A 72,089-nucleotide genomic window follows, 5' to 3' on the forward strand; every position below is an offset into this window, starting at 1 on the left:
AATCAAAAGATAAGAATGCTTTGAATTAATTTAATCAAAACTTTGGAATAGGAATGTTCGTAGTACTTTCCTATAATCTTTTTCTAATGAATATTTACCACGCGTCTGTGTTTTTAGATACTCCAAACAATAGGATCTTGGGGAGCAGTTTTTGCAAAAGCCAATGAATAGATTACGGTATTTTCAAGAAGCAATAGGTGATAGTGGTGAGTGCTATATCCACCAGGAAGAAATGGTCATGAAACTAATTTTCAATTGTTTATGCAAGTCTTTGCACTTAAGAAACCATCAATTGGCTCATCTTGGTTTTCATTACAGCTGTATGCGTTCTTCTTGTTCTACTACTTATTTCAACACCAGAACAATTTTCCTGCAAAATTCAACCACTTCCCAACTATCCAATCTTTTTTTCTGGAATAAATCTTACAATTTTAATCTCAACGCTGACTCTTTATTTAAATAAATAAGCTCATAAACTTTGAAAGAATAAAAGGGTGTTCGATGCTTTTTGTTATCATTCAATTACAATGCAACCCTCCAGATTGAGATAATGGCAGAAGAATAAGTAGTGGGAAAGAAGGAATGGGTTTGCTTTTTAAGTTCAATAATTCACCAAACAAAAAGATTCCAACTAATTTATGGGTTTAAAATGCAAAAGTATCAAAGAGTTTGTCTATTATTGGCTACTCCTTTTAGATTTCAAGGTTTGATTATTTGTGGTGATCAAAAGAACATTAACAATGTCATTAATGGGTGTTTTGATTAAGGATATATGATTTTGATTCATTACAATAAACAAACGATTAGAAAATAGAAATATAACCAATGCATTATTTTATCTTCTTTTTTAGATGATTCTTGGGTTGGGTATAGGTTGTTTTCATTTGAAAAAAAAAAAAAAAAATAGAAATGTTGGCAAGATCAGAAGATAAGTATTAAATATCCTTCCCCTCTTCCCAAACGACTAAAGTTTATCTCAACAACATACAGTATATAGGTTGAATTAATCTTGGTATTAATTTTAAGGATAATTAGATAAATGATGTGGAATTTAAATCCTAACATTTATGGTTAAATAATTAATTAGAAAATCTGAGAATTATATTAAAAGAGAATAGTGATGTGATGTATGTTATGCTTATATCATCGTAGAGAAAAAGGATTGTTTATTGATTATAAATACAAAGTCAGCCTAATTTATAATTTATTTAATTAAACTCATACCGCATTGGTTGGCCACGCATCTGATGCCAAAATGTTCCTTCTGTATAAATCCAGATTCTCATCATATTATTAGCTAATTATTGAATTGTCGCTTTAAAATACAAGAGAACCGTTTCAGATAATTAAGACGTACGTTTGTCCCACTCCCATCTCATATTTCTTAAATTTCAAGAATCCAACTTCATTTTGATTTTTATTTAATTGGAGGATCCCCATATCACTAATTCACTACAAATTTAATTCAACCTATCTGCATGAGTCACCCACCCGGCTCTTTGCGTTGGTGTGTGATAATTAATATATCACCTTCTTTTTCAAATTAATTAATTATGATAATAAACACATTAATACTTCTTTCTCTAAGTCCTACACAATATTGATTTAAATGTGGAGAAAACGTTCTTTTTTCCACTCAAATAATGGTTTAATTATAATTTCTCACCCGCGGACTTTAAAAATACCAATTTATCACCAAATTTTTATTTTGTTTTCGATTCTGACATTGTTACGACCCGACATCATCACTATTATCTTCCCCGATAATCACTCAATAAAACCCCTCAAACCCAATTTTCGTCGACCCTACTAACCGTCAATAATTGAGCTATTAGAGTTTATACAGTTGTCCCTCCCAAATCAAATTCTGATCAATCTCAATCACCAAAAGACTTTTCGACCTTTCCTTTTCAAAAGTCTCAACAGCTTATGTCAAGTTTACTCTTTATTCATTGTTAAAATATAAATTTGGATAATAAAATAATATTTGTGAACGAGAAAATGTCATCAAACGATTAGTTGGAGGAGAAAAAGTCTTTAACTCTTTAAATTTGTAGAGGTAGAGCGTAGAGGTATGAAAAAGTAGAATAATGCTAGCCTTACTCTCCCTTCTTACTCCTTTCTCTTACTCACTCATACTAATCTCTCTTCTCTCTCTTCTTACACCCACCTACCACATAAGTAAGTAAGAGAAATGAGTAAGGTTAACATTACTCAGGAAAGAGTAACACTACACTTATTAATACTTCTCACTAATTTTCTCTCACTAACGTCATATATCAGTTTACAATTCATCAATTCACATAAGTCTTGTCTGTACAATAATGGATCATGTCTAACTAAACCAATCATAAACTTTTATATAGGGTTAATAAGAGGGATTTAGTGAGACTAGTATTATTGCATAGTTGGAACTTGGAACTCGCAATAGATTGTTGAAGGTGAGTAAAGCTTCTAAGTAAATTTGAAAAATAAAAATACAAAGAAGAGAGAGAAGTCTCTTTTTTCAATACGCTTTCTCACTTTTTCATGTAAACATTGTCATTTGTCGAGTTAAAGCGGCGCGGCTACTGTTTTCTGATTCTCTTTGTCCTTTTGTCTAATCTCTTTTTTATCTTTATTAATCTTATGCTTATGAAAATTCCAAACCAGATAAATATAAATTAACAACTTATAATTATTTTACTTTGGTTAATTGAGTCACTAAGAATAGTGATTTTTCACTTGCGCAGTTTTAACTCTTATAATTGTCAATTTCACTTGAGAAACAAGATTTAAGGACTAAAACTTGATGTTGAAATTAACACGTGTCGACACCCAAAACTTTTAAAAAAGAAAAAAATAATAAAATAGCAGCAATGGCACTAGCTACCAGACACATTGAAGGCTGACGCTGTGTCACCAAACACAAGCAACAAGTCACAAGTTTCATTAATAGATGACAGACGAATTGGGATCCAGCTAGCTTCAAAACGACTCTTATTTTTAACTCACACATAGCATGGCAAAAGAAAATTAAAAAATAGAAAGAAAATTACTTCATAGAAGCATTAAAAGTATTAGATACTTATAATTAATTATCAGAGTTCATTCCTGCAACTGTAATCCAACAATGTCAGAATAAAAGTTATCGTCTTCGCATTTAAACACAATAATACTTCTTCACTGGATGTTAAGTGTTCATCTTTAATACATAAAACACCAATGAAAGAGACGAAACAATTATAGAAACTAAATTTCATATCATAGTAACTTGGGACACAAAATGATGAGAGGGGTGAGGAATTGAACAAAACTCTCAAGGGCATTGAAAACACAAATGAGAAACCTCTGGACGGCTCTAGCAGCACAAGAAAACCCAAAGGATTCTACTACAAAATTCATGAGATCATTTTCCTCAGACCATCTCTCTTCTCAACAAAAATAAACAACTATAAACTCTCACTCACAAAACAGAACAAAACCCACTCTCAAGAACTCATCTTACAGTCCCTGAGATCTCTTCTTAATTAATAAACTAGTACTAATAGTTATAATAATTATAATAATAATAATAATTCCTATCTGCAAAACTTAAAGGCAGGCAATATTGAGGGGGACTGCTTGTTCCTCCAAAGAAGCGAAGTCTAAATTGCCAAACTCCAACTCGAAATCGCAATCAGGAAGTGCGCTAGGTTCGTTTCCTTCAACCACATTAACAGTAAGATCATCAATGCTGCAAAAATCACCCAATAGTTGGTCACAATCATCATTGAAGAAATTTCCCAACTCTTCCTCAAATGGCTGGTCCATGAAAAAAAAGGGTATTTCAAGGTCTTCAAAATTAGTATCAAACCCTTCTTTAAACAAATCAACCTTGCAATTGGTAGTGAGATTTGAACCAGAAGTATCCAGTTCAAGAACTGAAGCGGGTGAATTATGAGACAAAACACTCTCAGACTCTTCAGAAGAAACAACATCAGGATTGTTGTTGTTGGTGTGCGAATTCGAAGCCACAAGTGAAGAAGATGATGACATGTCACTTTTTGAGGAAGAGATGTTACTCTTCTCCTCATCAGCGACGGCCGCAGCTGCAGCGGCTCTAGCTTCGAATTCAAGCCTTTTGACCTCATAGGCTCTGGCTGCTTCCTCTTTAGTATCGTAAGTACCCAACCAAATCCGGCCTTTCTTAAATGGGTCTCGAATCTCAGCGGCCCATTTGCCCCATTTTCGTTGTCGAACACCTTTGGGTTTTCCTGAAGGTGAAGATGGTGTTGTTGATATGGGGGATTTCCTCTTTTTAGAGGGGTTTTTGACTTCGTTGTTACTGTCAAAAGAACTCTCAGCCTCCGGCGTCGGCAGAGCCGGGCCAAGCGGTATATGAATCTCACGAACGAACCGCTTCCTTTTGTTGACTATGGAGTCATTTCTCTCAGATTCATCTTCGCTTGAAGATGAATCGGTAGCGTACGGATCATCACAAATTACACGGACCTTCCTGGTGATTTGAGAGTCCCCGCGAATTGTTTTCTTGTTTTGATTAAACTGCTTTCGAAACTCTGGCATCTTTGCGAGGAGTAAATAAAACCCACCAAACCCCCCCTCAAAAATGCCCAGAAGCTAAAAAAAAAAAAAAAAAAATAAATAAATAAAAAGGAAAAAAATGAAAGAAGATCTCGGTTTATCAGAGTTGTATCAAGTGAAATCCCCTCTCAAAAACAAGAAAAGATAGAAAAATCGTTGCTTTATGTGAAAATCTCCAAAACACTCCACTCCAGAACAAGTCCTGCGAAAGCCACACAAAAACCATCTCAGATTCAGTAACAGTAATATGGGTTTAAGAGAAAAATTAAAAGGAAAAACCCACATACCGCCTTGGCATCAAACGCATCGAAACAGATGGGAACACCAGATTCAACCTCTGCCTGAAAGAGCAGAGAAGCATACAACAGAGAGCAACAACGGCAACAACCAGAGAAATCGAAGAAATAGAAAACCAGAGCTTCAACGGAGCCCCAATCAAAGCCAAAGCAAACCCAGCCGACATAAATCCACTCCTCAACCAGCCTCAACTCTCTCTTTCTCTCTCTCTCTCACTCTCACTGTAAGTCACTCCACACTCAACACTCTCACACAAAACCCACCTCTCACTTACTCTCGGCTGCTCAAACAAACAACAAAAAGCAAACAATCGATAAGGTACTGGTAGATATAAATGATAGGAAGCAACAAAGAAGATCACAAATCTATGGCTATGTTTTAATTCTCTCCACTTTAAAACCTGACAAAGATCGATTAATAGTTATTATCGGTTTTGCAAACACAGTGACATAGACCCAGAGATTGTAACAGAGTAAAAGACCTACCCTATGGATGATGCTACTACATATATACAAATCTCAACACCTCAAATAAAATATTATTAATTATAAAATAAATAAATAAATATAAGAAATATCTAAAATAAATACCTCTGTTTTATCTCACTAGCTTTTCACTCTTATTCTATTCTTCACGTCTCTATCTCTCTCTACTTTCTCTCTGATTTTTTTTCAGTTCTGCCTCACTCTCAGTCAGGCCATTCACCTTTTCTAAGGCGGTCAAATTCAGCATTAAATATAAAATTCTTTTTTTATTTTTATTTCTGGAAGTTTTTACTTTATATTAGCTGGCAATGGGATGGATCACCATAATCGACTATGTACATTCATCATGCATAACCATACAGTGTCATGCATATCATGCTACCCATTAAACACATTAAACACTCACATCTCCATCTCACACGCGCGTGTTTGCACTGTCCAATCCAACGGCTCTGCGGCCCAAAAGGACCAATAGGTAGACTTTTGAATACACGCGCTTCTTAAGAAGCGTGAGGTTATATGATTCACGTTCCAGCTTTATTTGGTGATGGCCGCGCAGCGCCAACGTATTGTCGGGACTTTCTGTCAACGTGTACGTTTATTTTCAGGGAAAACAAAAATCTAGCCCTTATTTATGAAAATTTACAATAGTGACACTACAAAAATGGCTTGCTTCCCAAGGAATTACGTTAATTTTACTGCAATATTTTTGCGTGGTGGAAATTCATTTGCCTTTTTCTTCATTCGTTTGCTAGGGAATTCGTGTGTTGATTTTTGAATATTTTAGAATCCGAACATGGATCTTCTGGCTGTGGTTGTGAATTTGAGTATCAAATTTTTGGCCTTCTTCTGACTTTTAATATCCAACTTTTTGACTCATAATTCATAAAAGTCAATATATTCGATATTTCTTCTAAAACGTTATTGTTTAGATTTTATTATATGATAATATAATTTATTATTTTTAATATCTTTACCTTAGTACTATGATGCATATTCAAAAACTATATTCCTATTTTATCATACAAGTAACTTGCAATAGAACCATAATATGTATAACCAAATATATTAATTTCTGCCTGAATAATTAAAATTCCTTTTAAGTATTAATACGATTTAGCATTTTTAATATGTACCTTTACTTTTATTATGACAAGGTAAGAGAAAATTATTAAATATGGATAAATATAAGCCTTTCTAAGTTTTGTATCTTATGAATAGGAGAATAATATGTTATTAGATTTGTATCACATTATTGTAGTCGAATTTTAGGGTATAAAAACTGTAATATTGATAGATTGTAACTTTAAACGGTAAATGTTATAATTTGATAATAAATTTAGTATAGTCAAATTGAATAATTGAAGATAAAAAAGTAATGTATATTGCTAATCTAGAAAGTCAAAACACAGTAAAAATAGAGATAAAGTCTGTCGTTTCATTGGGACAGCTGCAGCTAATGCACACCAATCAGCAGTTGTGTTACTAAAATTGTAATTAATATTCATCAAGTAACCATTCTTTTTAACGAAATTACCTTTCAGGACACCGTTGACGCTTTGTATTCCAAAACTTACACGTGGTTTCAGCTTCAACCAAAATTAATGGCTGAAATCTGAATTATGCCAATCATGGTCTCCTTTCAACAAGTTATGTCCTACATCCGTCAAATCAAAATTATTGATTTTAATTTACTTAATTTATTTATTATTTTTATATTTTGCGGTATCAACTTTCTCAGACATGATAATAATAGTGTATCATATATAAATTAAATAAAAACAAATTACATAATTAGCATGACAATATCATGAACAATCGCTATAATAATAATGTTAATATAACTCTTTTTAATTAAAAGAATGGTGTCATTGACATTCCCAGTTAGCACTTGAAACCGGTTTCTTTGTGAAGTTGTTAATATTCAGTAATATGATGTTGAGACAATTTTATTAAAAAAATATATATATATATAAACAGGGTAAAGGGTGCCCCAGAAGTCAGAACATAGGCACTTCAATTCACACACAAAATATTTAATGATGGAACCCATTATTTGTCCTAATTAATGTACTGTGATCTTTTTACCAACTCAGCCCCATACCTCCATGCCCTATCCTAGTGATTCTAGAAAAATAAAAAATTTAAAGCTACACATGACACATAAGGTTTATATAGAATGTTGAATTAAATACATCACCAAGTTAATTGTGATTATTTTTGTATGGAAATAATTGAATAAAGCAGCGAAATAGAAATAAAAATTTTCAATTAATTCCTTTTAACCCTTGAATCAAGGCATCGGTTATATGTGTTTATATAAATTAAAAAAACAATTAAAACAATACAAGGTTTCAGATTCTCACCCACGTTACAGGCTCCACCAAATTGAATTTCTTCACAAATCAACTCAAGAATAGAGTCTCATTATCTATATCCACACAAGAGCATCCCAAAACTAAACAAGATAATTCGATTGCTAGATCAAAGGATGGAATTGCAACTGATAATATTTTAGAGAGAAAGGGTCAATGGTTAGGGTTCAAAGTTCTTAATAATTTTTTAATAATGAAAAACCCACCCAACCATAAGACATAAGTGTGTTTACATATATGTACACTTAAAAATCCTATTCCAAGTAGGGATAGGTTTATATCCTTATTCCAAAAAGGAATAAAGTCCAATTCTATTTCACATAGGAATATAATTAAATCAGGTATTTTATTATAATTATTTTAATTTTGTAATTTTACTAATTTTATTTCATAAAGCAATAGATATAGGCAACAACGTCATAATTAAATAAATCTTTTGCATTTATTTAATTCCACAGTAAAATTACCAAAATACCTTCTCCATATAAAATTCTCAAATCACCATCTTGACTTATTTGCGCTTTGGCAATCAACTATTTTATGTGTGCGACCCGTAGACTCTCTAACATGTTAGTAGTGAATAATATCGTGATTGACCACCAATCAATCCTTTCATTATTCACAAACCAAAATTGGTCTCTAGTAAGACATTATGGTCATCTAACAAGTAGATATCAGCAAAGAACTAATACTTGTCAACGGTATGATTACTGTGTAATCGAATCTTTTCATCATCTGTCATCTCATCAAGACCGAGGCACATAAATAGTGTTAACCTCATATACCTTTGATATCTTAGTATTTGGTTAATGGACCAACGATTGAAATAAAATTGGATTGAGCAAAAACTCAATCCCACCATGGCCACAGATTTGTAGTCGTTACAATTATAATTGAACTGTATTGTGAGATAACTTATCACATACTCGTGAATGATGAATTATTTGTCGATCCACCATAGCCTCAATACACTTCTCAATGCAACCAATCACTACCTTTTTGATTGGCCTAAAAAGGACTACGTTGGACTAGTGTCAAATTACATCAATCGGTATACAAGGCGTTCTAATGATCTCAAGTCTAAGGGTCAAATCCACCACCATCTATTAGGGGATTTATTTCATAAACATTAGGGTTACCATCTATATGGAATCCTCTTGTGAGTCAGTCCGGTGAAGGTACTTATAGAAAACACCCATGTGTTACACCAAGTTGTCACCAAACAACCTTGACATGTGATAACTATCACTATCTTTCGATAAGGTTGTTCAACACTATAATAATCTTACCATATTATTTGTATCATTGGTCAGAATAATACTAGAGCTATGAGAGTTCCTAGAATAACCACCATATGTGATCATAAGGTCCTTACAATCGAGATTTAAAACACTCAATACTCTCATTATGATTCTACCATCTTAAGGACATACATCACAACATATAATTAAATACAATTTACATAATGTAGAAAATGTCTTTTTATTAATTATAAGCATGATGCAATTAGTCAAAATACAAATATATAGATTGACTCTAGGGCACCTACTCTAATAATTTTGTCATTAATCTATGAATTAATATCAATACTTAACTTGTATATTCAAACGTATACAGATAACATATGCATTTAGTTTTCAAACAAAAAAATAAAATAAAAAAATAAATGACATCTTAAGGTGTCCAAATAATTTTTATTTTTAATCTTCCATATAGGATTTTTTGTGTAAAATTAATATATCAAATAAAATGAATAAGGCTATATGTATAAACTATTTATACAAACTATTTCATACAAACCGATGTAACAACCATGTATATTTGGCAATTAGCACATCATTTCCTCTAATTTGTTAGTTTATTCTTAATTTAAAATTATCTAATTACATTGAAATATATCAGTTTGTATATGTAGTATTATTCTATACGAAATCATTCATTCACTTGCATGTTAACATAATATAGGACTATACATTACTTGGAATAAGATTTTTGAGAAAATTTTTGGGTTGAATAGTATTTTTCTAATATATATATTTAAACCATTTGTGATTGAACTTGCAATGAAAAACTTTTTATCTTTTTAAGTTTTACCATCCAAAAAGGGAAATCTTTATAGAGTTATTCAATAACTTATAAAGATTTGATTATCCAAATTTGAAATTTGAAATTAATAACAAAAAAGGCTAAGAATCTAGAAGTCAAAAACAAGTTTAGTGATTAATAACAAATCTTAATCTAAACAATTATATTAATATTTTTTTCCATTGAATATTATCAAGTTGTCACAGTGAGTCACACTTTAAAATTGACATAATATTCTTTTATAGATATCATTTTTAAATCCAATATCATATTTTTATATTGAAAAGTCGTCAAGTTGAACTTGATTAATTTAATCCTTGATACCCTTGGTGTAGAGGGATTAAAAAATAATAATTTATCAAAATTGAGAATTGAATAAAGATTCAACCAAATATTTTTTAATTAAAAAAATAATTTTCTAATTAAAAAAAATAAATAATTCATCAGAATTGAGAAGGATAAAAAGATTCAACCAAATATTTTTTAAATTATTTAAAGCGCAGTGGTGTTGGGGAGCACATCCTGCACGTGACCATGTTTACATCGTAAGAAACAATAGTCAAATCTTACGGCCCATACCACACCAGCCGCCCATTACAAAGCTCAGAGATCTTGTCCCTTCTTTCTTAGCAAGCGCTGCCCTAGGGAGTATCAATTTTGTCCATTTGATACTCTTTTATCATAACTCACGTGATCATTCTAAACAAATTATTGAATATATCGTACAAACCCCTACATTTAGATAATCTCATACCACACCTTGCGGGTTTATAGTTAACCAATAATAACACTATTATTGGTATCTCCTCAATGATTTTTAATTATTAAGTAATATTTGCATTGCATATGCTTTAATAATACATATAAGATTACACAACATAAAATTTGATGAAATAAACTTGTGGATATAATAAATATTTTTATTTTTTAGTATTTTGAGTATGTCTCCTTGAAGACATACTTATTTCTTTTTGTAGCCTTAGACAAGAAAATATAAAAAAATAAAGCAAATAGTGTTTTTTTTTTTTTTGGGGGGGGGGGCGGGAGGAGGTTTTCAGACATTAAAAATAAAAACACATATTAAGAATATATTTTTATTATTTTTATTAATTTTGATTACATAAATATATGAATGTCTGGTTCATAATGCTAACAAATAACAATCATACGCTAAGGATACGTATCGGTCAAATCATGACAACTAATCATAAATATGTTTTTGTTTTGTTACCATACTATATAATTATTACCCTAATCTAGTTGACCACAGTTTGGTTATGCAACAAGCATAATATGGTAACAAGTTATAACATCATTTTTTTTTTTTTTTTTTTTGGTTTAATATTGATATATTTTTTTATTTGTGTTCTATTTAAGTCAAATTACTTTTTTTTTTTAATTATTAATTTGTATTTGAGTTATGTTTGATTTGGAGAAATGTTTTTGTGGTCATGGGCTATTGGGCTAGTTATCAATTTTGTTTAGAGGACAAAAATCAATATAGTTCTGTTTGTTTATAACAAAAAAAACAAAAAAAAAAATTGAAAATAGTTCCCTTTGAATATAAAGAGTATTGATGAAGTTTGTTTAATGAGTGAGAAAATATATTATGAAAAAGTTCATAAAATTTTATATGTAGGTGATAATTGGGTTTTTTAATTTAGATTAAACTAAAAAAAGATAATTTCATAACTTAATTTGTTTTTATTAACGCATCCTATAGAACGGGGGTTAATTTCAAATTTCTCAAACCAATGGGTGTATAGATAATAACTAAACATCCCGGGGGCTTTCTGGAATTCGTAGCGAGTGTAGTTGAATAAAAGAGTAAGAAGTGATAATTGAAGAAAAAAATATTTTGTGAATTTGGAGAATGGCTCATGCTGATGCACATCATCATACGCACATGTTATTATATATTAATGGAAGCATGCATCCATGCATGTAGAAAGCAATCCCATGTTAAAGGGAAATGAGAGGAAGACAAGTGGGTTACGGAAGTGAAGATGAGTGGACCAAGGAGGGTGGGCTATGGCCTACAGTTTCCCGCCATAGGTGCTTACGTGGAGCACACCGCCTCATCTTTCCCGCCATAAACACCTAATTTCTCGGTCTTACTTCGAAGCATATTTTGACACGCGTCACTTATGATGAAATCTGTCCACCAGCTGTTGGATTATTGATGATATTGAGGGCCACGCAGATGATGTGTGTCAGTAGTTGCACTGAAAACGCCAGCATCGTGGTAACTTTTTTTTTTTTTTTTTCATTTTTGTTTTCTTTATTCAATCCAATTTCTATCTAATATTTTTGACATGTCCAAAGTGTAATTGAGATTGATGACGTGGCTGTGAGTCTTCTGTCATTTCGTTGTTTGGTAATAATAATATGAACGGAAATTGACAAAATTCCTTAAAATTTAAAAATTTTATAGTGTCCATAACCAAAAATTAGTAGACTAACAAAGTATATCTCCATATTTACCCTTTAACGAAGAAAAGGAAATAATAATAGAAATATAAAGAATAATCCCGTTTCATTGGATAGTGGTGAGACTAATATAACTAATAAATCCATAAGAGTGGTACTCATTACATACCATAAATTAATTGGTTTATGCATAGTTTAATTGTACAGTCCAGCAGGCCCACTAGCCCAGCATCATTCTTAGGGTTGTACAATTTGTTCCTTCTTAACGTCCAATTACGAACTATTATATAAATATTTATGAGAAAAGTTAATGAAAAGTGTTCGCCGATCTATTTTTATTTATACTCTAAAAAGGTTGAAACAAAGGTAATTGGGCCATTAACAATTCAAACCCGAGCAGTCAACCTATAAAATGCGTCCAAAGTCTATATCGGTGGCAGACTTTAAATTTCTTATGTGTTTATAGTAGTGGAATTAAGTTTGATCCAAACTCTAGATTTTTAACTTCATATATAGATAGACCTCAATGGAATTTATGAAATGATAAATTATCATTGAAGTAAAAATTGAGATGTTTAGTTGGATAATATATAAAAAGTATCTTTATGAAACATGTAGTTTTTCATTGCAAAGAACATGTTTCAGATTCTTAGACAATATTATAATTGCATGGAGTATCCATATTTGACAATATTTCATTTGTATCTTTTTCAACTATACAAAGTATTTTGATTGTAATTGTTTATAACAATCATTCAAAGCCAACCTCCTACATTAGGAATCCAGATATCAAGAAACTTCAAAGAAAGAATTCTACTAAAGAAACTCCAACAACCAACCTCCTAAGTGAGACGAACCCAGATATCAACGGTTTTTGGGTAGAGGAAGTCAGGAAAGTTGACAGCCCCTGGCCAAATTTGAGCCAAGTAGGTTGACTCCCATGTTTGATGAAAACATCACTGGCTAGACCTCTTTGGTACACACCATAACTCATTAACCGAGATTCCAGGATCAATAAGGACAACGTACTTCATGCCAATCTTGTGTATTTTGTCCAAAAGCTTTGTACGAGCGTAAAATCCTTTTTCCCATCCATGTGATCATCATCATTCCATATCACATCAAGGGGCATTATAAATCCTGCATTTTCAACCACAGATAGGTTCTGCCTATCTGCATTGGTGAAATCCTGTAAAATCAACCACATTACTTATATAATTAGAACAAAAACTCAAACATAAAAGCACTAAAAATATTAAATAATTCTAAGAAGAAACAGATATTAATTCATATATACCAAAAGACCAGTAAGGCATAGGAGCGGGTCTGCCAACAAAGGCAGTATACTGATCAATAACAGCAAGAGGTGTTGGCCCTGCAATGAAGTAAAAGTTGAAAACACCCCCAATTATCTTGTATGTCAAAGAAGTTCCTTTGAGAACGTATCCATGCCATTACTGTTAAGCAAAAGAACTGCATCAGCATTACCCTGAGTCCTGGCCACCCACATTCTTAAGATCCAAGTACATAGGATGGGCGCCGTAAAGATCAGTATTACAATTAATGGTTGTTACATCAGTTGTATAAAAAGTGTATGCATCTTCCGGATATAGTGTGATCCCTTGATATTGTGTTTTTTCTTGTAGACCATACTGAGGCATCTTTAGGTAATTTGGTGGAAATTTTAAGGTACTGGTCTTTAAATATCATTTCACCTAATGAATCTGATTGATCAGGACATGTGTTGAAAAGGACCTCCCCATTTGATTTTCTTTTCAGTGAAAAACTACATGGGTCTGCCGTGTGGAAAAAAATCAACTCCTTGCTCGAGTATTCTGAACCAACGTTCTTTCCTGNTTGTTTTCTTTATTCAATCCAATTTCTATCTAATATTTTTGACATGTCCAAAGTGTAATTGAGATTGATGACGTGGCTGTGAGTCTTCTGTCATTTCGTTGTTTGGTAATAATAATATGAACGGAAATTGACAAAATTCCTTAAAATTTAAAAATTTTATAGTGTCCATAACCAAAAATTAGTAGACTAACAAAGTATATCTCCATATTTACCCTTTAATGAAGAGAAGGAAATAATAATAGAAATATAAAGAATAATCCCGTCTCATTGGATAATGGTGAGACTAATATAACTAATAAATCCATGGGAGTGGTACTCATTACATACCATAAATGAATTGGTTTATGCATAATTGAGTAATGTTATACTTGCATCACTCTTTTACATAATTTTTATTATATCATGATGTGGTATATGTCACAATCACATAAATTTTTAATACATAAATTTTTAATATTAATTAAAAATTTATGTGATTGTGACATATACCACGTCATGATGTTTACAAAATGGTATAAAAAAATAATATAAGTATAACATTACTCGTACTTAATTTAATCAGCAGGCCCACTGACCCAGCGTCCTTCTTAGGGTTGCACAATTTGTTCCTTCCATTACTAGTTCTGTTTTGTCAACGTTGTGTACAATTTCAAGGGATTTACAGTTTCCAATTTACGAATATTATGGGATGCTAGCTTTAAATTCTGTTTAAGTCAAGATTCTTTTGAAAAAAGGAAAAAGAAAAATTGTTATATTGTTAAGAAATATACATCTTTTATTACGATTTTATCACACAGAATTAAATGTATACGAGTAATACTATGCTAACAAACACTTTTTACTAACTTTTTTTTTACAAATACGACGTATTAGTTTGTAATTGGATAGCTCACAATGGATCTCGTGACTAAATACAAACTGTCATGTCGCGTTTATGAGAAAAGTTAGTGAGAAGTGTTTACCAACTCATCTTTATTTATACTCTGAAGAGGTTAAAACAAAGGTAATTAGGCCATTAACGATTCAAACCCGAGCAGTCAACCTATAAAATGCGTCCAAAGTGGGGCAATTTCGTTTTAGTAATTGCTTAGTTATTGCATACTCATGAATGAACATTTGGTTCATATATCACTACAGACAGTTCTGAATCTGACTTCAAGCATACGGTGGATTCTATGATTCATTTAGCGACGCCTACTAACAACCAGCTCATAGTTTGAGAACTTTCAAAGATATGAGTGGCAGACTTTAAATTTCTTATGTGTTTATAGTAGTGGAATTAAGTTTGATCCAAACTCTGGATTTTTAACTTCATTTATAGATAGACCTCAATGGAATTTATGAAATGATAAATTATCATTGAAGTAAAAATTGAGATGTTTAGTTGGATAATATATAAAAAGTATCTTTATGAAACATGTAGTTTTTCATTGCAAAGAACATGTTTCAGATTCTTAGACAATATTATAATTGCATGGAGTATCCATATTTGACAATATTTCATTTGTATCTTTTTCAACTATACAAAGTATTTTGATTGTAATTGTTTATAACAATCATTCAAAGCCAACCTCCTACATTAGGAATCCAGATATCAAGAAACTTCAAAGAAAGAATTCTACTAAAGAAATTCCAACACCAACCTTGTACATTATCAACCCAGATATCAAGAAACTTCAAAGAAAGAATTCTACTGAAAAAACTCCAACAACCAACCTCCTAAGTGAGACGAACCCAGATATCAACGGTTTTTGGGTAGAGGAAGTCAGGAAAGTTGACAGCCCCTGGCCAAATTTGAGCCAAGTAGGTTGACTCCCATGTTTGATGAAAACATCACTGGCTAGACCTCTTTGGTACACACCATAACTCATTAACCGAGATTCCAGGATCAATAAGGACAACGTACTTCATGCCAATCTTGTGTATTTTGTCCAAAAGCTTTGTACGAGCGTAAAATCCTTTTTCCCATCCATGTGATCATCATCATTCCATATCACATCAAGGGGCATTATAAATCCTGCATTTTCAACCACAGATAGGTTCTGCCTATCTGCATTGGTGAAATCCTGTAAAATCAACCACATTACTTATATAATTAGAACAAAAACTCAAACATAAAAGCACTAAAAATATTAAATAATTCTAAGAAGAAACAGATATTAATTCATATATACCAAAAGACCAGTAAGGCATAGGAGCGGGTCTGCCAACAAAGGCAGTATACTGATCAATAACAGCAAGAGGTGTTGGCCCTGCAATGAAGTAAAAGTTGAAAACACCCCCAATTATCTTGTATGTCAAAGAAGTTCCTTTGAGAACGTATCCATGCCATTACTGTTAAGCAAAAGAACTGCATCAGCATTACCCTGAGTCCTGGCCACCCACATTCTTAAGATCCAAGTACATAGGATGGGCGCCGTAAAGATCAGTATTACAATTAATGGTTGTTACATCAGTTGTATAAAAAGTGTATGCATCTTCCGGATATAGTGTGATCCCTTGATATTGTGTTTTTTCTTGTAGACCATACTGAGGCATCTTTAGGTAATTTGGTGGAAATTTTAAGGTACTGGTCTTTAAATATCATTTCACCTAATGAATCTGATTGATCAGGACATGTGTTGAAAAGGACCTCCCCATTTGATTTTCTTTTCAGTGAAAAACTACATGGGTCTGCCGTGTGGAAAAAAATCAACTCCTTGCTCGAGTATTCTGAACCAACGTTCTTTCCTGATCCTCCATCAATGGTTAACTTCATTGTTGGTGGTTATTCTCTTGGTAATAGATTGCATGGAACTTGCCAGTGCCTCTTACTTACTGCGGTAATGTTTTGGGAAAAATCTATACTTAGTGCCGAGAATTGCTTCCACCCACAATTATTTCTACTCCTTAATATGATTCTCCTAACAGATTTCATCAATTTACATACTTTGTAAATATATTTTAAATATTTTTACAATCATTTCATTTTATAATAACAAACTAAATAACACATTACATGATATAAGAAAACTGAGAAATATGATAATATTACTAAAAATTCTTTTTATGTTGTTAGGTTTTGGTGAGTCTTAATTATATTAAAAACCAGTTTCCTTATTTATATTCTTTCTTATCCAGAAAGTTCAATTTAACAAATTCTCTTTCACCACCCAGTAATGTAGACACCACGACGCCACCGGTACCACCATTAACGGCGCCTCCGGTACCACCATTAACGGCGCCTCCGCCAACGCAAACACAAGAAGACACAATCTTGTAGATTTGACATTTTGCAAATGAGCTTGGCTTTTTGGATTGGGCGGAATAGGGCATTTTGGTTTCTGAACTTGGCTTTTGGGTTTGACGGCAATTAAGAAGTACAGAAAGATTAAATGAAGAAAAATTGTGGCTTATCTTCCCTAAATTTCTTTGCCAGAGCTAGAACTTGAAGCTTTTACTTTGTGGGTTCCCCGCTGGAAGTGAATGCACCGATAAAAAAGTTTGTTCTTCAATCTAGTTTTTATATTATTTTTAGTCTGGTGTTTAGTAAAATATTAAGCTACTCCAAATATTCTCTAAACGTCAATGAAATACGGTACAGTCATTTTGAAACTCAAAGAAACAATGTTTACCTAACTTCAGGGATGATAAATGTATTTTATGCCATATTATCCACATTTCTAACCTTTGCCCTCTACTATGCTGTATAAAGACTAAAGAGCTCTGCAACTTCTGTCTTCGAATTTTTCCACTAGTGTTTGTGAAAATGGAGAGTCAAATATATCTACCTTGATCAATGGGTGAACAAAAAATTCACCCTCTTCAGAAGCCAAACGCTTTATCAGGTCATGACTATGATATGAGTACAACTTAACCAGAGGCCAAAATGAAAAGGAAGGATACTTCATTACAACATACATTGCATCCCTGCAAGCTCACTTGATCAACTTAATAAAACACAAACAAATGGTTATTCTATGCTTGGTAGACAAGGGACTATTGTGTATTATCATGAGACACAAAACATTTAAATAAAACTTCTGCTACAAAACTGTTAACTATAAAGTCATTCTTAATGCATCTATTTATAACAGATAACCCACTTCAATACACGCAATTCAAATTGAGAAATAATATGTTGGGATGAAAAATTAAATCATCAACTGAATGCATTAGGACGATTAAGTAATTGAAAAACATATGCAACTGGTAAAAGATTACTTTCAAAGAGGCAGAGATTATCATCACATAAACAAAACAATCAGTATTTTAACAATATTCATTTGTAGCGAAGGAGACATAAAAATTAAAGGCACTCTATGAAAACAGGATTCCTAAAGCAAAAATACCTTCCTTGTACTTTGACCGTAATTCCTACAGCTAGTTCCAGGGAACGCTGAGTTGAAAGGAACCAAAGACATGACACAAAATTTAAACAGCAGGGCACCTCAAGATGCACCTTGATTAATATAACCTTCCTTACGACCTTCAAACCTGGGCGCATGAGCTTTTTCTCTCTCTTTTCAATCCGACGCATCTTTTTTGGTGACTCCTGTCAGCTAAGTTTTCTGATCTCTTCGCTGTCTCTCAGCTTTCATCTTCTGTGTAGTTTCAATTCTCTCATTCCACTTCTCAGAATTCTTCTGCTGCTTTTTCTTCTTCTTCTGTAGGCTCTGTTTCAAAAGCTTTGGGTTATCATGAATTAATCCCTGCAGCTATACTAGTTGCTGCGTTCATGAAAGCTTCTTTGCGATCATCTCCCCTTTCTCAGGATCTTTCTTCGCTTCTTCAATTTTTTGAGCTTTTTCAAGCTCCATAAACTTAGAAAGCTTCCTTCTTTTTCCCATGCTTTTCATCATTCCAATTTTGACATGACTAAATGCAAGTCCCTTCGAAGCCTCCGCTATATCCTCCTACCCTTTTGATGCATCAATAGTTGCAGATTCTGTCCTTCAGATCCAGATTCTCTTTTGCGTTTCTTTTGCTGAATACCCTCTCTCACCTTCTTCTTAATTGATCTGAACTTCCAGCATTTCGACCTGCCTGAAGCTCTTCAATCTGCGGCGAAGTCTTTGCCTGAGTTCTTCATATGTAACTGATGTTCATCACCTTCTAGACCCACATCCAGGTTTAACTTCTATTTCTTCATCATACTATCCTCATTTGATTTTTCCTTTTCTAAGTTTTGCTTAAGCAAATCAAGTGTTGTTTTATTAGAATTTGGATCAAACCGTTCCCTTCGAGCTTTCTTGATGTTTTCTCTGATTCTTTCTTAGCAACAGCTTTTTTCTTGCTAAGACCCTGAAACCATTGCTTCTTATCATCAGAAGGTACATAGAACTTTGCGGGGATGAGCTCAATCACTTGTCAAAGAACAATGTATGTTGCTGAATGATTGCGTTAGATCACCATGGAACTGGCTTTATTAAAAAGTGTTTGCTTTTCTCCCCATCGCAGAGAGAGTCCAACCAAATAATAAGAATGATCAGTTAATAAGGTGCGGTAACATCTAGTTTCTTAAGCTTCAAAAAATATGAGATTCTATCAAGAATGGGTATTGCAAAAACAAAAATGAACTGGAGATGCAGTATTAAAATCTGAGTTCAGGTTTTCACCATTGTGAAAATTATATGTACATCAGGGGCCATGAGATTGAAGTGTCATGGCTAATTAGCTCTGATTGGCAAATAATCAACATAAAATAACAAAAATTAAATGCATTCAGGAAATAATATTACCATCAAAATGCTACTTCAGCAAGATTAAGATGCAAGAAAATAAAAAGGGGGCAACCTTCTTAGCAACAACAAAGTCCATTCTTAAACCCTTATTATTGCAATAAAATTTAACTTTAGATTTCATCAATCAGCAACTTACAAGTTCCAAATTGATTAAAGATTTAATTCAGATTTTTAGTCATTTAAAATCTATATTTATATCATCATGTAAGGCCGCGCTATTCATCCAACACAAACCTATTCTTCTAAAAAAATTATCTATGGAATGTTAGCACTTGTCGATATATAAATAATTCAAATTTACCAACAAATCATGGTAAATAAACTTATCATACAGATTGTAGCTGAATACTTCAATTAATGACAGAAAATAAAAAAAAGAATCAACAGATATATCTTTCATTCTATTTCATCATCTTCAAGGTAAGTAAAATGAAAAAGAAAATACGAGAGAAAGTTTGCATAGAGCAGAAAAGAAAACAACAAAAGACCTTTTAAAGGCGACTTCCTGTGCCGCAACCAGGTGATTCAGGTCGCCGGTGACGGTCGTCGTTCGTCGCCGGATCAATGATTAAAAAAAAGTTCGATGATTGCAACCGTGTGCTGATGAATGATAATTAAAAAGGAAAACCAAATTAGGTCTAAATATAAATAATAAATAAAAAAATCTATATATGGGAGAAAAAAAAAGAACGAAAGAAAGAAAAACTAACAACATTAAAACACAAAAACTGAAGGTTCAAAAACAAGATTGACCATGGTAAAAACAAACTATATTTAAACGAATATTTAAAAAAAAATAAAAACCTTAAAATTGTAGGTACGTGGACGGTGGTCTGAAGGCGGCGAAAAGACGACCACGGAGGGAACGGGTGTGTAGAGATTAAGAGACATGACCTTCCCTAAAAGATTACGATGGGTTGATGGGGTTCTTAGGGTTATGGCAGTTGAAAGTGAGGCCTTCAGGGTAATATAGAAGTTATTCTGTGTGTGCAACTTCATCATAAGCATTGCATCCAACCAATAGATATGAACCGACTGTATCGCTTTATATTTATTTTCTGTCGGCTTTTGAAGGGAAAATAATCAAATTATAGAAGGATGTGCAGCATTCGTGCACCGAATAACGTGATATAATCCTGATTATCGATTAATATTAATTCATAATTAATCGATGGTCAGGATTTATCACGTTATTCGGTAAATGAATCCGGTGCGTATCCTTCGGTAACTGTAATATTACTCTTTAGGAAAGACCGCACCAACTACAATATGACTTGAGGGTCTTTAGACAAGAGAAAAGAATAAGAAAATCTGAGTTATGAGTTATATAAAGTGGAATTTAAAAATTAACAAAAACACTCTTTTAGATTTGTTAATTTAGCTAATCACTCCTGTAATAACATTAAAAATTAACAAAAACATCTTCACTCACCTATTAAATGCCGGCAGTCAACCACCTGTCGGAGGGTGGTTGGAGTCGCGTATCAACTCACAATCGGTTGGATCTGGTTGGTCGTGCGTCGATATAGCATTTCAATGGATTTGGCTAGAAAAGGCCAGATCTGCCACCATGTTTGGTGTCAAACGTCAACTGTAGATCTGATCTTTTTCGGTCAGATCCACAGTGGATCTGGTGGCGGAAAAGGCTAGATCGAGCCACTACCGACCAGATCCAACGTTAGTGTGTCTTAACCAAATTCTGGCCACTTTCCGATGTGGTGGGCCAGAATCTGATAAATGTGAGGTGGTGGAGGGTGTTTTTGTTAATTTAAACTTTTTTTCAGGTGTTTAGTTAATTAACAAACCTAGGGGGTTTAATTGAATAAAATAGAATATGATTTTTAGAAGAGGGAAACAAATGAGTATTTTGGATAGGATAAGGATAGGATAGTGCAAAAATAATTAAGCAAACAACCTCTTTATTGTCTCCGGTATTATATATTCAAGATATTAATTTTAAGGTTGTTTATTAAAAATTTTAAATAAATTTAATACATCTAAAAATCTATTTATTATAAAATTTATTTTATTTGTATTTTACAATAATGTATTTAAATTTCTAAGCCATTTTTTAATATTTTTAAATTTATTTTAGTAATGTCATCAAATACATCTTCAACATGTATTAGCATTTTATCTAAGATTTTATTTATAATAGAAAGTGTTTTTATTATTAAGTAGAGGGGTTTTCAAAGGACAACCCTAAAACATAAAATTGACAAATGACACCCACGACTCGGATTAGCCACTTACTACCCCTGTCGTGAGTTTTTGCTGTTATTTGGATGGAAGACCATAATTGACCATGGAAAAGACGTAATGCCCTTCATAATTGATTAAGAAAATTTAAATGAAATTTGCTCTATGTATGGGACAAAGGGAGAGAGAAAAAAAAAATTCGAAAATTATTCTAGAGGGTAATTTATTGTTTAGGACAATTATGCCTTTAGATTTTGATTGTCAAATATGCAATTGCCTTTAAATATATGTGGGAGACTTTGAATTTCTTCATTGTGTTTATGGTAGTGGAATTTAGTTTTATTAAAACTTTGATTTTCAACTTCATATATGAGACATCAATGGAATTTATGAACGAGCAAACGACATGTTCCACCTAAGGTTAGCAAAAATCACAAGTTAATAACTTGGTTATATTTATTTTGATTCTCAACCTTAAACTAACTTCGTTTCCTTTATTTTAACAGTTAAAGGGCAAAAGCGTCAGAATAATCTCATTTCTCTCAACTCACCCTGTTGCCGATGTTGTCATCTCCCATTTTCCGTGCATCTCTGCCAGATTTCTCACCCAAGCCACAATCACACACAAATCACAAACAAACTCCGATTCAACCACACAACCTACTCAATCAAACTTCGAAAACAATCACAAACAAATCGGCCGATTACCGGCGATTGGTGGGGTTGACGAGGATCGGGTAAAAGGGCTTTTGGCGAGGAGGCTTAGGGAAGAAGATGGAGGTATCAGGGAAAGTCATTGTCGTCGGAAAAGTGGCACTGCACCAGTCCACCTCTCAATGCCACTCACCTCTTGCCAGTGATGTCTAGACCTGGCAAAATGGGCGGGTGGGTCGGGTACGGGTCAGGTCTCACGGGTGCGGGTCTTACGGGTACGGGCCCAAAACGGGTCGATTTAAACGGGCCTAATGTTTTGGACTAGCACCCTACCTTTTACGGGTATGGGTGGACCTGTGGGTGCCTGTACTGTTCACTCCAATTTTAGATTTTTGCAGTTACACCCCCAAATCTTCCTAAAATCTTCATTTTTGAGCAAAAGTTGTCACCAACCAAACAGAAAAAAGAAACCCACGTTTTCTCCCAAGTTTTCTCACCAGCTAAACAGAAACCCAAAACCTAACAAAGAAAAAGATTAAAAAACTTTATTGATTGTGCTTTCATTCCTCATCAACCAAATAAACCCACATAAAAAAATCTGAAAAAAGAAAAAAATTACGGAAGAAAAGCAACAGTTTGAGAATGAATTGACTCTGCAAATAGGCAAAGATTGAACAGATCTGAGTATCCTCTTTTACTGTTTAGTTTTTGAAACTTCTACCGCAAATTCTCCATTCTTCAGTCTTCATCCTAACCAAAACCTAACTCTGACTTTAATCACCTCCACTTCCACTCCCCACGTCCTACATGCAACCTGCTACCCCGCAGGCCGCAACGCATCCTCCATTGCATCACCAGATAGAGTTAATCATCTGCCAATGAACAAATGACACCTTACCAAAAAAAAGAACCTTCTATTTTAAACTACATTGTTACAGCAGAGATGACAACAGTGACGAATGACGCACAGAAGACCCTTGTGTTTCATACTGGACGAGCTCCAAAGGGGAAGAGAACCAATTGGGTTATGCATGAGTATCGTCCAACTTTGAAGGATCTTGATGGCACTTTACCTAGACAAGTTTGATTGAATTTTTCCTTTGGGTTTTTGTTTTTGTTTGATTGAATTTTTAATTTGGATTTTTGAATTTGTGTGATTTATGTTTTTGTTTTGTTGTTGGGTTTATTTGCAGAGTCCTTTTGTGCTGATGAGAAACGAAGACAGGACAAGCGACGATGATGAGTTTGAGAAAGTTAGGGATTTTGCGAGTTGGGGCAAAAACATGGCCAAACCCCAATTTAGAATTTAGGGTATCCTTGCAAAATGAAAAGGAGAAAAACAAACGGGTGCTCGCGGGCACCCGTAGGTGTACCCGCTTGACCCGTTGGCAAAACGGGTTGGGCCGGGTACAGGTAGAAGGAAAACGGGTCTAATATTAAAGACCCACACCCTATATTTTTTATCCGGATTTAGGGTCGACCCGCTGGTCCAGACCCGTTTTGCCAGGTCTAGTGATGTCCCATGTCTCCCAGGTCTCCATCTCCTCTCAAACTCGCCTCAGTACTTCCGATGGTGATTCTGCAACTCCTCCTCTTCAGCAGAAGTTCTGCAGCATCAATTCCATCATAGCCTCTTTTCTTGATGCTACACTATACTGCAACATGGTTGGTGGCCTTCAATAACTCACTCTCACTCGGGTGGACATCGCTTTTGCTGTAAATCAGGTTGCTCAACGGGTGCAATCTCCTACACTGGGATATGCGTTTGATTAAATGCATCCTTTGGTATGTCAAAAGTTCTTTTATCCGTGACCTTACTTTCCACTGTAATTCTAGGCTTCACTTGGTTGTGTATTCTGACATGAATTGGGCTTTTAATGTTTCTACCCACCAATCAGTCACTGGTGGTTATGTGTTTCTTGGTAACAATCTCCTTTCTTGGACTGCTAAGAAACAGTTTGTCGTCTCTCATTCTAGTGCTTAATCTGAGTATCGTGCTCTCGCATATATGGCTGTTGATATCAGTTGGTTATGTTATCTTTCTTCACGAGCTTGGCGTTCTATTGCTATTTTCTCCACTTTTACTCCAAAATAATCAATACTTTGCCTTGCATATGGCTACCAATTCTGTTTTTCATGCGAAGACACGCCATATTGACATTGATCTTCATTTCATTCGGAAGATGGATGCTTGCGGTGCTCTTCATCTTCGACATGTTCCTACCGCTGCTCAGCTTGTTGATCTTTTTACTAAGAGTCTCTCTTGGGAGCGTTTTCAGACACTCTGTTTTCAATTGTAGCTCTGTGACCTGCCACTTTAATTGCAAGGGAGTAATGAATAATTATATATTTGTACAATATTTGTTTTAGTGTCCTACTTGTTTATAAACTCTTCTAGGGTTCCTTGTTGTAATTTATATAGAAGGTTAATGAATTGACTGGCTGAATAAGCTGCATATTTTTGCTCTAAAACCCTTGCTACACTTTCTCTCGACTGGGTCATTCTTCATTGAGCTCAACGTGCACTCTAATAGGGCGTTTGGTTGGGGGTTATGTGAGATTATTAGGGTTCTGTCATCTTATATTACTTAATTACCACGTTTGGATATCAAAATAATATAAGATTATGGTATCCTCAAATACCAATAGTAGTAACTATTGGTAATATAGGAGGTAATCTGATTACCTCAATTTTCTTAGGTATTCTAAGATTACCAGGGTAATCTTTTTTTGTTACAATTCTATCCCTTATTAATAAAATTGTAGGACAATAATGCCCTTGTTATCTAAACAATTTACAAAAAAGTTATGGACATTTTTAACCTTATACACAAAAATTTAAACCCGTTTATACCCTCCAACTTCAACAAAATTAAATTCCCAACTTGATTACTGCATGAAATCCCTAAACCTAACTCCTTTATTCTTAAGTTACCGAATTAATTCTTCATCTACCAACTTAATTACCCACTTTTTCCATAGTTGAACACAAACCCAGTTGCATTTAACTTGAGCTTCCTTTCATCTTCAGATCAAGTGGAGTGCATCTTCTGCGAATTTCGTCATTAGTCTTCACTTCCAAGGAAATCGTCGTTGTTCCTTAAATCTCTGCCGTCTTCTCCCACCGAATCGAGGTATTCATCCAGTTTTCAGCTTCAGATCCGTAACTATGTTAGTGAGCCCTAAAATCAAAATTGAGCCCTAATTCGTTTGTTTTGGTTGGGCTTTGTTATTTAGAGTTGATTGACTGTTATACACTAATGCATTTATGTTTGGGTTGCATTCTTGAATCGTCGCTATTCCTTGAATCTTTGCTTTTGTGATGTCTTTGCTGAAGGTCAAGTGGTTTCATTCTTGATTGGGGAGTTTTTCCAAGTGTCCACTGCGTTTAGGTTGCCTGGTGTGACGTTTGCAGGGGTGTAGGCTGGATCTTAGTGTTCAGTTGGTTGTTTTGTGCTGGGGGAGGTTTTGTTTCTTGTTGGTTTCTGTTTGGCTTGGCCGTTTATGGTCTCTGTCCAACCGTTTTTTCTTTGATGATTTGTATAGGCATCTTGGCTGGCTGTGCTGGTCTGGATGTATTCTTGTATACATTTACATGTGAAATAATATATAATTTATAGATTATATTCACGCATTTTATTAACGGGTTATCCTAAATTTCTTTATATTCATTATTTATATAAAATTGGGCAATTAGTATTGAATCTTTATTACTTTTTTGGTAGCATTACGACAAACCTGTTCAGCTCTCCATAAATCATACAACTATTTACATTTTGTCTGAACTTGGAAAATATTCCAGCAGAAATTTAAGTTCCCTATCTCTTTCTTTGCACCAACCCATTGTAATTAGTAAGGTTTTGGTTTGTTGCAGCTGTTTTTCAACACTCTTGTTTGAAGAAAGAGAACATCAGGCTTTCATTTGTTCCTACTGTGAATATTCAGATTCCTGCCTATCATTTTGAATAGGTATAATTTTTGTTTTTGAACCCACTATTGTACCTGCCTTTTGCTTCTCAAATTAAATGCATGTCTTTACTAGTTTGAACATGGTAAAAGCGCAGATTTGTTTCTCTTATTTTTTACAAAGTTGGCTTGATAACAAGTAATCATTACATCATATGTTGTTCTAGTATTCTTTCAGTTTTAAGCCTGATATTTTGGTGTTGAATTGAAATCTAGTTTCAGGATGTTGGAGTTGTTTTATATTTGTGATTGTTATGTCATCTTCCCTCAAATATGACAGTAATCCAATGTTCCTCTGTGAACAATAATAGCTCGTTTAACTAAAAGGCAGAAGCATTTGGTGTCACTTATGATGATGTATTTTCATTTGATGGACACCCTAAACGCTATGCTAGTTTTTACGACGATTGCCTTGCTGCTGAAGAATAGGAATAGACATAGATGGGGCATATCATATGCAGGTAACTTTAGCAATAATCATACCATTAGGATATGCAGGTAACTTTAGCAATAACCATACCATTAGGACCCTCAATTTACGGAAAATGATTTTTGAAAATGATAACCAATGTGTAGTGAACTGTAGAATGAATATAACAACTTTTGAAAAATTATGTGTGTTACTTCAACGTGAAGGGGGGTTAAAATCAAGTAGAAATACATCTGTAGAGGAAATGATGTGTAGTTTTCTTCACATTTGTGTGCACCATATCAAGAACAGAGTCTTTAGCCGCCAAATAGCTAGGTCCGGTGAAACAGTTAGTAGAAATTTTCATGCAGTGTTGAACGCTGTTTTAAGAATGCATACAATTTTATTGAAAGAACCTGAGCCTATCACGGAGGACTCAACAGATGAACGCTGGAAATGGTTCAAGGCGTACATAATGAAGAACCTAAACAGTATATTATGGCTGTTTTTATGTAGGTTCCTTTTTAGTACAACACTAATTTATTAAATTTGTGTTATCCTATTAGTAGAATTGTTTGGACGCATTAGATGGAATATATATAAGGGTTCAAGTTGACGCCCATGATAAACCTATGTATCGCACTCGGAAAAATGAAATTGCGATGAATGTTCTTGTTGTTTGCACACCAAAAATGCAATTCATTTATATTCTTCCCAGGTGGGAAGGTTTAGCTGTTGATGGTAGAGTTCTTAGAGATGCAATTAGTAGAAGAAATGAATTAAAGGTCCCTCAAGGTATAGTTTTTATACAATTTTCCAGGTTCATTACGGTTACGGTGAACGATTAGATGAGTATTCGTAATTGACATTTTTATTATCATGCTAGGTTTTTACTATTTATGCGATGCAGGTTACACCAATGGGGAAGGGTTTTTGGCACCTTATAGAGGCCAAAGATACCATTTGAATGAGTGGAGAGATGGTTACCAACCAACGACACCTCAAGAATTTTTCAACATGAAACACTCTTGAGCAAGAAATTGCATTGAGAGATGTTTTGGCATCTTGAAAGCCCGTTGGAAGATTCTTAGTGAGAAATCTTTCTACCCTATCAAAACGCAGTGCAGAATAATATCCGCTTGTTGCCTGTTACATAACTACATTAGGTTTGAGATAGCTATTGACCCTATGGAAAGTGAGGTTGGTGAGATGAACAATACCCCACCGGAAGTCGATCCCGAACCTGAATTTATAAGCCATGTGGAACCCAATGATGCATGGACTGCATGGAGGGATAATCTAGCGCACCAGATGTTTGAAAGTTGGCAACGATCTAGGTAGTTGTAATTAGTTTAGGGTGTTTTTTCTTTGGGTGGCAATAGGTATGTTGTTTTGTACTTTATAATATATATTGCATGCCATAATGACATTTGACATTTGAATGTAAATTATTTGTCTTGGATTATATGTTTTTCGTTTTTGAATCTTCTATTGTATAAATACATTCTTGACTTTTATTATTTATTGAGGGGTTGTATCATTTAATATCTAATTATTTGGGACCCTAAATATTTCAACGTTGACAGTTGTGCAATTTGGTGACCATAAAGCATGTTTTGTGGATGCCAGAAATATTGGCTTTGAAACAAGTAGAAACCTGTAGGATATATGAATGTTGGTATCAGATGAATGTTATTGAACAGATGTGGTTTACTAGGATATAAGGTCAAACAATGGATGAAGAGAGCAAATATATCATTTGTTATCTTTTATCCTTGGAGACAAGGAAAAAAGGATAAAATGATGCTGAGTTTGCAAGTTCTTCTTTTTCCTTATTCATTTCAAGTCAGAAGCGTTTCTGGGTTAGTTTTGTTTAGTTTATGATTTATGTTGTACAATGGATTAATTTTGTATAGTTTGAGAAAACAGGAAGACTTACACTGCAATGATCACATACTATGACTCTTATAATTATGAGTAATGCTACAACCACCGAAGGTTGTGCACCGAATGACGTGACAAAATCCTGACCGTTTATTTATTATCAGTTAATATTAATCAACGGTCAGGATTTTGTCACGTCATTGGGTGTACAGATTTGGTGCGCAACCTTCGGTGGCTCTATCATTTTCATATAATTATTACATCTTCCATTCTGTCTTGCTAATAATAATTAATAATATCTTACATAGAGACTAAAATTAAGATACTATAGAGGGATTAGGAACATAATTGAAAGATAGGTTTGGAAATTTTTTACTCGAAAAAGTAATGGTTTTTTATGGAAAATTATTTGATCAAAGAAAGAAAATAAAGGTAGAGAAAGGAAAGTATTGTTGGCCAAAATCTTCTAGATCATCATAAGCTACTGTTAGGTTAATAATGTACTTGACCATTGTAAATTTTACTTGGGATGGAATGCCTATAGGAAGAGATGTCACTTAGAATTTCTGAATCCAGACAACTCATTTGAAAGAGTTACAGGCACAGAAAAGTGAGGACTTGCTAGTAGTTTTTGCTATTTAGTTTGCTACGCCAGAGGGCTGCTTTCTGTGGCAGTTAATGCTTTAGGAAATCTAAGTGTTTTGCTTCTTGTGGTGGGGTATCTATGATCTCCTTTTTTTCTTCACTTTGAATAAATGGGGATCTCTGGTTTCTTTTCAATATCTCAGATAGGAGGGATGAAATAATAATTGTTACTGAATTATTTAATAATGGCTTCTATAAAGAATAAATCAAAATATTGTTTTTGCTATTATATACACATATTTATCTCAATAGGGCTTGGGATGTTAATGCGATGAATTCACTAACATAAAGGAGAAACAAGGGGGGTGAAAGGAGGATGATGGACGATATTGTCAGGCTTTATGCATGTTGTGTGTGTGATACTAGGTTTATGAGAGAGTGACAAGTGGCAACTGATGAATGGGAGAATGCTGAATTCGGTTATGGTGAGAGAAGTGATCATAATAAAAGAGAATTACAGGGAACTTCAGAGATTCATTCAGAAAAGTAAAAAGGGAAACGGTTGGGGGAGGTGTTGGCCCTTGAAGTCCAGCTGGTTCTTCATTTTGTTTTTATTGTAGGTCTTGTTTTCTAGTTCTGGTTATTTTCTTCTTATGTTGGTCTATGGCTGTTGGTGGAACTGACTTGGTGTAGTGTTGTAGTTCTGTTTATATATGAATTTATATAATTCAGTATTTGCTTGTTCTTGGATTATTCTGGTGTGTTTTGGAGTTCTGTGCTGTTTGACTCTGTGTGTGTGGTTATGGAAGTGGTTCTGGGTAGTTGCTATTGTGAGTGATATTTGCAGGTGAAGGTTGGGTTTCTAACATTATGCTTGTATGTTTTGTTATATATGGGGGAGAAAACTGTATGAAAGTAAAGAAGTTGCATGTTTTGTGATAAGTTCTTTTAAGTCTTACAGTTAACAACTGCTTGTTTTACTCTATTGGTGGTGGACCTGACTTGCTTTAATCAGCCCTTGAAAATAGGTGTATAATTAGTTCGACCTTTTTTTTTTTTTTTTTTTTAATTCTTTCTGGGTACTTGGTCCACAGTTACAATTTTCCTACTTTTCGTTAATTTGTAAAAAAGTCAATGGTGAGTTATTGCGTGATGTTTGATATGGTAAAGAATCTATGATCATGAGGATCAGTGATAGTGATAGAGGTAGTGCTGGAAGTTGGAATCAATTTGATGTCTTATTCATTGTTATGTGGAAGGTAGCTGTGTAACACCTTTTAATTTGAAGTTGCATTCAATTTTGACAATATATTATTGACTTTTATTTGTCTTGGATTATATGTTTTTCGTTTATGAATCTTCTATTGTATAAATATATTCCTGACTTTTATTATTTAGTAAGGGGTAGTATCATTCAAGATTTAATTATTTGCCTAATAAATGTTTCATTTCTTTTTCTTAACAATTTGTTCAACAATGGATAAGTCAGCAAAAGCTAGTGGAAGTCAGGATATGCCTTTGACAATGTATGACCCGAGCATTAGTAATAAAGGGAAGAAAAAAGCCGGTGGAAGTAGAAGGAAAAGACAATGGACAAAAGAGGAGGATGCCATTTTAGCTAATTGTCTACTTACTTTGAAGGAATGTCGTCATTGGGGTGCTGACAATGGTACTTTCAAAACTGGGTTTCTTGTCCAACTAGAAAAGATGATGGCAGAAATAATTCCATCTTCTGGGTTGAAGGCAACACCACATATTGAATCGTGATACAAGCTATGGAAAATGCAGTATGTTGCCATTTCAGATATGTTAAATCAGGGCAGTGGCTTTGGGTGGAATGATGAAGATAAATGCATAACTGCAAGCAATGATGTGTTTGAGGAGTGGGTGAAGGTAAGGTTTTTTCTATCTTCAATGCATCAGTAAATTTTATTAGTATATTAATTATAAATTTCATCTATCTTTTTTTCTTTTACAAAGATATCCAGCTGCACAAGGATTAAGGAACAAACCTTTCCCCCACTATGACACAATAACCATTGTTTTCGGTAGGGACCGGGCAAGTGGAGCTGGAGCGGAGACCCCAGTTGATGCGGTTGAAGATCTTAACTCAGAAATTCCCGAAAACAACAATGAATCAATGGATGTTGATGCTGATGCTGATGCTGATGCTGATAAAGGAAGTAACGTTCCAAACAAGAATGATGTGGCTGCCTCTGGAGCTAGTGGAACTCGTAGGACTTCCAGTAGCAAACTTCCAGTAGCAACAAAAGAAAAAGAAATTATGATGGCATCTCTGAAATGGTGGACCAAATGAAGAAGTGAAGGGATACGTATGTGGTTGCTTCTTGAGGGATGGAAAAGTTTGTTGCAGCTTTTGACAAATCAGAGGATAAAAGTTAGCATTTGTTTACATAAATTGAAGAATTGGGACTTTTAACCCCAATAGAGACGATAGATGTTTTGGAGGTAATGTGCAAGGATCAGCACAAGATAGATGTTTTCATGGGGTTGCCGAAGTCACTTAAGAGGATATATGTCTTGCGCATACTGGACGAAAGTGATGTCTACCGCCTACCTTTTAGCCCCTGAAACAATCAAGTTGACGGGGTGGTAGATATTTTTGACACGTACTTAAGTGTATGATGTGTTGTCTAAGGACATATAAATCCTTAGATGTTTTTGATGTGTTTGTTACTGAAATGTTGCTGGGTTTAGGTTCCCACATGGGCAGTAGATGTATATTTTGTCGATCGCACGCCATTAAAAGGAAAGCAATGTCAAGGAGGGCTTTTGTAATCGAACACAAAGGGAAGAAGTCCAAAGTCAGTTGCCGAAGCATTTGAAGTGTCTATTGAAGACAGCGGAAGTGTGAAGACATCTTTTGTCACGGTGAGTAATTCTTAAAGGCATGATTTTTGTTGTTGCAACTTCTTATTGGATTATCTTTATTGGCAGGCAAAAGGAAAGAATGAAGGCATGATTGATCACAGTTTGATTGACTAACTATTGAGCTCCAGCTAAACTAAAATCGAAACTTCAAGCACTCCGCTTTTCTGTTCTGTTCTTGTAAAAATTTGTACTAAGTATAATGTTTATGAGTTATTGCTTCTATTTTGCTTTCAGTTGGGTGTGTTAAATATGTTGGTTGTGTTGGATGCTACAATCTTGTTCTAAATATGGAAAGTTTGTTGTTACATTGCTTCAGCTAAATGCATGACAAAGTGTAATGGTGGCAATGAAATGGAACATATAATCAAGTGATAAACTGATTACTTAAAGAAAATTAAACCAGAGGATGAACAAATGGAAATGGCAGTAATGAAAATCCTAATGCCCAAAAGCAGCCTGACATGCACCAAGAAAAACCACCCAGGCTACTGCAAAAAAAAAGACAGCCAAGCCTTATACAAGAACAGCAAAAAAAACCAATAAGCAAAATAGTTGCTGCCCACAAACACTACAAAAACAACAGTTGCTGGCTCAAAAAAAATTGCAGTTGGCAGCTCAAAAAAAACTACAACACCTCACTAGTAGAACACCAAGGACAACATTTAACAAACCCCCGCATCAAAAAGAAGATAAGCATCAAAACACCTTTGCTTCAGTGACCAACTCCAAGGGAGAACCAAAAAAAGGGTGGGTAAAAATCCCCAAAAGGACGTTGCATTAAGCAATGTAACACCCTTCACTAGTTGAGGGTTGCAAGTAGCAAAGTAAACTGCAACAATTCCTCCAAGTGAGTTCCCCACAATAATAACGAACCTGATCCTGCCATAAATCCATAGAAAAGACAAGCTGACTCGCCCATGGTTCAACGTCATCTCCAAATCCCCACACTTTATCCTTCCTTTATGTTGTACCTCCTTCGTTAGACTGTGCAGTAGGATCTTCAAATGGCAATGACATGCCTTGCCCAAGAAAGTCAATTGCCCATACTCTATAATCCCTGCCCAAATCTTTTAGTTGCTTCTCATTATGAAAAGAACCAACCCCAAAGCCATAAAGAAACAGCACAGGTGGGGAATTTACATTTTCACACCCTGCCTTCTCATAATGCACAGTAAATTTTGGTTTCCACTCCCAGAAGCAACTACTTAGGTGCAACACATTCACCATTGGATTCATCTGGCAAGCCTATAATTAAAACCTTGGGTATCGGTGCCCCATCTTTGAAAATATTTCAAGCACCCTCTTCCCCACCAATTACATATCCATCATAGTTCCCACTCGATACCTTTGAAAAGACATTTTTAAACCCTTCAATAACTTTTAATGAATGAGAACCTTTCCCATGATCAAGATTCTTTAAATGTAAATCTTGCCATAAGCTACATCCCCTTTTAACCTTAACAATCTAGCGTTCCCAAACCACCACTCTTCAAAATATTTAAAGAAGCACAACCATCAGGGCTGTCTGTGGGCATTAACGGCCATCAATCTGGCCGTTTCCGGCTAAATCTCTAGCCGGAAATGGCCATACGACGCACGAAGGCCATTTCGTGCCTTCCGTGCGCCATTACGTTACTGGCTTCTGGCGGCCAGCGGTGGTTGTCGACGGCCGACAGTGGCTAGGTTGGTGGGGGTGTATTGTTGATTTTCCAAACTTTTACTATGGGGTTGTTTTTGCTAAGTTGTTAAATGTAGGTGGTTATAAATAATCTAAATAATAATATTTAATTAAAGGACAATTCAGTAATTTAAACAACATACCCACCAATTTATTTCTTCCAACCAAACATATTAATAAAACATACCCACCAATTTATTCCAACTAACCAAACACATTTTCCTAAAGATTCTCAATAATCTTCAAGGTAATCTATCTTTTCAGTAATCCAACATTCCCAATAATCTAACATTCCCTGAACCAAACGCCCCATAAAAGTCAACTCTAATATCCTAGTCTGCCAAAATGGCCCTCGTATGCGATTGCACACATGCTGCATCGGACCAGCGTGATCAAGAACCAGATCCAGGTCGTGAGCAACACAATCATCATTCCATAATTGCAATATTTCCTCCTTCGCCACCTCCATAATAATGTGGCCCCCTTCAAGCATCTGTATGATTTGCATCAGTGGGTCTGGGTTATGCAAACCAAGAAGGGATCGTATTGTGTTATCTTCTTTATGAGGTTGGGTTCCTGCAGTTATCACGTTGTCTAGAGCTAACTTTATACGTAGAATATCAATGAAACCCGCCATCACCAGTCTTGAACAATCTCGAAGAAAATAGGTTAAAATGGAAGCATATAAAGAAACAAACAAAAACACAGAGAAATACTTGAGGAGGAATGACAATTTTTCGAGTAAGTTTTAAAAAGTCACTGGCTTAACATTTGAACCTGAACCCGTCCCGAGTGTGGATTCTATTTGACTTCACTTAGTAGGATTAGGTTTCACCAATGAGTATGGATTCGGATATTCTTTGAATTATGAGAGGTATTATTTAAGCTTTACTAAAACTCTTTATAAACCAATGTTTAATTTTTTTTATTTTTTTTATTAAATTAAACGATAAGTACATTCATAATTTTTTTTTTCTCAAAATTACCCTCTAATATTCACTTTGCAAGTGTTCCTTTCTCAAGACACCCGTTGTAAACCCTTTGGTTATTTTATTATGTAATATATTCAAAAAAAATTCTAATACAACTAATTGAACTGAAAAACTTTCCGTTTATGACTTTGTTATTCGTATTCAAACAAAGAGCTTACAGTGAAGTCTATTGGGTTTTTTTGGTTTGTCATTGAAGTGAAAAAATAAAAAAAAAGAGATTAAAACATTTTCACCCGTGAGGTTTACGTTGAGGAAGTACAGCTAGGGGATTCTGAAAGAGACAAAACTACCTGGTATTGCTAAAATATTAAAATACCCTCAGTTATCAGTTTTAAGCCCTTATGGTACTGGTAATTATCTCAACCCTTGTCATCAGCCCCTTAAATTTTCTTCCATTCTTTTAACCAAATCAATGGTAAGAGAGTGAAATGTACTAAATTTTTTATAATAATTAAGTTTAAACATTTACACCCTGAATACTTGTAGAACTAACTTATATTTCAAAAACTCTCAAATTTACCATTTAGACCCCAACAAATATGGAACTCAATTATGAATTACCCTAATTATTGTCTAATCCACCCTAAAATTTACTAACAACTCATTTTTACATAAGAAAGGTAAAATAAATAATAAAATTTTGAAAAATCTTAAATANCCTCAACTCTTGATTGATTTCAGGGTTTTCCTATGCTTGTTAGTGTGTTAAAGATGACAATTGATGCTGTGGACAATTAATGGATAATGTTCTGCATGCTGGCTGTGATTCTTTGCATATATTCTTGAAAAGCTTAGTTTTCTTATGTTTGACCCTCAACTCTTGATTGATTTCAGGGTTTTCCTATGCTTGTTAGTGTGTTAAAGATGACAATTGATGCTGTGGACAATTAATGGATAATGCTCTGCATGCTGGCTGTGATTCTTTGCATATATTCTTGAAATTAATAATATTATTTCCATGATCAGAATCATACTTTTGACTTTTGATTGAGAATAGTAAGAATTGGTTCTATAGAACATTAATTAGTTTAGTCGTACATAGAGATTATTTCCTTGTTGGAGTAATCGTGTGAAGAGAATTGGGTGTTTCAGGTAAGTTCATTCACTTTTGTTGTTATGCATGAACACCTGGATAATGGAGAGGTAGAGCTTTCAGATAAAGCTCTAATGCCAAATACAGATAATTCTGCTTCTGTAGACTTATTTCTCGATGAATTGTTGAAGACCACTAGAACATGTACTCACACTCACACTTGCAACCCACCTGGTCCTGATGTGGCGGTTCATACGCATACATGCTACCATACACACACTCGAGTTATTCCATCTGAAGAAGATCACGATCACGATCACGATCACTCGAATGATGGGGAGCATTCTAGTTTAAAACCAAGAAGGCCAAAGGGTAACAGAGAAGCTGTTCGAAAGTATAGGGAGAAAAAGAAGGCCCACACAGCTTATTTAGAAGAGGAAGTCAAGAAATTGCGCTTGTTGAACCAACAACTAGTCAGGAAATTGCAGGGGCAAGCAATTCTTGAAGCTGAGGTTGCGAGGTTGAGAGGCCTTTTGGCACACCTTAAAGCAAAAATTGATGATGAGTTGGGTATTTTCCCATTCCAAAAGCAGTGTGATACCTCTACTGTCTGGAAGGAAGATGATTGTGGTGTGCTGTCTACTGGTGGAACAATTGGCCTTCGGTGTCAGAGTGATCTACCATGCTTTGATCCACAAGCAGGGCCATCGTCACACGCTGATATTGGTGGAAATGGGAAAATGGTAGCATCACGGGAAGGAAATTGCCATCCTGCCATTATAGATTGTCAAGCAAACAGACATGATCATATAATGAATGCTGATCAAGGACAGACTTTGGACGCGGTTGAAGCAATGGTATCATCTGCATCTCAAGCTGAATAACCAAAGTGAAAGATTTTGTAAGATTATCTTCCATCCACTAATGTCAATAATTTACCTGAGTCAGGAATACAGGAGTAGCTTAACTGTTGTAGATACTAAAATGCTGATATAGATATCCAAATGTTGTCACTGTAAATCTATACATATTGTGCATTGTGCAGAACAGCTTTAGCTCAATAGAAACTTTGTGCTTGAGGACAGAACTTTTTCATTTTGATATCTCTGAGCAGCTTGTAAGACACCTATTTTTTAGAAAACACTTTCTCTTGTCCGTGTCTATGAATTTGTACATTGAAGTTGTGTATAAAAAATCTGCTGCTCCTTGTTGGAAACCTTTTGTGATTATTTCTTGATTGAATTCAAGCTGAATGGAAAACTACATCTACTCTATGCCCCTGTATTCAGCAGAACTAAATGCAACTGTTAGTATTAGGGTCAAGAACTGAGAGATTGAAATGAATCAAAACTTAGTTTGATAAGTTTGTGAAGAGCAGTCCTTTATTGAAGAGTATTTGGTTTTTTGCATAATCTCAAATGTGTTTAGTCTAAAAGTTAGCACAAGACCAATATGATTTTGTCACTGCCATCCTGCCAAATTATTATCAATTGCAATTTCCAGGTGCTGCAAAACAAAAGGATTGGCTCTAGGCTCCAAACAAAACCTTTTCTTCTCCAAGTTCAATTTTGCAGGCTTTCATTTTGACTGCACCTTGAATTGGGCTAAAATGGACCAGCAATTGGTTGATGTGGGTGTTCCACAAACCATGGACAATGAATCATACAGAATAGAACTAGGCCTAGCCCAATACTTTGTCCCTTAAAATCCTCAAAATTGAGTAAGCCCTTATCTATAGCAACCGATGATTAGCTTAACAAATTCCAAATCAAAGCTAGCAACTGGTTAACCATCTTCAGTTCATACTTTATACATTAAAAAATTTCAAGAATTTTTCATATTATACATGAAGATACCCGGTTTCAACAAAAAGGACAATAAGGCATCAATTGGGTATTGTTTTAATGAGAAATTCTTGTAGTTGATCGTAGTAGGCTGATCAAGTACTTTATCAATTCTATATAGACAAGTATTTTATTCAACTCATGGGTGACAATAACATGAAAGAGACTTGAAATTTTTCTATTTGATCTGAAAAAGAATGTATATTATCTTGATTGATTATAAAAATGAAGAATATGGAACCTTTAAGCTATCATTCTAATCATGGTCCTCCACATATTCGTCACACTCACACACCAAAATTTATGAATTAAGTGTGGTTGGTTTACTATTTGGTTGGGAGGCTAGCTGTGGCTGTGGCTGCAACTGAAACTTGGCCCTATCCCTAATTCATTTTCTGCTCATAAATTTAACTTTACAGATTCCATCTTTGATTGAACAAGTAACAACATGATGTTTGGACTGTTTGGACGACATGTCATTCAACATTTTCTCACTAAGACGATCCGTCTTTCTCAGCACAGATAAGACTTTGAACATCATATATATATATATATATATATATATAGAATCTTCTCCTGGAATGAACTCTCCTAAACTTGATCAATCATCAGTGAATCATCTAAAAATACATCACATCAATAATGAAAAGATGATAGGATAAGGGAGACAGATGCCTCATTTTGAGCTCAATTATAATGCTGGGGAATTCTAGGCTATATATATATACAGTATTATGCATACGTATATATAATTAACCAGCAGGTTTAAGGAAGTAAACTGAGACAAATGCAACAAGGCAGAGTCACATCCACGAAAGCCCACGTCCCAGGCCTGGTGTCTCTCTCTTCGTGTAAGTCTGACTTAAATTTATAATTTATTAATGAGATGTAGAGAGGGAATAGCTAGGGACCGGGACCCCATATGAATGATTCATGCCAGTGCCTGCACCATTAAAATTTGGTGAGACATTTCATGCAAACTCAAGGAGGAAGCACATGGGTTTCTCTGGCTTCTTCTCTTAAAACTTAAACAACTTGTCCTGTCCCTGTTTTTCTCTTCTTTCTTCTCTCTTCCTTTTTTTTATTTTCTAGTTTTCACTGCATGCATCTCAGAATTTTATTTGTCTCTTTTATTTCATGATTCTCAGTAAAAATGTTCTCTTTTCTTTCTCTTTTTTTGTTTTTGTAATCATTCATCACTGTTTAAAGATTCCTCTTTACGATGTGCTTTGTTCCTTTTCTTTTTTATAACTTCAAAATTTCTTTTCCTTTTTATCATTCCTTTGCTTTTATCCTATTGATTTTCCTCCACCATCATCTCTATTTTTTTTTGGTTTTATGGCAACCAAATGTTCCGACAAATTTATATGTACTTTAATTAATCTTCAAAGTCTATTAAATATCTTATAAACTCTATAGATTAGGTAAGTTACAAATATAATAAATAACTACTATGTGGGACTCGAACATAAAACTTATGAATAATTCACCCAGAAGTCTTATCATATAGTCACACACCAAGTGGTTACGTCTCTATTTTAAACATGAAGGAACCTCGACAACAACATTGATATTTATCTTGATTATGATTGTTGGGATATTGTGGCTTGTTTTCTTATTTGTTTCTATTTAATAATGAATACAGTTCTAGATAATAGAATTATAGGAGTCTATTAAGAATTGAAATATGAATTATATTAAAAATAGAATGTCTCATATACTATATATAAATATAGAAGTGCGAACTAATTCAAGGTTACAAGAGAATGTAAGAACATAAGGTATTTAACGTAAAGATTATTAAACATTATGATAGAGCGTCTTAGAAATTGAGATTGTTTTTGCTCAAGGTACTAGGTTGATTATGTATCAGGTTTATAGTGTTGTATACTTACTATATCGTGTTCATAAAACTATAGTAGATTTATCTCATTCGTAGATGTAGACGAGTTATGTCAAACGACGTAAATATAGTGTCTTTTGTGTGACGTTTTTTATTTATATATTATTAATCTCAAATGTATGTTTTTTGTTACACAATCTCCTAACACGATGAGTTAATATATTTAATAAAACCGTGATTTTATCTTTATATTATTGTTATGCCTGGGAAAATAAGGCTGACGTGACACCCAGTTAAGTGCGAAAGGTCAAACCTTAGGAAGAGCTTACTGGCATTCTGGCGGAGCCGCGTCGTGTGATCATGGTAACACCCATAGCTTGATTCCGTCAGAATAATGGGAGCACGTCAGGCCGGCCAGGAGTCGTGATGATCCCGTGTGTCCAATCCCTGTAGCAAATCATGTGAATTACTCTAAAAGAAGGATTTGCATGGATCATCTCACCAACTTACAGATTCAGTAATCATTACCTCAAGGCATCCCACTATAAAATGGGAGCTCCTCTCTCATTAAGGGGATTCGCACATTTTACTCTTGACAAAACTCTCTCTCTCTCTAGAATAGATAGTCTTTGATACCTTGTATCATCAGTGTAAAGTCAGTCGTCTAAAACAACCTGGCCCTTATTATTAATAAAAACATCAATGGACGTAGGATTTGCTTCCTTAGCATCCGAACCACTTTAAAACTCCTTTCTCACTGCATTTAGTGTCATTTTCCTTTCCATTCACCTGTGTCTTTTAGGCCAACTCAACATTTCACACGTGTATTTCGTTGATGTCAAAATCATCCATCAACAATTATTAATCTGGGAAGTATGTTTTTGGTTATATATGAACTCCTACCAACCATAAATTAATATATTTAGTAAAACCTTAACCCAACGAGAATAAGAGAAAGTCTTTGTATATTACGTCATTACAAGTGAAAAACTCACCTAAATCATTGTCAAAGCTATAGCGATGAATCTTGTTGATGAGTGATAACCGTGTCTTGGTATAAGAAAGTATATATATAAGGATGATATTACGTCAAATGGATTAAAAAAATAAAAGCAGCAATAATTTAGATAGCATTATACTCTGATGGAAATATGAAAATAAAATCTTGGTGGAAAGGGACAGATGATCGATGTTGCTTTCTTTTAAATATGGAGAAAAAATGGATCATATCAGAATGGTGGTGGTGGATTTGAGTGGTGAGTTGAAAGATGATGTGCTCCCTTCGCCTTTGCCCATCTTTGATTTAAAGCTGTGATCTTGTCGCCACCTTTTGATTTTTCAAACTTTTACTTCCCCCTCATGGAAATCATGCTCACTCTAATTCTCCATCATATCATTCATTTTTTCTGCTGTATATTTTTACTTCAACCTAAGGACTTCCTTCCTGTTAATATAGTTAATGGATAAAGAAATAGAGATTTGATGAGCTAAGATGAGATAAGATGTGCATAAGATTTATAAAAAATTTCAACAGGAGGATATTCTGATTTTAGAAGTGCTAGCAACTGCAACTACGCCACAAGTACTACCGTTTTATGATATGTGTCGAGTGAACAAGGATTATCACTAACACTCTCTCTGATTTTTAAAACTAGAATCAATATTTATTTTTCACATCACGGTTTCTTATTTGAATTTTAGAATAAATCAAAACTTTTGCAGAAGAGAATGATCAATAAGATGTAGCATAGGGTGTAACCATATCAACACTAATGTATCGGATCTCATCAGAACTTCGAAATGAAGTATGTTTGGGCAAGAACAGTATTAGTATTAGGATGGGTAACCTTCTGAAAAGTTTTCGTGTTATAGTCCTCTTTTTTAATAATCAAGGTGTGTATAAACTGGCTTGAACACCCTGATTAAAAAAAAAGAGATAAAAGATGCAGCATATATATTTATTATACATATGGATGAAGCATAGAACTTCACTGTTGTTATTGACATGTTGAAGAAACCCATTTTTAGTACCAAAGCATAGTACTAGCTAGCTAGACAAAGAGGGAGACAAAATATACCACATATGAATTGTTGTATGAAATTCAACAAATATAATATTATATAATTAAATGTTTCAACACGACCTGAGGATAATTCAATCATGCACCCAACTTGTTAGCTTTGCAGCCTGTTCGTGGGACCTTGACATATAAATTTATATTAATTTGATGTATAAATACATCCCCTCCCTAATATAAAGTTTAATATGAAGTGGACCTTGTCTTCGCTAAGGACAAATTGTCAAAATATTTTATGATCACCATCTCCATTCTTCAACTTTATACGGCTATATAAATTATTAATTCCCTACCTCTCATTCATTAATCACTTCCTAAGCTTCATCATAATAATCAATTCTAATGCACATAGATATACTTCCTCCTTTTTTTTTTTAATTAATGATCGATAGTGTTCGGATCAGCTTATGTATATTTCAACTAATCTTTTAGGACTTTAAAACAACTATTTTTTATAACTTAGGGTGTTCAAACCAACTCACGTGTACTTCAATTAATCCCTCGGAACCTTAGAATTATCAGTTAGGTAAGAGTTCCAGTGGCCACTTTTATTAGGGGTAGGGGTGGGCGGGTCCGAGTACCTGCCCAAAATCAAAGGAATCGGAACTGACCAGTTCCTTTTATTTGGAACTGGAACTGAAACTGTCGGTTCCGGTTCCTAGAAACTTGGAACCGGAACCTGTGTTACAAGTTCCATTCAAGTTCCAGGTACCCTAGAAAATATCAATTACCCCTTATTTTTTTAAAAGTGACAAATAAACCCTTATAAAATTATAATTACACCCCTAACAATTAAGTGCAAAACATTAAATAATATATTTGTTTATATTTACTTAATGTTTGATGCTTGAGTATAAGTATTTAATTGTTTGTTTTCACCAATAATAAACATTTAAAAGTTATTATTTAACGTAAATATTAATTTCTTAATCAAGTAATAAGTGAAACTTAAATATTAATAAGAATATTTTGAAAAACTGATCTTTTAACAAAAATTAATAAGACTTTTGATACTAAGATAAAAAAATCAAAATTTTCTTATATATTTGTATGATATGCAAAATATCAATAAAAAACCCCTATTCTTTAATATTATATCAATTTAGTCCTGGTTTCCGGTTCTTTTGATTTGGAACCGGGACCGGGACTGGAACCGTACAGTATCGATTCTAATTTTTTAGAACAAAAACCTACTCTGTTACGGCCAGTTCTGAGGAATCAGAACCGACATCCAGGTACCCATCAGTTCCGGTTCTATCCTAAAATTTTACTCACCCCTAATTAGAGGTATGTTAGATCCTCCTATTGCTCTTTTACCATCAAGGAGGCTCGAACTTGAGAGAGCATGATAGATTACCTTTTGCTCTTTCACCGTCAAGCCACCAAATAGTTGTTTATATATACTTCCCTTTTATTACATGCATATTTAACATAGTCTAATATATTCTAATTTATTTATTAAATGTTAGATTGTTGAGTATAATATAATTAAGCGTAGCCTAACCTTATATGTTCGGAGTTAATAATCGAACCCTTTTGGATTCTAGGGATAAAGTGCCACATTTGGAACTCAATTATTTGTTTTGAAATTAATGTTTTGAAATGTTCATTTGATGGAACATTTAGGTAGGCCCCGTTCTTACCAATCATTGATTAGGAAAAGAATAAACAATATGGAGTTATTGGGTCACCACTTGTATATATACATGTACTCTTCCTTTGTTTAGCCAAAAGACAATCATAAATAATGAAACCATTATCAAAGTTAATGATACTTTTCAATAAACAGAAAACAACCTCCATTAATATGGACCTCCCTTCATTAAATGGGGTCTAATTTGAGTAAACAATTCATATACCATAATGTTTTAGTATCTTCCTATTATCTTATGATGATCCATCATTATATGGGTTTTCAGATTTAGAATTATGAGACATATTTAAGATTTAATTCCACTTTTCAATACTCTCACCAAGCTTCAAACTGCAATGCATACATCCTTGTATGTATATATGCACAAATATATTTAATAATAGAGTCATAAACCATACAAAACCTTCTCACGGGATATCAAACTTAGGTACCTAAGCACCATTTACGCATAAAAAAACAAAAGGGAGGAAAGTATTGAAGATATGAGAGGTTGATATGATAGGAGTGTGAAAAATTCCAACGACATCAATTATGTTTAATTGTGTTGGGACCAACGGAAGGGAAGGGTTAACAAGTAATACAAAAGAAGGAAACAAATAGTAGGAAGAAGAAACTATCGCTGGATAGTCGAGTGGTTTGATAATGATTTTAAAAGCATCTTTAATGGTATTTTTTATTTTAAAGAGCATATTTCATATAAATAAAGAGTATTTTTATTAATTTCTAAATATAAAGAATAAAATTTGTATTTAAATCTAATAGATTCTTTAAATTAGATTTGATAAATAAGAGAGAAACTTAATGGGAGAGAGAATTAATCATAAAATGCATGGAAACTTGTAATTTATTAAATAAAATAGGGATAGAGAGTGAAATTTGACTCTCTATATGTAGAGAGCAACTCACTCTTTAATTTATATTTAAAGAATAAAGAGTTTATTGGACTCTTGTTTTTATAGACAAACTCTTTATAATAAAGAGTTTGAGTCATATAATGAGTTCTTTGAAGATGCTCTAAAAAGTTTTGAATTCAAATTTCTCTTCAGTTGCTAATAGAAGTAGTTACTAAAACTCTTATCAGATCAATAATTTCAAAGTCTCAAGAGATTAGCTAAGGTATGTGTAAGTTAGTTCATACATCTCTTAGGATTAAAAAAAAAAAAAAAATACAAGTGGGTGTGTCAATTTAAATTAAGTGAGGTGATAAATTAAGAGATAAAGACAGCATATTTATCCAACAAACCAAACCTTAAATTAAGGGGAGCTAATTAAGCATACAGAGAAACAGGTAAGCAATTACCATCTTTTCACAAGGTTGCTTTTCTAGGGAACACAAAAATTGGTGTCTCTACTCCTTCTTTTCTTTTTTATTTATTTTTTTTTATTTTTTATGAGTAGAATTTGAAATAGTCTTGACTCTTCATCTAATAATGAGAGGATTATATTTTTTATAACCTAATAGACTTGAGATTTGAGCGTGTCTAGTCATATCAGACTCCAACACTCTCCCTCATGATCAAACTCATATGTTAGGTCATGTCTATTATTGAAGGTAGTTATTGGCTCTAACTCTTCACCCGCTGATAAAGCACTCAACTCAACTGAACATGAGCTCTGATACCATGATAGAATTTGAGGTGAGTTTGACTCTTCTCCCAATAAGGCATTATTAAATGGGAGGATTACTCCCTTTTATAACCTAATAAACTTGAACTTGTCTAATCGATTTGGGACTTCAATATTGTACCGTGCACACACACTCACCCCTCTCTCCCAAATGCTGCTCTGCATGCACATCATAATAAAAACTTGCTTTACTCATTTAGAAATTAGAATCTTGGGTTGTTTTCAATTTTCATCCATATCCATCTTCCTCCATCTCTTTCTGGTTGGTAACTTGTCTTACCATGCAAAGGCAACCTTGAGTATTATCACTTTACCTTTTCTTTTTTTTTTTTTCTTTTTGTTTGAGTTTGGTAGAGCAGGAAACCCTGACGTGATTTGTTTAATAATAGAGGAGAAGAAAAAATTAACCATGCATCACTGTTTACTACTGATATTTTTTTGGTCCATTATTCATGCATACACGACTCCTCTTTACTTTTGATTTATTTACTCTCTTCTTTTCTCACTTTATTACATTCTCTTTCTGTGAATTAAACCTCTGATTTGATTCTTGTTCAAAAGGGATTGAATGTACATATATAATCATATAAAAGTTAAATTATAAAGAGCGATAGTTCTTCACTTCAAAAGATATTATTATAAAGGAAATCACTCCTTTTTTTTTTTTTTTTTTGTTTTATTACTCAGGATTAAGACTAAATTCATCATATGGGTGATCTACCTGATAAAAAACTATAATTTATACATACATACCATAGTCTTCGAATTAAAACTACCGTTAGATATACATACACAGTAATCTTCGAATTAAAAGTAACATTACAGTGTCTGTCAATTTCCAAAAGATGAGTAGAATCATATCTGATATACCATACACATCCGACAATGTCTTTGTCCGATTTGACTCACCTCTTGACGGATATAAGATCTGCTTTGATGCCATTGATCAAAAGCTTACCAACTATGCAGTTATTTTTTGGTTTCGAAATCTATATATGAACAATAAACACCTTAAGAAATATTCACAAAATCATCAGAAGATAAGATGTTGGTACTACTGTATATATAGTACGTTGTAAATTAATTAGATAGCGGTGTTCAATTCCAACAGGAAAAGAAAATAAACTAGTGATCTTTTGAGATGTTATGGGTTCAGTCATAAATAATTTTAATAAATATTTTCCCAAAATTAGACATTTCGTGAGCTAGAAGATGGGAAGAATGGAAGAAATTAAAAATACTCATATGATTATTTATGCTATTTCTAAGTAATACTTCAATAAGGTTAAGTTAAATTATTGGGAGAACAACATTTTCCCACCCAAGGTTTGACGAAACGACACTTTTATACTCGTCAAGTTTTAAAATGACACTTTTCCATCTTTCGTTAGGTTCTATTAGTGTTTTCTGTTAATATTTGATTGAAAAGATGAAAATACCCTTAAATAGTTTATTTCTTAATTAGTTTATTATAAATTAAAATTTAGTTAAATCAAAGTTTTTACCGGATTATTTATTAGTTCAAGTATAAAGATATATTTTTTCCTTTGTTTATTTAATTAATTAGGAATATTGATTTTCTATGTTAGTTAGTAAAAATGAAAAACATTATAAATTTAGTAAATTATTGAATAATAGTGATGAGATATTGATGATATTATAAATAAATAAATAAATAAATATTAAGATTATTTAATTTTAATATTACTCTTAACTTTGTTGGTGGGGCTTAAAAAATAATAAGAAATTTATAAAGTCAAATGTTTAAGGGTATTTTTGTCATTCCCCCTAAATTATTTGATCCGATGTGCCATTGCTAATCACTTAACTTTATAGTTTCTTCTATTGCCATTTACATTAGTAATGATAGTGAGAGAAGAACAACTTTGATAATTGATATCTTATCTATCACAAAGGATGTATATATATCCATACATGCATTTAGAAAGAGAAAATTAATTGATGTTGTTTCATACTTTCTAGAGTGAAGAGAAAGTTGATAGAGATTTAATTAAGTTCAATAATAATCTTTAATATGGGTCAGTTAATAAGATTGATATATAATATCTCTTTTAACTGCTTGTCTCATGGCCGAATGAGAAGACTTTAGCTAATTTGGTAAAGTGATCATCTATCACATCTGTAACTTATTTGGCTCGTTGACTTATAGGATATTTTAGTTAAGATGCGTGTAAATTGATTTGGACATTTCGGTTATATAAAAAAAAGAAAAAAAAAATTGACCCTTTATCAAATTATTGTATGTAATTGTAGCTAGCTAGCATTGCTCAAAAGAAAAATGATGTTTCCCACATCCCATGTGGAAAAGCTCTATTTTTTCCCTACCTCTCTCATGAATGCCAAAACTTTTGAAGCTCACTTTACTAGCTTTTCACAAGAAGTTGAAAGTTGAATTTATTCCTCTTTTTCTTTGTTGATAATGTTATACAACGGAACCCAAGCTAGTTTATAAACATGAAAAATCAAGAGAGAAAAAAAGGTAAAAGAAAGTGTATTTTCATCATATATAAATGAAAACTATAATGAGTTGGGGTATCAAATAGAGAGAGAAAAGAAAGAAAGAGATTGAGGTATGATTTATTTGTTGCTGTGGGGTATCTTATAAAGACAAATGATAAAAAGGATATGTATAAAAAAAACCATACTCCCCCATACAAATCCCAACACCTTTTGTTATTTTCTTACTACCCATCAAAGGAACAACCTCCTTTGCCTTTCTTTTTTCCATTTATTAATTAGATACATATCTAATTATACTATCATAATCATCACCACTCTTATTTATTTATGCCAACAATGGTAACACACAGAGAGAGAGATTCTCTAAATAATATAATGTTGGTGGGGACATGACAACAAATGCCCCTCAAAAATGATGTGCTTAATTAGAGAGACCCCTTTTTCTTATTATTATTTTGAGAGAGAAAATTGATTGGAGAGGCATTGACTGGCCCCTCCAAAGGCAGAACCAGATGAATTCATAAGGCACATTTGAACACATACCCAATTGGAGAGGGTTTTGATTTGGGGCCCGAAGGTTGAAAGGTTGGTGCGTGTAATGCACTAGTTGAAGCAGCATGTGGAAGTAAGTGGAAAGGAAATGGAGTTGCATTTAAGCTACTGGCTTTTGTAATAAACAGAGAAGAGTAATAGTTTGTCAGGGGTTAAGAGCAAGAGAACGTGCAGTATTTGAAGGGCACATAGATCTGGATCCACTCAAAACTCCCCAACTCCCCACACTCTCCTCACTGCCACTCCGACCACTCTTTGTGTTTTCTTTTTCTTTTTTTATAAATTCAAGAAGAGAGAGAGAGAGAGAGAGGAGAGAGAGGGAGGGGTAATAAAAGAGTCTAGGGAGGGAGAGATATCCAGCTTTGACTGTCCACTCTTTACTCAGAGCCCAAAATACACAGTAGTAGCAGCTGCAACAATTGATGGTTCTTCAGCTGTAGTTCTGCTACCATCTGCTACTTGGTAGCCTCGACAGGAGGCGGTGGTTTCGCTATTATAGTAAAAAAAAAATCAAAGATAGAAGAAAGGAACAACTGAAGCTAAAGGGGTCTTTTTTTTCTAATATGTGATATATCTCTCATTTTGGTAAGCCGTACTAACATACCCAGAACTGGGTTTCAATTTTAATTTGGAAGTTAAACTTGAGAAAGAGCAGGAGCTTAAAAGTGATTTTATTTGTTTTTTTATGTTACTATTTCTTCTCTTATTAGTTATTACTGCAACGTTTCTGCTATTGCTCGTGTTTGCTTTATAAAGAAATTTTCAAGTTTCAACTGCTAGCTACCATGGTTTTCTTTTCCTTTTAACAAAGGCAACTCTCAGCGTCATCCTCTCTTAGTTTTTCCAAGATTTTTTTCTTCTTTTAATCACCACACGAGAATACTATCTGTTCTTTCTCTTTTCTTACCTTCTCTTTTTTTTTTTTTTTTTTTTTTAAAATTCACCTTTCTTTTCTTGGGTTTTGCAGGATTAGAAGAGAAAAAGGGACACTATTTGTGCTCACTCATCATAGAGAAAGTTTGGTAGGTAGGGTTTGTTTGTTGAGAAAGAAGTTTTACTTGTAAAGAGAGACCTTACTTACTATAACCCTTAGCTCCTCACTCACTCTCATAAATCCAGAAACTTGTACTTAGCCACACAACATTTGAAGAGTGGGGGTAGTTGGTGTGAAAATCTACTCCCAACCCATCAGCTAACCATGGACGGTTACGAAGCAACACGAATTGTTTTCTCAAGAATCCAAAACTTAGACCCTGAAAATGCCTCCAAAATCATGGGTCTACTTCTCATTCAAGATCATGGCGAGAAAGAAATGATTAGATTAGCTTTTGGCCCTGAAGCTCTTGTCCACTCACTCATACTTAAAGCCAGGAAAGAACTTGGTCTTCCTTCTAACTCTCCAAACTCACCTTCAACTCCATCTTCTCCATCTCCTTTTATACCCAACAAACCAGTTAACATTTCTAGACAAAACTCTTCTTCTTCTCGTCTTCTAGCAAACACTCTCCCACCTCTCACCATACCAAACCCTGCTTCTTCTTCTTCTTCAGGTGCTACCTCTTGTTGGAGTGCTTTACCTCATGATCTTCCCAACCCTGATGACTTAATTACTCCAAACACTAGTAGTAAAATGAATTCTTCAGCTTTACCTTTCTATGCTAATGGAGGAGGCTCCAACGATATCATCGATGAAATTCAACTCCATGACCACCTTTCGTTTCTCAATGATAACACACCAAATCTTGGTAACAAAAACCAAGACTTGTTTTACCCACAACTTGACTTGTCATCTAGCCCACCAAACGGTGACTCAATGCTTTTCCCTTCTTACTGGGGAGGCAGCTCAGTTCATAGAAGAAGCTGTTCAGTCAGTGATGTGTTGGGGTCAGCTGAGGATTTAAACTCAGGGTTTGGGTGGAGGCCATGTTTGTATTATGCTAGAGGGTACTGCAAAAATGGAAGTAGTTGCAGATTTATTCATGGGGATTCAGGTGCTATGATGAGTTCAGATGGTGCGCCGTTAGTGGGTTCACCTAGCAAGATTGAGACCATGGACCAGTGCCATGAGATTCTTAGATCTAAGTCTGCAGCTCAAGTTCAGCAACAAAGACTAGCTGCCGCTTCGCAGCTTATGGGTGGTTCTTCTTCTTTTCCTTACTCCCCAAAAAGCGTGAACATGTTTCTTCAGCCGCAACAAAATGATACCCAGAGGTGAAAGCAGAGTCCTTCTGGTAGTGTTCGTTACACTGTTCAACGAGTTAATTAACCAAAGTTTCTTATTTCTATGATGTAGGGCTGCGGCTGCTTTGATGATGAATGAAGATATGCACAAATTTGGCCGATCTCGGCTCGAAAGGAACGATTTTTCGAGGAACGAGTTTTCGATAAACGGTGGTTCAAGTATGGTGAATCCAGCGTCAAGACAGATCTACTTGACTTTTCCAGCTGATAGCACATTTAGAGAGGAAGATGTCTCAAGTTACTTCAGGTTTGGTTTAGTATTTAGCTTTAGTTTGTTAGTTTTCTGCAAACTTTGAAGAACTTTTAGGCTGAAGTTATTTGGTTCATTTGTTTTTGAAGCAATTATGGGCCGGTGCAAGATGTGAGGATTCCATACCAGCAGAAGAGGATGTTTGGATTTGTTACTTTTGTTTTTCCGGAGACTGTGAAGATTATTCTTGCCAAGGGGAACCCTCATTTTGTTTGTGATGCACGGGTGCTTGTTAAGCCATACAAGGAGAAAGGCAAAGTTCCAGACAAGTACAGGCACTCTCTCTTTTCTTTCACTCTCTACCTTCAACTCTAAATCGCATTATTTTACTGGTTGCTATTGATTATTTTTGGGTAACAATAGTCTTCTTTTGTTATTTTTGCAGGAAGCAACAGCAACAAGTTGAGAGAGGAGAGTTCTCTCCATGTGGTACCCCAACTGGCCTTGATTCAAGGGACCCTTTTGATCTTGGTAATTTCAAACCCAAATCTTCGTTTCTTTTTCTCATCAATTTTTTTTTTTTTTTTCCTCATCTGACACTTTTTTTAACTTTGTAGGGGCAAGAATGTTCTACAATAACACTCAGGACATGCTATGGAGGAGGAAAATGGAAGAGCAAGCTGATTTGCAGCAAGCTCTTGAGCTTCAAAGTAGAAGATTAATGGGCCTGCAACTTCTTGACGTTAAGAATAAGCATCACCATCACAGGGCTCTTTCCACTGGCAGTCCTATTCCATCCCCAACTCAGTCTCCAAATCTTTTCAATCAAAATCTTGTTTTCCCTCCATTCCAGAGCAGCAGCTCAGAACTTCACCCAGGTAATATTCCCTTAAAAAATATCACTGTATCTCATATTTTCTGTTAGAAATTCATCGGTTTAAGAAATTGAGACTTTGGATTTTTTTTTTTTTAATTGCAGAAAATTGTTCAAGTCCTTTGCCAACTATTTCTGTGAACCCTTTCTCTCAGAAGCAAGCAACAAATGGTTCCATTGGCAAAGAAACGGCCAGCAGTGAAGAGAACAGTAGTGGAAAGGAGAGCTCCAATAGTGAAGATGGTGATGTGCTAGAAAGGTAAAAATCTTTTACCTTTCAAATTAGGTAAATAATTTGTTTCATGATAATTGTTTTCACCAATTGATGATTACAGTTTGGAGCACAATCTCCCTGATAGTCCCTTTGCATCTCCAACTAAAGGCTGTTCAGAGTACATGTTAGCTTTCTCCAGTGTTGCCAATGGAGCTGAAAAGGATGATTCATCTGCTGCTAACAATAATTTGGTCACTTCAAACTTAATTCCTGCTAATGGTTCACTAGACATGGCATCTTTCAAATCCTTTAACTGTCAAATTCCCAGGTTAAAAAATAAAAATAAAAATAAAAACTATTAATCATCATATCATAATTGATTTTTGTAATTTCTTTTTCTTTAATTCAATTCCTTGTGATCAAATTCAGGTTTTCTTCTGGCCATGGAGCTATAGGCATGTATACTGGGACCGGCGGGCCGACTTGCCCGGTTGGAATTTAGCTTCCTTTGCTTAGGTAAATGCTCAACTTTGGATTCTCTTGTGTAAATTTGTAATCTTCACAATGATACAAAATTTGTTGATGTATGGTATTGAAGTTGGTTGGTTTGTTCTGGTTGTTTTATCTTGGTGTTACAGGAAGATTCAGGAGTAGAACCAAACAACCTACTTACATCAGAGATCCGTAGAAAACCACCATCGCCTCTATAAACACAAATCATCGTCATCATCGTCATCTCCATCCGCCATCCGTTGATACAATACTACTTACTACCATACAAAATGCATACGTAAAAGGCTGTGAAGGAAGTGGGTCAGCCATTCCTTTCTTTGTTGTAATATTTTTGTCTTTCAATTCAGTAGTTGAAAAGTTGGACCACAGATTAAAGAAAGAAAAAAAAAAAAGAAAGAAAGAACCGAAAGAAAAAAGAAAAGATAGAAAAGATCCCATCACAGTCAATCTGTAGTTGTAACTTCTGTGAACAGTAATTTCTTCTTTTTTTTTTTTACCACTCCTGGTTTCCCTAGAAGGAACAGAGAAAAGAACCCTTTGTTTAGGTTTTTAGTTTGTTAGTCTGTGTTTTTAGGGGTATAATCAAAATCTTTTGTACAGCAGAAGCCAGAAGCAGAGGCCAGCAGAATCCAAAGGTAAAAGCACAGTATAACTAGGAAGCCTGTTTTCTACCCATAAAGGGTAATATTTTCTTTTCTGTTTTGTTGGCTTGGATGGGAAAAAGAAAGGGAAGGTAATTGTCCATTTCAGTTTATGTATAAGAAAGAAGTAGATCCACTATTATTATTATTAATTATTATTATTATTATGTGTTGTTGTAATACCCTTTTACATGTTATCATCAGAAGACACACAAAAATCAGCAATGAAACAGCAAAACAATCATCTTTCCATAATCTCTGAAACAAAATTTGTTCTTTCTTTGTCTCTTTCAAAGACTCTGGTATGTTTTTGTTGTAAAATTAATAATAATAATAATAATAATGATGCAAGAGGAGGAAGAGGAAGTGAGGAAGAAGGGCCCCAAGAAGGCACACAGTCACATGGGTGGGTAATGGGTTTGCACTTGCAGTTGGGGTCCTACTTGAAAGAACCAAAAAAAAAAAAAAAAAGAGATAAGAAAATCGATGAAAATTGCCAGGTTGTTTGTAGGTCCGAATTCCCATGTGAGTGATGCCACTTTCTTCCTTTCTTCTTTTACTTTCTCATAACGAGGCTATTCGGTGACAGCAAAGGGCACCTTCACATTCACATTTTTCAAAACCCAATTCAGTGATTGTGATTGTGATTGTGATTGTGATTGTGATGCCGTATGACAAAAGTTCACAGTTGCAGTGCAGGCCAGGAATCTATTGGGTTCTGTGCATTCTCTTCTCTCTCTCTCTCTCTCTTTTTACTTTTAAACTTCTTTTAACAGTGGCTGCCTTTGGGTTCTGTAAAAACCTTGAAGAAAGAGAGATGAAGTGCAAAGCCGTCGTGTGGTTTAATGAAGAACACGTAGGGCCTTTAAAGTGATGAAATTTTCAACCAAGTGGTTGAGTATTATTTGAAGTTCTTGAAAAAGGAATATCCATGGTTATTATGATTAATCATTGTTTAATCTTATAGTCCCCATCTCATTAGACTTTGGACTTTGTTTCTTCCCACTAACAAATCTTTTATTATTATCATCAGAAATTATATACTTGCCCACGATTCTTCCGCAAAGTTCCATATTCTAAGAGCAATCATCCTTAATTTCCATTGCTTTCTGGCGGTTCGGCGGCTTTGTTTATTTCTGTTTCTCATCAAGTGAAAGATGTGGAAAGAGTAATTATTGAAATTTGTAAGATTTTTGTGGTCAATTGACTTTACTTACCTGGGTTTCTTCGAATCTACGGCTTCGTCTTGGTTTTCGGCTGATTGTAGATGGTTACGTCAGTTTGCACATCGACTAATCTGTTAAGAATCAAAAGTTAATGATTGGATAAACTCTCTAATAATTATATCTGTTAGCAATTAAAGGGAATCAAACTCAAGACCTTTTGAATAATACATCCAAAAACCTTCATCGTCTCCCTCGCCCACCCAGAGGTGGTTCGACGGCTTTGTTTATCCGTGTTTCTTATCAAGTGAAAGATGTGGAAGAGTAATTATTGAAATTTGTAATATTTTTGTAGTCAATTGACTTTACTTATCTGGGTTTCTTTGAATCCACGACTTCTTTTTTTTCGGCTGATTGGATATAGTTAGGTCAGTTTGGGCACTTTGACTAATCCCTTGAGACCTTAAAGTTAATGACGAGATAAACCCTCTAATGGTCATATCTGTTAGCAATTGAAGGGAATCGAACTCAAGACCTCTTAAATAATATACCCGAAAGCCTCCGTTGCCCCCCTTCAGCCACCTAGATCTATGCTTATTTTCAACTCTCATAAGCATTTTGTCACTTAATCAACATTCGTGAATGAGAAACCATTGATCGAACTACCAAGTCGGTAAAATTGGATGCTATTATATTTATATAGTTTTTTATTGGTTAAGTACACAAGTTGAAGATAAGCGAACTTGAACCGATGACGCCCAAGTTATGCATTGGAATGAAAAATAATTTAAAAAAGGAAGACCGAGGATGTAGAAGATCATAACATCAGTGATTTGATAATGCTTTATCCCTAAATGTCCGATCAAATTTTCTGGGTTTTCAATAGATATTTATAAGCTCAAAATCAAATTAACAAATATGTAAATGACAAAAACAAGGAAGATACATATGTACCTTAACTGGCATGTTCTTATGCATGTGATTTTTTTTACACGCCATGTGACTGCACGTGATATCTTTCATCTATGCTTTGATCTCGGCCTTTATAAAAGTATACAATTGTTAAATTAGTTAATTAATTAATAATTTCAACTAATTTTGCTACTATTTATTGTCACACCTAATTCTTTCTTTTTGAGATGTGACCATCTGCATCTTTTGGGCCTTTTATGGGCTTAATTTTACCAAGATGGGCCGAGTTGAAATCCAAATTGAGTTATGGGCCGAGTTGAATCCAAATGTGGTTAGGTATTAATGGGCCGAGTTGAAATCCAAATGGAGTTATGGGCTTTGAGCACAAACCTGGGTATGGGCTACGTTAGACTTGGGCTTAATGTTCTTAGAAACCCAAGATGCCAATAAAATTCTCACCATAAGGTTTGACCTGAGTACCTCAACCGCCTTGGTTAGTCTGATGGTAAAAAAGTAAAAAGAAGTTTCATGAGCTCATGAGTTTGAGTCCCCATAGACCCTAATAGGGGTAAGTCCCCACAGACCCTAATAGGGATTATCACTGAGAGGATTACCCGGTCGTCAACTTTAAAGCCCAAAATGATTAGTTGAGGTACGTGTGAAATGGCTCGGAACCTGTCACCAAAAAGGAAAAAGACCTAAGTGCCTTGACTATTTGAAAGTAAAACTTAGTTCCTTATCAGTTAACAATAATTTAATATATTTTTCTCAAAAAGTCTAAATCACTCAGTAATCTTATCTTATATAACCGACATTAAAAATTAATAAAATTATAAAAAAGAAAATACTTAATTTAAGAGTTGATTATAATTTATAGAAATGAGCGTATTAGTTTGCCCATTTGAATTTATTAATGAAATTTAGAAAATAGAAAAAATTAAATAAATAAATAAAAAAATAAAAGGTGACATATTTTGTAAAAATATTAAAATTTTCATATGAGTCATTACTCATTTGGGTCATTAATTATAAATAAAAAAAAAAAGTAAACATTGGACACCGTTATGTAAGTGATCAATAATTTTTGTTCTTGTTTAATGACACATTTATTAAGACTTTAATTTTGCTTTAAATGTTGTTTCTTCTGTTTTTTCCTTTTTTTTATTAATTTGTTTCAATAATTGAGCTATAATAGATATATATGCTTTCCATCTTTTCGTGGAGAAATTAAGGCTATAATTAATAAACATAATTATTTCCCCGTTTAAATTGGGGTTTTCCCTTTAATTTAATACCTATTTACATAACTTTTGGACGAGATTAAAACGTTTGGAATCAAACTAAAACTAACAACACAAATACCGCAATAAGTAAAGAGAAAGAAACACGTGAGATTTCCAATAGAGTAAATGTTATTGAAATATTTTTCTCACCTCTATCTTTATAATTAATGTATTTAGTATGATTTTTTATATCAGTTATACAAGAGAATAACGTATTTAGATCCTAGGTTTTATAAGAGAAACCTAAAACTATTAGGATTCGTAAATATTCCTTAAAGAATACTACAAAGGCTATTCATGGCATTAACCCAAACCCTATTTGGACCCGTGCACGTCGCCCCTTATAAGTGAACCCCTTAACAATATGATCATCTAGTTTTTTAATTTGATTCTTGATTATTGTCCATATTTGACATTGGATTTGAATATTTGAGTAATACTATATTAACAACCTTTTCTCACAACCCTGATGTGATAACTCGCAATTAGTCAGCTCGTAATTAATTAGTAAGACGCATGTGAACCGAACAATTACGAGTTACTTCATCAAGATTTGAAAGATGATTATTGGTGTAATATTACTTCTTTACGAATCTTTGAAACAATATAGATATGGCCAAATATCACTTGGTATATTATGGAATATATCTTGTCAACTTCCAAATTCAAAATTATGAATAAAAAATTTACAGTTTGATTATACGATAAATTGGGTTAGATTAATTTTATTTTATTGATTAAATAAGGAATAATACTAAATGTGACATAAATAAAGGGATTATTTTATGAAAAAAAGAAAAGTCAGAGTTTGTGTATGTATATATACATATGGTCTCCTGCTTGCGCATATCAGAATGCGGTATTCTCTCAATGCTTCCCGCCATCGTCGGTTATAGATTTTGAACGTTTCTTTTTCATTGATGAAAACCTGAACCTAACCTAAGTGTTTTGTTTTCAATAATACTACGCTAGTTTAGTTTAGGTGTTGTGAATCATAATAATCATGGAAAACTACTTGAAGAAGAATTTCGAAGTGGAAGCCAAGAACCCCTCAGAGGAAGCTTTGAGGAGATGGAGGAATGCCGTTCGTGTTGTCAAGAATCCTCGTCGCCGCTTTCGCATGGTGGCTGATCTTGCAAAGCGTGCTGAAGCTGAAACTAAGCGTAAAAAGATCCAGGTTGTTATATATATCTTTTGCCTTAATAATTTGCTACCTACATCTCCCTTATATATATGTGTGTGTGTGTTTTTCCGTGTTCATCTGGTTAAATAGGTAGATCTATCTCAAGAATCCTTGATAATTTTAACAGCATATTCTTAATATGGAAAGTTTAGCTGTAACAGTTTCAAATATTTTCTTAATAACCAAACAGAATCACCTTTTCTTTTGTTATGCATATGTCTGGTTAAATAGGTAGATCTATCTCAAGAATCCTTGATAATTTTAACAGCATATTCTTAATATGGAAAGTTTAGCTGTAACAGTTTCAAATATTTTCTTAATAACCAAACAGAATCACCTTTTCTTTTGTTATGCATATGTCTGGTTAAATAGGTAGATCTATCTCAAGAATCCTTGATAATTTTAACAGCATATTCTTAATATGGAAAGTTTAGCTGTAACAGTTTCAAATATTTTCTTAATAACCAAACAGAATCACCTTTTCTTTTGTTATGCATATGTCTGGTTAAATAGGTAGATCTATCTCAAGAATCCTTGATAATTTTAACAGCATATTCTTAATATGGAAAGTTTAGCTGTAACAGTTTCAAATATTTTCTTAATAACCAAACAGAATCACCTTTTCTTTTGTTATGCATATGTGTCTGAGCTTATAGTTTCATCATTGAGTAAATCTGATTTGGTTTATTCGTTAATATAATGAATTTTGTTGAATCGCCGGTTACACATTACTGTAACGCGTATAATGTGAAATAAGTTGGAGATTTTCTTCTGTGGTCGGCTAAAAGGGTTGAATTTGTTAGATTGAGTACATCACATGCATGCTTTCAAAATTTTCACAAGGCGGCCATTAATGCGTTCTCATCTTCATTAGAAAGTTCAGCGGTTCTTTCATGTGATTAGCCTTTTCGCTCGGCTGCTTCAAATCAACCCTTTCTTATTTATGGCAAGATATTGGCCACGATTTTACTATAGTGCTTAGAGAGTTACGCTATTTTCATGGAGAGAGGTCTTTAAACAGTTAAAATCGAATTTTAAATCTTCAAGTTTGAAACTGCATGCATGTTGAATATGAATATTCTGGCCGCCTGACAAGTTGAACAAGTCCTGTGCTTGAAGAAGAATTGTATGCCTTCTAAATTTTTGGACTTGTTGAATGATTCTGATACCTTTCTTAGTTAAAGTTATATACTTTTTCATCTCAATACCAAGAAGAAGATAAATGTAAAGAGTAGAAAGGTGCAAATAAAGTAGAAGCCTTTAAATATTCGATTCTCTTTTTATCTTCAATTCCATTATACTAGAGAAGGGATATTAAGTTAATTTAATTAAGTTATTGGTATACCCATTGATGACTAATTTTTTTTTCTTAGCTTCAATAATTCTGGCTGTCTACTAATATAATGGGAATAAAAAAAGCAAAGAAATATGAAAGAATATCTACATATTTCTTTTTAATCATCTACACCCATTTACTTGTTTGAATATTATTCATATTGAATGTTGGCAGCCCACTTTTGAGCTGTGTGTTTGACATCTCTTAAGGTACTATTCAACTTAACAAAAAAAGCAGCAACCAAATTGTAAAATGATGACTATGCTGTATTCAATCCTTATCTATTTGCACACAGAAGAACTGTTGGAGCTAATAAAATGGATAATTTGGAAGCAGATTGTGTTGTGATTGTTATGAATAATTTAAGATTCAACCCAGTTGTATGTTTTTCAGATAATCCTGTTCAGAGAACCAAGAAAACATATTTTTTAGAGTACTGTACATAATTTTATGACTGTTCATCAATCCAGAAGATCAAACAATACTTTTCATTTCCAGTAGTAAGCTTTCTGGCATTCATCCACATGGATTTTATTTGAACAACAGGCTTAATTTGGTGCACTAGAAAAAAAATTGTGTGTTATTTATAAGTATACAACACTACATTGGACATGTATTGAGATTTTCATTACAGAAATGATCTGTCAGCTTTAGAGTATTCATATATTGCTTAATGTTTTCCTGGAGTTCCTATCCTTATTGTGCTCTTACCTTTTTTGGCCAGGAAAAGTTAAGGGTAGCTCTTTTTGTGCAAAAAGCTGCATTGCACTTCATTGATGGTATGGTCTCAAGTCTCAATTAAATAATTAAAAGCTAATAACTCATCAAAGTCCTTGATTCTGTTCTAATTATAATATAATTTTATCTGATACAGCTGGTACTCGAGTTGAGTACAAGCTCTCCCAACATGTCCTGGAAGCCGGCTACGGCATTGAGCCTGATGAACTAGAATCCATTGCTCGATCTGACAAGAAGGCCTTGGAAGAGCATGGAGGAGTTGAAGGATTAGCAAGAGAAGTCTCTGTATCTTTGAAGGATGGCATTGCCTCAAGTGAAATAGCTAATAGACAAAACATATATGGGATCAACAAATATGCTGAGAAACATTCTAAAGGGTTTTTTATGTTCTTCTGGGATGCCTTCCATGACTTGACTCTTGTTATTCTCATGATATGTGCTGCAGTCTCCATGGGTGTTGGTATCGCCACCGAAGGCTGGCCTGATGGATTGTATGATGGATTAGGTATAATTCTGAGTATTTTCCTAGTTGTAATGGTTACTGCTTTTAGTGACTACAAACAATCCTTGCAATTCAAGGCGTTGGATAAAGAGAAAAAAAATATAATTGTTCAGGTGACTAGAGATGGATTCAGACAGAAAATTTCAATCTATGATTTGGTTGTTGGAGATGTAGTTCACTTATCAATTGGTGACCAGGTTCCAGCAGATGGTGTACTTATATCAGGTTATAACCTAACAATTGATGAATCAAGCTTGTCTGGCGAGCCTGAACCGGTTCATGTAAACCAACAGAGGCCTTTTCTATTATCAGGGACTAAAGTTCAGGATGGTTCAGGTAAGATGTTGGTGACTGCTGTGGGAATGAGAACTGAATGGGGAAGATTGATGGTTACACTGAGTGAAGGGGGTGAAGATGAGACACCATTACAAGTGAAGCTTAATGGGGTCGCTACCATTATTGGGAAGATTGGTTTGGCTTTTGCTGTGATGACATTTTTGGTTTTGACTGCAAGATTTTTAGTAGAGAAGGCATTTCATGATGACATAAAACACTGGTCTTCGGATGATGCATTGAAACTTCTAAATTACTTTGCCATTGCAGTGACCATAATTGTAGTTGCAGTTCCTGAAGGACTACCATTGGCAGTAACATTAAGTCTTGCCTTTGCAATGAAGAAATTGATGAATGATAAAGCACTAGTGAGACACCTCTCAGCGTGCGAAACAATGGGGTCTTCCAGTTGCATTTGCACTGATAAAACAGGTACATTGACTACAAATCACATGGTGGTGAACAGAATATGGATATGCAATGAAACTAAAATAATAAAGAGAGATGAAAATGAAAAATCTCTCAAGTCCTCAATCTCAGAAGTAGTATATAACATCCTTTTGCAGTCCATATTTCAGAACACTGGCTCGGAAGTAGTTAAAGGAAAAGATGGAAAGCCAAACATTTTAGGCTCTCCAACTGAGAGGGCGATATTAGAATATGGATTGCTTTTAGGGGGTGATTACAAAATCCATAGGCAAGAATCAGCAATAGTGAAAGTTGAACCTTTCAATTCAGTCAAGAAAAAGATGTCTGTTCTAGTCTCTCTTCCTGACAATGGGGGGTTTCGCGCATTTTGCAAGGGTGCATCTGAAATAGTTTTAAAAATGTGTGACAAGATTGTTAATGCAGATGGGGAAGTTGTGCCTCTCTCAGAAGATCAAAGAAAAAACATGACTAATGTTATCAATAGTTTTGCCTCTCAAGCTCTGAGAACTCTATGCTTGGCATACAAGGATATAAAAGACAAGTCCAATGTAGATGGCATTCCCGATAATGAATACGCACTAATAGCTGTTGTTGGAATAAAGGACCCGGTTCGCCCTGGGGTGAAGGAAGCTGTTAAATCTTGTTTAGCTGCTGGGATTACTGTGAGAATGGTCACTGGTGATAACATTTTTACTGCCAAAGCCATAGCTGAAGAATGTGGCATCTTGACACATGATGGTTTGGCTATTGAAGGACCTGATTTTCGTGCAAAGAGTCCACAGCAGATGCAGGAGATAATCCCAAAACTACAGGTGAACTAGATCCTAACTTTCTAAGGTCCTGCTACATAGAGAATTTAAATGTAGTTTTTTCATTTTCTCACTTCTAATTCTCTAGCTATGTGCGTAGGTTATGGCTCGATCATCGCCTACAGACAAACACACATTAGTTACTCAGTTGAGGAGTGTGTTCCATGAAGTTGTGGCAGTGACTGGTGATGGAACCAATGATGCTCCTGCTTTACATGAGGCTGACATTGGACTTGCTATGGGCATAGCAGGCACAGAGGTTTGTCACTTACCTCTTTTATGAGATCAGACGATGATCACCCATGATTTCTCTATTGCACCATCAATGGCTTAGCAACTTTCTCCTCTGTAGGTTGCAAAAGAAAATGCTGATGTAATCATCATGGATGACAACTTCAACACTATAGTCAATGTTGCTAGATGGGGTCGTTCAGTTTATATCAACATTCAGAAGTTTGTTCAGTTCCAGTTAACAGTTAATGTTGTTGCTCTCACTATCAATTTCGTCTCTGCATGTATCACTGGTAATGAGCCCTAACCTTTTGGTGTTTGATAATTGAGAGGACTATTAATTGTAACTCTGTGAACGAAATTTTACATTCAGGCTCTGCCCCTCTTACTGCTGTTCAATTGCTGTGGGTGAACATGATCATGGACACTCTTGGTGCATTGGCTCTTGCTACAGAACCTCCAAATGATGCTCTCATGAAAAGACCCCCAGTTGGGAGAAGTGAAAATTTCATCACCTTGACCATGTGGAGGAATATCATTGGCCAGAGCATTTATCAGATTCTAGTCCTTGGAGTTCTAACTTTCTATGGAAAACATATCTTGGGACTCTCAGGTTCAGAAGCTACTTTAACTCTCAACACATTCATATTCAACACCTTTGTGTTTTGCCAGGTACTGCTTCTCCATTCCAGCTTATTCTGGGGTAATCTTTTCAATTACATGCACATTATTAATGATGGTGTATACACATGCTTAGGTATTCAACGAAATAAACAGCCGAGACATGGAGAAGATAAACATTTTCAGGGGGATTTTTGATAGCTGGGTGTTCGTACTCGTGATGGTGGTTACAGTAGGTTTCCAGATCATAATAGTTGAATTACTGGGCACATTTGCAGAAACAACACCTCTAAACTGGAAGTTATGGTTGGCCAGTGTTGTTATTGGAGCTGTAAGTTTGCTTGTTGCTGTTGTTCTTAAGTGGATTCCGGTCGAAACAATTGAGCAATCAGTGAAAGACAAGCACCACGATGGTTATGAACCACTCCCCAGAGGCCCAGAGCTTGCATGAGGAAACTGGGTTGATTTATGGAGGACCTGAAGTACATGTTCCAGGGCAGCAATTTCAACCTGGTTACAAATTTTGACACCTTGATTCTCGAGGCTGATATAATAATTTAGTTCTAAACTTGAGCTACCTGGTGATAGAATTAAGATCTCGTNTTTCTTCTACATGGAGGACGACCTTTGCTACGAGCTGCCTGTGGACTAATGATTAGGGTATTCCCCTCTTTAAGAGAACTGTCCCCATCTTGACTAGTCAAACCGGTTCTAGAAGAGATGTTCACTGTTGTACCAACCCCTCCCTCACTTTCCTTTTGCTCTAACTGTTTACTCATGTCAACCATAAACTCCGTCATCATATTATAATCGTCCTCATTGTTTGATGCCAGATCCGCTACTGTCAGCATTAAATTAGACAACTTATCAAAACGTTGTCCTTCAATGTTGGTGGTCCACCTATTATAACTGACCTTAATTTTCGTATGACATCTGTTCACATTTTTCCTCTAACGCCGTAAAATGTACTTTTCCAGAACGTGTGAAACCCTTTTATGAATCAACACCATAATGGCATGTCTGCATAAAATCCCCCTAAACTCAAACAAATGACAAGTACAACGAATATCACAAGAACTTTCATTAAAGTATACTACATGAGGAACACAGAGACTATTATCTCCAAACCAAACATCTTCCCAAACTTGAAACTCCTCGCATGAATCACATTTTTTCAGAAAAGATAACTCACAATAAATCTTCCTTTGGATGACTGTTCACTCACACTGGACGCCCATCCATCAAATATCAGGTCGTTCCATATGCGAGGGAACGGCCGTCCATATAATTGGACGCCCGTCCCTATTAAAATAAAATAAAAAGTTTGTAAAAGTTTAAGGACACTGTCCATCCATTATTTGGACGAGCGTCCATAATATGGATGGGCGTTCCATATGCGAGGGACGGCTGTCCATATAATATGGACGCCCGTCCCATATTAAATAAAATAAAAAGTTTGTCAGTTTATGGGACGCCGTCCTCCATTATGGACGACTGTCCATTATTTTGGACGGCTCCATATTATATGGACGCCCGTCCCTATTAAATAATAAAAAATTTCAAAGCTTAGGGACGGCTGTCCATCCATTATGGACCCCGCCGTCCATTAATTTTGGACGGGCGTCCACAAATAATGCACGCCTGTCCTTCACACCCAAATATGAAACAACAAAATTTCCATGGGGAGACGCCCGTCCACCAATTGTGAGCCGTCCCTTAATTTTGGACCGCGGCGTCCGTAATTTTTGGCACGCCAGTCCAGTAATTCTTAAAAAAATTAGTTTTTAAACACTGGACCATCGTCCCTATCTTGGACACTCATATAGTGTGTACGCCGTCCATAATTGTGACGGGCTCCATACTGAAGGGACCCCTCATTCGTTATGATGGCCGTCCATAAGGTTGGACGGTCGCCTTTGTAAAGGACGGCCTGCCACCCTTATGGCGGCCGTCCATACTGTTATTAAAATTAAAAAAAAAAAATTCGCGTTTTAGGTTAAAACATTTGGGGACGTTCAAAATTTTTTACAACCCAGGCAGCCATTCCCACTCTCTCGTCTTCCATCTGCGTTTACTGCTTCTTCTTCATCTTCGCGGTGTTTTTCTCTGGACTCCTGTTCTGTCGCTTCTTCTTCGTCTTGGTAATTCACACTTTCCTTTTTCAAGTTTTTTTTTAATTTTTTTTTTTGGTTGGTGAATGTGTTGAATGGAGTTGAGTTGATAAGATAAATCCAGTCAATTTGGTGGGACTGGTTTGTGTGATTATGAATAGAAGTGTTCTGCTATTGATAAAGATAAATGAAGTTTATTTTACATGCTGGTTTGTGTAAACTCACCGTGAAAGAAAAATTGGTTTTAGGTGTATTATGTTAAATTGATTTTAAGCACAATTTAGACAAACTTTGATTCGAACAAAGGCTAGAATAGCACGTATATGGAAACAGCCATAGACTTCCAGTATCCGTGCTTCAATGTTGTGATTTCTCATTTCCTTTCTATGAAAATAATCATAGATAAGTGTGGCACCATTCATTTCTTGCGGTTCTTGTGAGTTTTGCCGAGCTTTAATGTACATTGGTGAGAATGGTTTAATTTGTTAGGTCAACCTGATGGATAATTGAGTATGTGTTTTGGGTTTTTGTTTTAAGTTGTAGCGGAGAATGTTTGCTTGATTATTGGTGGATGTATATATGTGAGTTCTGGTGATATTTGAGCTACATTGGTGAGAAGATTTTGCTTTTGTGAGGTTGTTAGATGGTGTAATGAAGCTGTCCTTTTGTTGGTGTATTGAATTCATAATGCTGATTGTTTGATGAGCAATTGTTTTACGTTTGATGTCTATCATACGGGTATGAATGCCACAAACAGCATCACACAAAAGGGGAAATTGCAGCTGGCAGGATCTTTAGTAAATAAACACTTCTGGAAAAAAACAAACTTACCTTTTGTTGTCAATAGCAGTTGAATCTATGTCCTGTCTAAACTCTCATTTGATGCACAAGAGAGAATTAGCATACTATCGTCAGCTTTTGAAATGCCTTTTTTTGCTTTTTTGATTAGTCCATCTAAATTCATGTAGGTCGATTTTTTTATAGGGATACCCCTTTTGTTTTGTTTCCTCCCAAAAATGCGCATTGCATCCCCTTGAATTTCCCTTGCCTACACATCTCATTGATCTACATGAAACTGATGACTAGTTGAAAAATTGAGACTATTGAAACTACATGTTAGCTTCAATATTCTGGCTGCATGTATACCCCTTTATGAATCAAATCCCTCATAAGTCTCATGCATTCACCACACTCGCCCCTGTACCATGTTAAACTGCATGTTATCACCCTTGATGACAATTTTTTCTTCTTAGCTTCAATAATTCTGGCTGCTACTAATATATGGGAATAAAAAAGTAAGAGATATGAAAGAATATCTACATATCAAAAATCATCTAAACCTATCTAACTTTGATATTTCATATTGCTTTATTGTTTTATTCTAGCAAGTGGAAATGTTGGTAGCCCACTTTTGAGCTGTGTGTTTGACATCTCTTAAGGTACTATTCAACTTAACAAAAAAATCAACCACCAATTGTAAAGATGAATATACGTATTCACTCTTATCTATTGGCACACAGAATACATGTCGTAGCTAATAAATGGATAATTCGAAGCAAACTGTGTTGTGATTGTTATGAATAACGTTTAAGATTCATCCTAGTTGTATGTTTTTCACATAATCCTGTTCAGAGAACCAAGAAAACCTATTTTTTAGAATGCGCATAATTTTACGACTGTTCATCAATCCGAAGATTCAAACATACTTTTCATTTTCCAGTAGTAAGCTTTCTGGTATTCATCCACATGGATTTTATGTGACAACAGGTTTAATTTGGCTATGTGTCTTTGGCAGATTATGTATGACATTTTTAATGTATACAGGTTTTAGAGGAAAGAAGAAATGGTGAGGGCAAAAAATACAACGTTCCTCAGAAGGCACATCCTCATCTGCACTTCAATTTCGAGACTGGCGGATAAAAAATAATACGAGACATGTCAAAAAAGATATTTTTGCCTTGGAAGAAGTTTGATTTAGACGCTAACAACTTTGGTTTAGGTGATGAAATCATGGTTGATTAATCATTTGACATGGGACCGTTTAGTCAGTATGAGATATGATGGATATAGGCATTTGATATATGAGTTTTTTGGTAGTTTGGAAGTTGTAGAGCGACAGTGATGAGTTTCAGGCGTATACATGTCTTTAAATTAAGAATTAGAACTTTGTGAGTGACACCCAAGATTTAGCAACCTGGATAGGATTTGATTGTGAAGGTTTGGAAAACGTACCTAGAAACTGGGATTCCAAACAAGCTTGGATTGATGTTTCCGGAATAGGGACTTACCATCCACATAGGTGTAACTAACAAAGTTACAGAATCCCGCTATGAGAGTATTCACAGATACTTGACTTTCCATTAATGGTAGGAAAGAGACAAAGGAAATGTGACGGTTAAGGATTTATTGTTCTGGAATGCAGCAGTAATCAGGGAGGCAAGTTATTCAGCAAGTTATTGATTAAGAAGTTTGGAGAGATCCCTACGAGAAGGAGAAATATATTGGGGGGATGCTGTTACGTTAATATGTGAGAGTTGAAATATGAGATCACCCTGATGATGCAAAAAATAAGATTCGTTTTCTACAACGAATGTGTTTGGGGATGGTGACATTGAATAGAATGGGTTTGATTAAAAAGATGTGGTAGGACAATGTATCTTATTAGGGATGAAATCGAGGGAGATCAACGGTTTCAAGAGTGTGTCAGTATTCAAGAAGGGTTACTGAAGGACAAGTCTAGTGCGCAAAAGAGAAGACATGTACTGAACCTGGACCATCTGAGAATGTAGAAATATGGGTTCTCATACTTTACAGGAATAGAAAGCAGATTTGTGCGGATGAAAAGTTTCAAGAAGAGCGTTTTTCACGTACGTGAAGGCAATGCAGAACTGCAAAGTGATTTCAACACGTTTGCATCAAGATGTGAAGAAATAGTTTGACATCATTGGAGACCGCATGACAAAGATTTTCACATGATAAAGAACTTCTCAACAGCCTCCTCATCCTTCTATCAACCTCCACCCCCTGCACCATGATGAAGGGATTTTTCCCTTTGTTTATAAATAGATTGATTTGAGCGATGTTGTTAATAAATATTGTATTTTTTTAAAAATAAAGCTGTCTTTTGTTTATAAATAATTTGTCTTTTGTTTATACATATGTCTACACTCTTTCATGTATTGTATATGTAATACTAGACATACCCGAAGACATAAAATTCAAATCTGAAAAGAATGCATATCCAAATGCCATATACATTAACGTCATTATCACGAATTCACATCCTACACAATCAATGAGAAAATACAAAAAATACACAATTGTAAAGCATACAACCGACTGCATTAGGTAAAATTAACCAAAGCATGAAAAATTTATACCAAATACAATTCTATATGCTTCAACTTGGCAAAAATATCAAACATCTCCAACGAGACATGTTCATCATTACAAACTCCTGTTCCTCGATAGAAACTACTTTATCCGCGATTTGGAACCGGACCAGTGACATCTGTCATTGTTTAACAACCACATTTAGCACACGGTATGAAAACTTAAGCATTATAGTTATATACAAGGTATATAATACATACTTGTGTAGTACAACATCATTGGTGACACACTTAGTTTCCGCATCGCCCACGGAAGTACATGAAAGAAACTGTTCCTGTTGTCCCTGTACCGATGATCCTTTTCCTAAAAGTATCATAACACATTAATAATCAAGTCGATATTATTCTAAACTCAAATAAGTAATAATTGTCAAAAAATTACTGAAATAATGTATAAGTCATACCAATTTCTTTGTTTTTGTAATTTTTTCTTTTTAACCCTACGTACAATTTCTTCAATCTTCGACTGCTTATGCAGGTAAGGCTGTGTAAATTCCTTGTAAAGTAGGTTGTGGGATGAAATTGAGTAACTTCAGTGTAAATTCATTAAGGAATATATAACTAGAGTTTACTGTATTCATGTATGAATGAATCTTCCATGTTTTCTCCCATGGATTCAGCTTTTTATTCAAATTGCTGTACATCATGAATCAAACTTGAGACAATTACTTAAATCCCCCCCTTTTTTTAAGGTTCAAATTGGAATCTAATATCTTCTTAATCAGTTTAATAGATAAAACTTTTCATCTAATTTCTTTCCACTTTTACCTTCTTCATTCCAGTTGCTAAGAAAAGCTATTCTAACGCTCGAGTGGCTTCACTCTAGCACTAGAGTAAAAAAAAATTAATTTTTTTAAATTTCATTTATTGTTTTTTAAAGTTAAAATAACTATTATATCTTTACTATTTTTTTTTAAATTACATATTATATTATATTATATTTTTATAAAATATAATCAATTAATTTATTTGTTAGTTTAAAGTAATTTTTAATATTTAATTTCTAACCCTAGCATTAGAGTTTCTAGAGTGATGGTATGGAACTTGTAAGCGGATAAAAATGAAACAAAAGTAAATAAGATGTGTTATTTACTAAATCAATTAAAAAAAGGAACTTGTTAAAAAAAAAAAAAAAAAAAACAAATAATCATAAAGGTTTTTCAAGTAGATTTTTCATATAATTTGTAAGCCCTTTTTCTAGAAAAAAAAAAAAAAAATTCTTATCAATTTTCAAGTCCCGACCACTGTTTTAAAATTCGTACTGGACTAGACCGGTAACCTCTTCGGATTGGTTTAGGTTCCAGGAGGGTTTTTGCTATATTTCAAAATTATAGGGACTCACTTGTTATTTTTAGGGTTTTTTTTCTTTGCAATATTTCAAAATTGTAGGATTAATTATTTTGTTGGGCATTTATAAATTAAAATTTTAGGGACTAATTTACAATTTTTAGGGGTGTTTTTGTAATATACTATACTTTAAGAGACTAATTAAAATTTTAAAAATATTTTTGTTGCTGACGTCATTGGTCCAACCGATTAGATCGGTCAACTCGTGACCAATCACTTTGTCGGGTCTTATAACAGGTTAGATTTTAAAACAATGGCCTCAACTTTTAGATTTGATCCGTAGCACTCTTGTCTAACAAAAATAAAATCAATATGATAGAAATTAGGCTTATAAAATAGCGCAAAATGTAGGGGGAACAACTTAAACATACCCAAGATTTTTCGTAATGACAAGTTGGTACTCAAAAGGTTTGAGAAAGACAAATAGATACTTTCCGTCCTGTACTGTTATAGATTTCCGTTTTATAATAGTGAAAAGACTAAAATGCCCTTTGAAGTTTGACATCTTAGTTTTTTTTATTAATTTATCACTAGTCAACTTATTCAATTACATAAATACCCACATCATTATGGCGAATTACATTATGCCCTCATGTTACAAGTGACCAACTTATCCCTGTTTTGGCAGAAGCAGTATCAATATACTCAGTTGTGGCTAAAAAATGAAATTTTTCATAATTTAAAAGAAAGCATTCATAATTAACATCAATTCAGTATCAATTAAGTCTCCATGGTTTAAACAGAAACCATGAATTCAGTACATGAAAATGTGATATACAACTGAAACATCAAATTTCAAATCAGGTTTGAAAAACTGAGCAGTTTCCAGATGCACACCATAGCTGCAAAAATAGGCACAAAATTGTCCTCTTCTCCATCCTGCAAATCCACAAATGCACACTCATAAGCTGCAAAAACAGGCACAATTGCTAAAGGTTCCTTTGCCCTGTCCACAATAACACTACGGACACCGAAACATTTGCACCGAATTTTTGTACCGGCCGACGTGGAACGCGTTCTCCCATTTCTTTATAATTTTTTTTTAGTGAACGGCCGTCCATCAAANGAATTTATTTGAACAACAGGCTTAATTTGGTGCACTAGAAAAAAAATTGTGTGTTATTTATAAGTATACAACACTACATTGGACATGTATTGAGATTTTCATTACAGAAATGATCTGTCAGCTTTAGAGTATTCATATATTGCTTAATGTTTTCCTGGAGTTCCTATCCTTATTGTGCTCTTACCTTTTTTGGCCAGGAAAAGTTAAGAGTAGCTCTTTTTGTGCAAAAAGCCGCATTGCACTTCATTGATGGTATGGTCTCAAGTCTCAATTAAATAATTAAAAGCTAATAACTCATCAAAGTCCTTGATTCTGTTCTAATTATAATATAATTTTATCTGATACAGCTGGTACTCGAGTTGAGTACAAGCTCTCCCAACATGTCCTGGAAGCCGGCTACGGCATTGAGCCTGATGAACTAGAATCCATTGCTCGATCTGACAAGAAGGCCTTGGAAGAGCATGGAGGAGTTGAAGGATTAGCAAGAGAAGTCTCTGTATCTTTGAAGGATGGCATTGCCTCAAGTGAAATAGCTAATAGACAAAACATATATGGGATCAACAAATATGCTGAGAAACATTCTAAAGGGTTTTTTATGTTCTTCTGGGATGCCTTCCATGACTTGACTCTTGTTATTCTCATGATATGTGCTGCAGTCTCCATGGGTGTTGGTATCGCCACCGAAGGCTGGCCTGATGGATTGTATGATGGATTAGGTATAATTCTGAGTATTTTCCTAGTTGTAATGGTTACTGCTTTTAGTGACTACAAACAATCCTTGCAATTCAAGGCTTTGGATAAAGAGAAAAAAAATATAATTGTTCAGGTGACTAGAGATGGATTCAGACAGAAAATTTCAATCTATGATTTGGTTGTTGGAGATGTAGTTCACTTATCAATTGGTGACCAGGTTCCAGCAGATGGTGTACTTATATCAGGTTATAACCTAACAATTGATGAATCAAGCTTGTCTGGCGAGCCTGAACCGGTTCATGTAAACCAACAGAGGCCTTTTCTATTATCAGGGACTAAAGTTCAGGATGGTTCAGGTAAGATGTTGGTGACTGCTGTGGGAATGAGAACTGAATGGGGAAGATTGATGGTTACACTGAGTGAAGGGGGTGAAGATGAGACACCATTACAAGTGAAGCTTAATGGGGTCGCTACCATTATTGGGAAGATTGGTTTGGCTTTTGCTGTGATGACATTTTTGGTTTTGACTGCAAGATTTTTAGTAGAGAAGGCATTTCATGATGACATAAAACACTGGTCTTCGGATGATGCATTGACACTTCTAAATTACTTTGCCATTGCAGTGACCATAATTGTAGTTGCAGTTCCTGAAGGACTACCATTGGCAGTAACATTAAGTCTTGCCTTTGCAATGAAGAAATTGATGAATGATAAAGCACTAGTGAGACACCTCTCAGCATGTGAAACAATGGGGTCTTCCAGTTGCATTTGCACTGATAAAACAGGTACATTGACTACAAATCACATGGTGGTGAACAGAATATGGATATGCAATGAAACTAAAATAATAAAGAGAGATGAAAATGAAAAATCTCTCAAGTCCTCAATCTCAGAAGTAGTATATAACATCCTTTTGCAGTCCATATTTCAGAACACTGGCTCGGAAGTAGTTAAAGGAAAAGATGGAAAGCCAAACATTTTAGGCTCTCCAACTGAGAGGGCGATATTAGAATATGGATTGCTTTTAGGGGGTGATTACAAAATCCATAGGCAAGAATCAGCAATAGTGAAAGTTGAACCTT

The 72,089-nt window shown here is 34.5% G+C and overlaps 6 protein-coding genes and 1 pseudogene across 7 annotated transcripts in view; 5 read left to right on the top strand and 2 right to left on the bottom strand.

The window, feature by feature from the left end:
- Positions 1–3,211: 3,211 nt before the first annotated feature.
- On the bottom strand, positions 3,212–5,345 carry LOC116143588 (ethylene-responsive transcription factor ERF118-like). Its single transcript, XM_031429044.1, has one exon. The coding sequence runs from the start codon at positions 4,543–4,545 to the stop codon at positions 3,574–3,576; it is 972 nt and encodes a 323-aa protein (XP_031284904.1). The 5' UTR covers positions 4,546–5,345; the 3' UTR covers positions 3,212–3,573.
- Positions 5,346–18,522: 13,177 nt separating this feature from the next.
- LOC116143506 lies at positions 18,523–22,592 on the bottom strand (annotated as a pseudogene).
- A 1,019-nt stretch (positions 22,593–23,611) lies between these two features.
- LOC116143507 (protein NTM1-like 9) lies at positions 23,612–24,351 on the top strand. Its single transcript, XM_031428953.1, has 3 exons — positions 23,612–23,749; positions 23,862–23,921; positions 24,202–24,351. The coding sequence occupies exons 1-3, from the start codon at positions 23,612–23,614 to the stop codon at positions 24,349–24,351; spliced, it is 348 nt and encodes a 115-aa protein (XP_031284813.1).
- Positions 24,352–36,155: 11,804 nt separating this feature from the next.
- Positions 36,156–37,198, top strand: LOC116143599 (basic leucine zipper 24-like). Its single transcript, XM_031429059.1, has one exon. The coding sequence runs from the start codon at positions 36,191–36,193 to the stop codon at positions 36,989–36,991; it is 801 nt and encodes a 266-aa protein (XP_031284919.1). The 5' UTR covers positions 36,156–36,190; the 3' UTR covers positions 36,992–37,198.
- An 11,118-nt stretch (positions 37,199–48,316) lies between these two features.
- LOC116143413 (zinc finger CCCH domain-containing protein 53) lies at positions 48,317–53,010 on the top strand. Of its 2 annotated transcripts, none has more exons than XM_031428865.1 (10): positions 48,317–48,770; positions 49,153–50,396; positions 50,479–50,673; positions 50,766–50,945; positions 51,062–51,147; positions 51,234–51,494; positions 51,596–51,749; positions 51,826–52,032; positions 52,134–52,220; positions 52,343–53,010. In XM_031428865.1, exons 2-9 carry the CDS (start codon positions 49,384–49,386, stop codon positions 52,204–52,206), a joined length of 2,169 nt encoding a protein of 722 aa, XP_031284725.1. In that variant the 5' UTR covers positions 48,317–48,770; positions 49,153–49,383; the 3' UTR covers positions 52,207–52,220; positions 52,343–53,010. The 2 variants fall into 2 exon arrangements, with proteins under 2 accessions (XP_031284725.1, XP_031284724.1); XM_031428864.1 differs by having other exon boundaries at positions 48,318–48,770; positions 50,766–50,951.
- Positions 53,011–57,086: 4,076 nt separating this feature from the next.
- On the top strand, positions 57,087–62,941 carry LOC116143578 (calcium-transporting ATPase 4, plasma membrane-type-like). The gene is made up of 7 exons (XM_031429033.1): positions 57,087–57,393; positions 59,460–59,514; positions 59,610–61,549; positions 61,647–61,805; positions 61,899–62,070; positions 62,151–62,449; positions 62,535–62,941. The coding sequence occupies exons 1-7, from the start codon at positions 57,220–57,222 to the stop codon at positions 62,847–62,849; spliced, it is 3,114 nt and encodes a 1,037-aa protein (XP_031284893.1). The 5' UTR covers positions 57,087–57,219; the 3' UTR covers positions 62,850–62,941.
- Positions 62,942–67,160: 4,219 nt separating this feature from the next.
- The window catches only part of LOC116143508 (calcium-transporting ATPase 4, plasma membrane-type-like), a 6,911-nt gene continuing 1,982 nt past the window's right edge, over positions 67,161–72,089 (top strand). The window contains exons 1-3 of the mRNA XM_031428954.1: positions 67,161–67,268; positions 70,512–70,566; positions 70,662–72,089. The exon at positions 70,662–72,089 is cut by the window's right edge and continues 512 nt beyond it. Of these exons, the coding sequence (XP_031284814.1) occupies positions 67,161–67,268; positions 70,512–70,566; positions 70,662–72,089 (1,591 nt within the window). The remainder of the gene's footprint in view (positions 67,269–70,511; positions 70,567–70,661) is intronic.

The sequence above is a fragment of the Pistacia vera genome, unplaced genomic scaffold (assembly GCF_008641045.1).
Source record: "Pistacia vera cultivar Batoury unplaced genomic scaffold, PisVer_v2 Contig430, whole genome shotgun sequence".
Classification (NCBI taxonomy): domain Eukaryota; kingdom Viridiplantae; phylum Streptophyta; class Magnoliopsida; order Sapindales; family Anacardiaceae; genus Pistacia; species Pistacia vera.

Bases quoted from the DNA above. Each gene is read 5' to 3' on its own strand.
- LOC116143588 (XM_031429044.1), bottom strand. From the start codon at position 4,545: ATGCCAGAGTTTCGAAAGCAGTTTAATCAAAACAAGAAAACAATTCGC.
- LOC116143507 (XM_031428953.1), top strand. From the start codon at position 23,612: ATGACAACAGTGACGAATGACGCACAGAAGACCCTTGTGTTTCATACT. The intron at 23,750-23,861 runs GTTTGATTGAAT...GTTTATTTGCAG, and splicing joins ATGGCACTTTACCTAGACAA to AGTCCTTTTGTGCTGATGAG. The intron at 23,922-24,201 runs GTTAGGGATTTT...CATGTCTCCCAG, and splicing joins ACGATGATGAGTTTGAGAAA to GTCTCCATCTCCTCTCAAAC.
- LOC116143599 (XM_031429059.1), top strand. From the start codon at position 36,191: ATGCATGAACACCTGGATAATGGAGAGGTAGAGCTTTCAGATAAAGCT.
- LOC116143413 (XM_031428864.1), top strand. From the start codon at position 49,384: ATGGACGGTTACGAAGCAACACGAATTGTTTTCTCAAGAATCCAAAAC. The intron at 50,952-51,061 runs GCACTCTCTCTT...TTATTTTTGCAG, and splicing joins AAAGTTCCAGACAAGTACAG to GAAGCAACAGCAACAAGTTG. The intron at 52,033-52,133 runs GTTAAAAAATAA...GATCAAATTCAG, and splicing joins TTTAACTGTCAAATTCCCAG to GTTTTCTTCTGGCCATGGAG.
- LOC116143578 (XM_031429033.1), top strand. From the start codon at position 57,220: ATGGAAAACTACTTGAAGAAGAATTTCGAAGTGGAAGCCAAGAACCCC. The intron at 61,550-61,646 runs GTGAACTAGATC...CTATGTGCGTAG, and splicing joins AGATAATCCCAAAACTACAG to GTTATGGCTCGATCATCGCC. The intron at 62,071-62,150 runs GTAATGAGCCCT...TTTTACATTCAG, and splicing joins CGTCTCTGCATGTATCACTG to GCTCTGCCCCTCTTACTGCT.